At 28.2% G+C, this 60,948-nt stretch overlaps 11 protein-coding genes across 11 annotated transcripts; 4 read left to right on the top strand and 7 right to left on the bottom strand.

Moving 5' to 3' along the window:
* The first annotated feature begins 5,347 nt into the window (after nucleotides 1-5,347).
* On the top strand, nucleotides 5,348-7,593 carry LOC134836888 (uncharacterized). Its single transcript, XM_063852159.1, has 2 exons — nucleotides 5,348-5,501; nucleotides 5,558-7,593. Exons 1-2 carry the CDS (start codon nucleotides 5,394-5,396, stop codon nucleotides 7,028-7,030), a joined length of 1,581 nt encoding a protein of 526 aa, XP_063708229.1. The 5' UTR covers nucleotides 5,348-5,393; the 3' UTR covers nucleotides 7,031-7,593.
* Nucleotides 7,594-10,755: 3,162 nt separating this feature from the next.
* LOC134837583 (cytochrome P450 4d2-like) lies at nucleotides 10,756-12,893 on the bottom strand. The gene is made up of 4 exons (XM_063852966.1): nucleotides 12,737-12,893; nucleotides 12,239-12,680; nucleotides 11,900-12,181; nucleotides 10,756-11,395 (listed from the first exon to the last, which is right to left on the bottom strand). The coding sequence occupies exons 1-4, from the start codon at nucleotides 12,891-12,893 to the stop codon at nucleotides 10,807-10,809; spliced, it is 1,470 nt and encodes a 489-aa protein (XP_063709036.1). The 3' UTR covers nucleotides 10,756-10,806.
* Nucleotides 12,894-16,909: 4,016 nt separating this feature from the next.
* LOC134837582 (probable cytochrome P450 4d14) lies at nucleotides 16,910-19,392 on the top strand. The gene is made up of 3 exons (XM_063852964.1): nucleotides 16,910-17,523; nucleotides 17,583-17,877; nucleotides 18,654-19,392. The coding sequence occupies exons 1-3, from the start codon at nucleotides 16,910-16,912 to the stop codon at nucleotides 19,239-19,241; spliced, it is 1,497 nt and encodes a 498-aa protein (XP_063709034.1). The 3' UTR covers nucleotides 19,242-19,392.
* A 1,823-nt stretch (nucleotides 19,393-21,215) lies between these two features.
* Nucleotides 21,216-23,442, bottom strand: LOC134837581 (cytochrome P450 4d2-like). Its single transcript, XM_063852963.1, has 4 exons — nucleotides 23,274-23,442; nucleotides 23,106-23,209; nucleotides 22,707-23,050; nucleotides 21,216-22,175 (listed from the first exon to the last, which is right to left on the bottom strand). The coding sequence occupies exons 1-4, from the start codon at nucleotides 23,440-23,442 to the stop codon at nucleotides 21,311-21,313; spliced, it is 1,482 nt and encodes a 493-aa protein (XP_063709033.1). The 3' UTR covers nucleotides 21,216-21,310.
* A 962-nt stretch (nucleotides 23,443-24,404) lies between these two features.
* Nucleotides 24,405-27,536, bottom strand: LOC134827589 (cytochrome P450 4d1-like). Its single transcript, XM_063840308.1, has 4 exons — nucleotides 27,371-27,536; nucleotides 27,207-27,310; nucleotides 25,632-25,905; nucleotides 24,405-25,576 (listed from the first exon to the last, which is right to left on the bottom strand). Exons 1-4 carry the CDS (start codon nucleotides 27,534-27,536, stop codon nucleotides 24,642-24,644), a joined length of 1,479 nt encoding a protein of 492 aa, XP_063696378.1. The 3' UTR covers nucleotides 24,405-24,641.
* A 285-nt stretch (nucleotides 27,537-27,821) lies between these two features.
* LOC134827590 (cytochrome P450 4V2-like) lies at nucleotides 27,822-30,532 on the top strand. Its single transcript, XM_063840309.1, has 4 exons — nucleotides 27,822-27,987; nucleotides 28,042-28,489; nucleotides 29,110-29,762; nucleotides 30,292-30,532. The coding sequence occupies exons 1-4, from the start codon at nucleotides 27,822-27,824 to the stop codon at nucleotides 30,489-30,491; spliced, it is 1,467 nt and encodes a 488-aa protein (XP_063696379.1). The 3' UTR covers nucleotides 30,492-30,532.
* LOC134827588 (cytochrome P450 4d2-like) lies at nucleotides 30,469-32,947 on the bottom strand. The gene is made up of 4 exons (XM_063840307.1): nucleotides 32,781-32,947; nucleotides 32,337-32,717; nucleotides 31,462-31,531; nucleotides 30,469-31,404 (listed from the first exon to the last, which is right to left on the bottom strand). Exons 1-4 carry the CDS (start codon nucleotides 32,941-32,943, stop codon nucleotides 30,522-30,524), a joined length of 1,497 nt encoding a protein of 498 aa, XP_063696377.1. The 5' UTR covers nucleotides 32,944-32,947; the 3' UTR covers nucleotides 30,469-30,521.
* A 1,177-nt stretch (nucleotides 32,948-34,124) lies between these two features.
* LOC134827587 (cytochrome P450 4d2-like) lies at nucleotides 34,125-36,441 on the bottom strand. Its single transcript, XM_063840305.1, has 4 exons — nucleotides 36,145-36,441; nucleotides 35,271-35,721; nucleotides 34,920-35,219; nucleotides 34,125-34,866 (listed from the first exon to the last, which is right to left on the bottom strand). Exons 1-4 carry the CDS (start codon nucleotides 36,302-36,304, stop codon nucleotides 34,275-34,277), a joined length of 1,503 nt encoding a protein of 500 aa, XP_063696375.1. The 5' UTR covers nucleotides 36,305-36,441; the 3' UTR covers nucleotides 34,125-34,274.
* Nucleotides 36,442-36,520: 79 nt separating this feature from the next.
* LOC134827591 (cytochrome P450 4d2-like) lies at nucleotides 36,521-37,970 on the bottom strand. Its single transcript, XM_063840310.1, has 2 exons — nucleotides 37,526-37,970; nucleotides 36,521-37,470 (listed from the first exon to the last, which is right to left on the bottom strand). The coding sequence occupies exons 1-2, from the start codon at nucleotides 37,903-37,905 to the stop codon at nucleotides 36,588-36,590; spliced, it is 1,263 nt and encodes a 420-aa protein (XP_063696380.1). The 5' UTR covers nucleotides 37,906-37,970; the 3' UTR covers nucleotides 36,521-36,587.
* A 1,430-nt stretch (nucleotides 37,971-39,400) lies between these two features.
* On the bottom strand, nucleotides 39,401-43,583 carry LOC134837580 (uncharacterized). Its single transcript, XM_063852962.1, has 7 exons — nucleotides 42,957-43,583; nucleotides 42,593-42,896; nucleotides 42,159-42,537; nucleotides 41,363-41,562; nucleotides 40,925-41,087; nucleotides 40,428-40,872; nucleotides 39,401-40,370 (listed from the first exon to the last, which is right to left on the bottom strand). Exons 1-7 carry the CDS (start codon nucleotides 43,568-43,570, stop codon nucleotides 39,482-39,484), a joined length of 2,994 nt encoding a protein of 997 aa, XP_063709032.1. The 5' UTR covers nucleotides 43,571-43,583; the 3' UTR covers nucleotides 39,401-39,481.
* A 193-nt stretch (nucleotides 43,584-43,776) lies between these two features.
* LOC134837578 (L-dopachrome tautomerase yellow-f2-like) lies at nucleotides 43,777-46,643 on the top strand. The gene is made up of 4 exons (XM_063852961.1): nucleotides 43,777-43,870; nucleotides 45,103-45,407; nucleotides 45,460-46,364; nucleotides 46,422-46,643. Exons 1-4 carry the CDS (start codon nucleotides 43,777-43,779, stop codon nucleotides 46,426-46,428), a joined length of 1,311 nt encoding a protein of 436 aa, XP_063709031.1. The 3' UTR covers nucleotides 46,429-46,643.
* Nucleotides 46,644-60,948: the final 14,305 nt, after the last annotated feature.

The following is a 60,948-nucleotide window of genomic DNA, read 5'->3' as shown; positions in this document are numbered from 1 at the left end:
GTTCTCGAACATTCTATGAACTTTCTAGAACATTCTACGAAGCCCCAATGCACATTCTAAAACCTTTCCCCAAAAACGTCAAACAAACCAATCCGTTACTTAAAATTAAAGTTACAATTTTTATGTAACTAAGACATAACACGATGAAATAATTACATTGAATTTCAATAAAAAAAAAAGCATATTATATGTTCCATAAATTATACAACTTACCATATAACTTAAGATCTTACGTTCATTTAAAAACGTTACACGTTTGCTCCCTCAATTTTTAAAGACGTAGAGCAAAATATCCAACTTCACCGGTGGTTTTTACATCAGTAACTGCGTGTGCGTGGACATCTGTGTCAGCTTCCTTCTTGTCTTCTACTTTTTTTTTTAAATATATTCAAGGCAATGTGTACACAAGCAAGTCAGCAATGAAAGGAGTAAATGAATGAAATGGCCGAGCCAAGAGAATTTCAAAATTCCAAGCACGTGCTTGGTAATGAGATAAGGTTTATAGTAAAATGCACGTCGTCGTCGTCGTCGCTACAGTTGGTAGTTGAAAAAGCAGAAGGGAAGGCAAGAAGTACATGAATTGCCGATCAACTTTTTTTTTCAAAATAATGCTAATAATAATCATCATCATCATGTGTCTTCATTGCCTGGATAGTCGTCGGCAGAAAAAGTTATCAAACAATAGACAATCAGCTCTTTCACTCAATCTTGATTGAATTTTCCGCTGGATCAGCATTTTTTTATAGTGTTTCGCTTCAAAAATCAAACTGCCCCGAAATTCATCTTTTTCCCAAAAGTAAGCAATCATTGTCAAAGCACACAATCCACACTTGTGCGATATAATTTATTCACTCAATTATTGTTCCAGTTCATAGTCACCTCTTTCGATTCTCTGCTTTCTACGCACTTTCCGAAGCAACACCAAGGCTGACCACAATGTATATATATAAAACTTCACTCCTCTTCTAGATTAAATTAAGCACAAAAAGCAGTAGATGGACTTTTTTGGACATTGCTTAATGGATGTGGACTTACAAGTTTATGCAAAAATATAAACGACATAACGAGCAGAAGTTTGCGTGTTTCCATGCGTGTACGAGAGAAAGGAAAATGTTTTCTCTGTAAAATTTATGTAAATCCATTTATTAAATTGATTATAGAACAGACTAAAATGACCATAGAATTATTTATCATTTTGAAAATTTTCTGGCATGAGTGTGCTGGCGTTTTTGCTTTTTATCGCATAAATGTTTTTTTGTTCACACTGTTAAAATATTGAAATTTTTCTAAAGGAAAAAAATTTTTTAAATTTATTTTAAAATTTTTTAAGCTAAAAATTAAGGAAAAATTATAATAATTATAAAAATATTCATTTTTTTATTAATATTTTTTTTATTTTTTAAAGATTTTTTTTAAAATTAAATTAATTTTAAATTATTAAAAAACTTTTTTTTTCGAAAAAAAAAATCCTCGTTTTTAGTTTCGAAACATTTTCGTTTTGCTATAAAGAAGGAGTTTTTTAATAAGGTTTAAATGTTTCTTATGATATTTTTTTATACTTTTCTACAATTCTTTAAAAAATTTTTTTTAATATTTTTGTTTTTCATTTATTGAAAATTTGTTTTTAAAATTTTTTAAATAAATTTAACTAATTGACCAAAATGATATTTTTTTTTTTGAAAACTTTTTAAAAATTCTTTCAAAAAAAAATTTTTTGAAAGTACTGAAAAACGTGTAATTTTTTTTAGTTAAATTAAATAATTTTTTTTATTAAATTAATTTGTTTTTAATGAATATTAAAATACTTTTTTACATTGATATTTAAATTGATAATATAAATTTAAAAAATTTAATTTTCAAATTGAAAAAAATTAAAAAATTTTAATTTTTAAAATAAAATATTAATTTTTATTTTTAAATTTAATCGAAAAATTTTCAATACTAATTAAAAAAAAAAATTTTTTTTGAAAATTTTTTTTTGAAAAATTATTAAAAATTTATTTTTTAATTCAAATTTACGGTTTTTTTTAATTTAATAAAAATTTAATTAAATTTTTCATAAATTTTTAAAGTTTTTCCCTTAGAAAAACAAAAATAAATTAATGGAAATTTTTGTAAATTTTTTTTTCAACTTTACTTCAGATATTTTTATTTTTTTACGAACCTCAAAATTTAACAGTGTACTCCTGTTAAATATATTGAAAATAAACGACGAAAGGAGACAATATTTACTTTTAGATAGATTATGGTTCGGCCAAAGTGTGTAGATTAGTAGTTTTTTGTTTGTGTGAATGCTACTCAATTTTGATGGCGACACCTCCAAGGGATGAGAAACAAGATGAAAAAATCATTTTTTACAGAAACGCTTCACTTTAGTTTATTCTGCTTTGCTTCATGCAAAAAAATGTATAACGAGGAAAATTTCAAAGCTAATGGGCACATCAGTAAAATATTCAAGTTTGTACATTTAAAAAATCCCCTCGAGCGATACTTTCTCAAGCAAGTAGCAAAGTTATTTTAGAACAAAAACACACGAGAGAAAATAACTCAAAAAACATAAACATGCCTTTATTTTAATGCTTAATGCTTATAATCCGGACTTTTGGTTGTTTTCTCTGTGTCCCTCCTCGGAAGCAGGATTACACATTTTGCCGGAATGTTTTAAAACAAAAGCGATACACACATGTGACATGCGACTTTCGCATTTCCTGTCACAAACACAAAAACTTATCTGACGCGATTTTCTTCGTATTTCTGCGAGCATTTTATCTTTAAATTGTATAAAAATTGTGTCCCCTTTAAAAAAAAAGTATTTCTACAATTTTTTTGTCTCTTTTTTTGATTTTTTAAGCTCGTACAATCAAGAAAAATAAATAAAATATACAAAAACCCCTTTCTTTCTTCCATTTATTATACGCGAAAAATTTTTATGCAAGAAAAAAATTTTCAAGAATTTTTTTTTCTTTTTCTTTGTTCCGTTATTCTTACACGTTCTTAAATTTAAGAAAGGAAAAAAATTAAAGTTACAAAATTATGATTATTAATATATTTATACATGAACAACGGACCGACTTTAATTACAATTTTGCAGTAACTCTTAAGGTTTGGTGCTACTTTCACGTGCTATTTCTATCCATGGATGGTAAGTTCATAACGGAAAATCCACCTATTTTAATTTAATTTTCATTAAAATTCATTGCATTTTCATGCAAAATCACAAAGTTTTTTAATGAGACCGCCGACGCGCAACAACGACGTGCCATAATTTGATATTCGCTTCGTTTCATTCGTTTTCGAAGACAGTTACTTTCTTTCCGTACCTCGACTGCGAAACGTCTGCTTTTTATTATTATCATCATAATCTCACTAAACTCCTGACAACTTTTTTCATTTCTTCGTGTTTCTCCTTCATCGCGATAAGCGACGAAAAAAACACAAAATTTAATTTTAAAATTAATGAAAAGTATAAACAATTGAAAAAAACATAAAATTATCATAATAAATGAATGAAGTTGGCTACGAGAAAGTTGGAGAGTTTCTGATTTTTTGTTTCGCATTTTATTGCCTCATCTTCATGCAGCGTTTGTGGTTCGCGGAAAGTAAATTTCATTCAATTTATGAACAAGAAAAATCAATTCTTGCTTCTTCTTTGCAAAGAATTTATGAAAGTAACGAAAAGAAAAGCGAGGTGCGTTAAAAATTGTGTCAGAACTTTAATGAGCGAGGGAAAAACGCAGAGTAATAAAATTCACTTGTTACCACTTTTAAAATTTATTTATTGCTATTACTTTTCTTTTTTGTTTTTGAAAAGTCTGGAAAATTCCAAAGGACGATTTTGACGTTAAAAAAAAAAGAAGTAACAAGTTAAGATCCATTTTCCGTGATCAATCATGCTAACAAGGTCGGTAAAAAATGAACGTGTTGCAAGGAGTCATTAATCAAATTTATTGAGAGAAAGAGTGAGAACGAAAACGACAGACCACTTAGTAATATTTCCCACAAGTATAAATGTTAAAAAATGTTAAATTTTGATACATTTGAATGTCAGTCTAATTCTAAATAAATTTAATCTAAAAAACTCTTTTAAATTTTTCTGTTGAACAATGACCTTCAAATGACCGCAGAGCATTGAAACTCGAGTAAAATTTACAATTTTTTGTCATGTCTGCTTTTTTACTTACAAATTTTCTCGTTTTTGATATATTGTGGCTGTTTGTTCTCAACATATTTCATTGTTTGGGTTGTTTGAAGGACTCTTGTATAAACACACAGACAGAAGAAGCAAGAATTTTTTTCTTATATATTTTCTATGTAAATATTTGAGTGTCCAGCTAGATGACACAGAAATTTACATATTTTGTGTTTCTTTTGTTAGCTTTTTGCTGGACCAAAGTATGGGAAGGGGAGTATGGAAAATTTCTGGCTTAAAAGTTTACTGACGTTAGAGCTTGTACGAGGAAAAAACTGGTTTGTTTTCATGAGTAATGAGCTCAATTGAACATAAAAAATTATAAAAAAAATATTTTAAAAAGATGCTTTTTTATTTGGGGCCCTAAAAAGTTGAAAATAAATGAAAGTTTTTCAAAATTTAAGCAAAAGAAAAAAGGCATTCGAGTCCAATAATTTTATTTCAATTACTTTTCACTTATATTTGAAGTTATTCTCACTTATTCTGGCCTCGCATGCTTTTTTCTTTTGCTTAAATTTTGAAAAAATTTCATTTATTTTCAACTTTTTAGGGCCCCAAATAAAAAAGCATCTTTATAAAATATTTTTTTTTTATAATTTTTTATTTTACACTTTTTAGTTAGGCCATTAAATTTAATTATTTCACTTTATGTCGCCTCCCCCTCCGATTTTGCCGAAAAAATTCAGGGGGAAAAATAAAAATAATTAAAAAAAAGGAAAATTTTTGACATTTTTTGGTTCTTTTTGATTGAAAAACGATAATAATGTCCAGTAAAAATTATAATTAAATAAGATATGAACTAAACTTGCTTTAAAAACGCATTATCTATCGAAAATTTGATGAAAAAATTTTTGAGTCACGTGACCAAATTTTTTATTTTTTCTTAAATTTTTATTTTGTGAAATTTTATTAAAGTTTTGACTTAAAAACTTAAAACAATAAAAGTAAAAATTATTTTAATGTCTTCAATCAACGATTAACGTTCAAAAACGTCAAAAAAGTTGTAAAAAAAATTAATTAAGGATTAATTTTCAGTAATTTGTATAATATGGCATTTTACTTCAACAGACATATTATTTAAAAAATTAAGTACAACTGCGTAATTTGATTGTTCAACGAATGTCAATTAAACAGCTGACTTTTGCATTTTTATAATAAACAAGTACTACATTTTGTTGAATTTCATAATTTTAACAAATTTATCATGACAAGTGAGAGGAAAAGAGAAGCTGAAAGATCAATTCAACCGGAAAAATTCTTTTGCGTTGAAAATACAATGAAACTTTCGGATATTGATGACTTAAGCAACGAAGTCGGTAAAATAAATTTTAGAACAATAACTTTTTTTCTAAATGACGTCATTTTCAGCTCTTAGAAATGATTTTTTCGCTTCTATCACGCCACGATAGAATTCTTTGCAAGTTGGTTTGTACACGATGGTACTTGATTTTGATGGAGTCTCCACTTTTTCGCAAGGATCGTCACATTTATTTCAATGATTGCATCCTAGATACACAAACTGAACCAATTTCTATTCTTATGGCGGCACAAAAACATTATGAAATCTTTACTTTTGGTACAATCCACAAAAACTATTATGAAAGACCACTTGACTGGATGACAACTCCACATATCCTGCAAAACGTCAAGGAAATTAATTTAGTTACGAAAAATTTCGATTTAATACCACCGAGACTGTTGATCGAATGTCCCTTGTTAGAGTCACTCAACTTTTACGATGAAAATGAGGATGCACAAAGTCCTGCGGAGCCGTTTCCTCCGAAGTATCTTAGCTTGGACTTCATGCCACTAATGTTGTTTGGAAAATGTTTCACTGACAAATTTTTCTTTCAGGCATCAAGGTTTTTGGTTTCGTTTGAGCAAGTTTTTCTAGATTGTGTATTACAAAACATAAAAATGGTGAACATTAAGAGTAGTTCCAATGAGCCACGAGATTTTACGAAAAGATTTTTACTCCAGTTGAAAAAAATGATTCCCGAACAAGCTGTTATCAATATTCATTTTGATAATTTACTATTTGATGATAATAGATATTTATCGAAAGACTTTGGATTAAAAACCTGGATTGATTTGTTTTCAACAACACAGACAAAATTCACATTAAATCATTTCAAGGTCAATTTCGGTGGTATGTCAAAGGAAGCTATTGAAGCATTTTGTGCATTAGACGTCACTTACAAAAACTTCAATTTGGAGTTTAAAGAATCCGACGAATATGACTATGACGAAATTGATAAATTTTTGGATGAATTGAAAGCAGAACAAATATCTTTGAAGCTCTCTGCTTTGCCACAAATTCCTGTGTTACGAAATTTTCATCGTATAACAAAAATTTGTCTTCGACAAACCGAAGACGTTGCAAGTCTGAAGTGGTTAGAACAAATGAAAAATTTGAAGGAACTGATACTTGTGCATAGAACTCTCGGACATTCTTGTACGTTTGGTCACGCAGCAATTAAGCTTGAAAATGTTGAAAAACTGGAAATTGACTCACCAATATTGTCGTCAAGGAGATGCCAAGAATGCTTTAATGCACTGAAGCAAAGCTTCCAAAATGTAAAGGAGCTTAAGATTGTAGCTGAATCTGCAGTACTTTTGGAAATAAGTTGCTGGAAAAAGTTGGAGACAGTAAAAATTGCGATACGAGACTTCGATGACTTTTTCGAGCTTGAAAAAAACTCGGAACAGTTTTCTTTTAGCATGTTGCGTGAAATATTTATTTACTTTAATCTTTCTGTAGAACCATGGAACAAAGAAAAGTTAACTTACTTAGTTGAACGAGCATTTCCATTAGTAACAGTTGTTTGCAAAACTTACTAATTACAAAGCTTGGCAAAAATATGCATTTAAAATTGGAAAATATGCAAAAAATATGCACTTATAGGCAAAATATGCAATTTTATGCAATTAAAAAATGCTATTTTGGTTGAAACAAATATTTTTTTTTAATAATTTGTTACAAAAACCAAAATTTTAGCATCAAAAATAGAACTCATGTGGAATAATTCTACAAAACCCTTAATCTTGGCAGAAACCCATGATACGAAAGGTTTTTTTTAGGTATATAATTTTTTTTAAATGGCAGATTTTGGAAAAATTTTGAAATTAAAATATTTAAAATGTAAAAATTTTTTAAAAGATTTTTTGACATATATTTAAATTAAGGAAAAAAGTCGATACAAACAGTTAAATAAATTTTCCAAAAACTTAATTAAACAGTATTTTTTGAACCTATATAAAATTGATTATTTTTGATTATTTAAGTTTTACTCATCTTTGTCGAAAAACGGTCGAAAATTATATCTAAAATTTTTTAGAATTTTCGTTTTTTGAAAAAAAATTTTTTTGGCTAAAAAATTTTCAAAAAATTAAAATTTTTGCAAGAAGTATGCAATATTATGCTCAAATTACGCAAAATATGCGCTAAAAGTCAAAATATGCAAAATGAAGTTGGACTCAAAAATTGAAATTGCATGAAAAAATTTCCCTATATTTGGTTTTTCATTGAAAGAAAAAAAATATGCATTTGCATAAAGCTTACTAATTAAATTTTAAGAAAAAATTAAAATTTTTGCAAGAAGTATGTGTTTTCAATATTTTTTGCACAAAAATTTTTTTTTTTTGCCTTATTCAATTCAAAAGTCTTCAAAAAAAAATTTATTTCCGTAAAAAAATATTTTTTATCAAATTACGCAAAAAATTGCAAATTTTTATATGGCGCTAAAAGTCAAAATATGCAAAATGAAGTTGGACTCAAAAGACTTGAAATTGCATGAAACGGATTTCCCTATATTTGGTTTTTCATTAGGACGAAAGAAAAAAAATATGCATTTGCATATTTTTGCCAAGCTTACTAATTACTCTTAAGATATATAATTTGTATTTTTATAAGAATTCAAAGAACTTAATAAAATTTTCTTAAAAAAAGCTGTCAAAATATTAAATGTATTCCAGCCTTGACTTAGTTTTTATAGAACATAGAACAATTTTCAGCTCGAACTTTTATTGAAGGTTTAAACACAGTTTTTTCATGTCTTTTCAAGTTTTTATCTTCTAAGAAACTAGATTTTTAGCAAAAATGTGATATAAAAAGTCTCAGTCAATACAAAATTCACAAAGTTTAAAAAAAAACAACTGAAACTACAACTTATTAACAAAACAAACCCACACATGATCAACTTAACTGACTATGTTTAATTTTACAAGACAAATATTTGCTTTTCATCTCTTTTGTTGTCAAAAATAAAATTTACAAAATAGTTGATCGTCGTTCTTTTGCCTTGTCTTCCATTCAAAATTTTCCACGTTGCTCATAAAACATCAAGAATTCTCATTTATTTCAAGTTTATTTCACTTATTTATTAAAATTATGCTCTAATAACAATTTTACAAAACAACTCCGCACTCCAAGTTCATTATAAATATCTAAAATTTCATCATTCATCGTCTTCTTCTGTCTTTCAGTCAGTTTCAAGATATCTCGAAGCACGATGGAAAATAATAATAATAAAAATAACAACAAGACTGCCTCTCATAAAGGATGAGAAAACCAAATATTTGCATTGTTGAAATATTTTGGACACAATATTATTCTTCTATAATTTAGTTCGTTCCTTATGGTGAGCAACTGTTTTCTTTACGCACCGTAGAAGAACGAGAGAGAGAGAGACGAAAAAGACAAGCGACACAAGATTCAATTTTAGATTATATTGTCTTTAGAATTTTGATGAAATTATTACGTAGCAGTGGGGTTGTTTTGCGATAAAAGGACAGCAGAGACATACCGGGACCGTTATGACATCCTTGCGTTATTTATTTTGACAGGCACACTATCCATCCACCTTGTAAGTCTTTTGTGTCGAGATTACACGTAAGAAATTCAATTTTGTCAAGTAAAAAGATATAAATATACGACATCGTGTTTACTTGGGTTCGCCATGTCATCGCTCGTAGTCGTCGACGGTAGCCCAAAGCGAGAAACATATTTCTTTGCTGTGAAAAATTTGTGTTTTGCAATTTAAAGAATTCAAGAGATACAGTGAAAAATTAGAAAAAAAGGTAAATTGGTAAAAAAACTTTATTCTATTTTTTTTTAATTAGTTAGGCCGCTCCAAATGAAAATCAAAAATAAAGTCCAAAATTTTTGAAAACAAAATGGGGGGGAAAATAAAAAAAAAATTTTTGAAATACTATTTTCATACAAAATGACAAAATTTTTAACTATTTTTGAGTTTTAAATATTTTTTATTCATTTTTTTTTAATTATCTTTTTTGAGATTTGCTAATTTAAAGTAGATTCAGAATATTTCATATTAAAAATTAAAAAAAAAAATTCATAAAAAATAACTGTCAAAAAAATTTGAAAAATAAATTCAGTAATTTTGTAAAAAAAAAATTTAAATAAGAAAATTTATGTTAAATTACGATTTTTTAAACAAAAATTATTAAAAATTTAAAACTTTAAAAAAAAAATTCTAAAAACATCTTGAAAAATTATGAAAATACACCTAAAAACGGCCATTTTTGATGAAATTTTTAACTTTTTTTTTTTTGCCCCATTGGATTTTCGACTTTTAAAATGGGGCATCGGACTTTATTTTTGATTTTCATTTGGAGCGGCCTTAAAAATTAATTTTTTAAGTGCTTTTGACTCATAAAAATTTAATTTTCGTGTAAAATTATCAAAAATCGATTTTTTTTTAAATTTATAAATTATTATTTTTTTTATTAATTCTTAATTTATTATTAATTTTGAATTTTTATTAATTTTTATTCAATTTTTTTTTAATTTTTTTTTGTCAAAATAATTTATTCATAGACTTAAAAGAAAAAACAAATTTAAAAAATTTTTTTTACGACAAAAAATAATAAAATAAAATGAATAAAAAAATAAAAAAAAATTAAATTAATTCAAGTAATTCTCCAAAAATTAAATAAAATTACACATTTTTTTAGTACTTTTAATTTAATAATTTAAATTTTAGTAATTAAAAATTACATTTTGTTTAAAGAAAATTGTTTTTAAAATTTTTAATCGATGTTCTTTAAAATGTTGCTCAAAAATTATCGTTTTGTAAATTTTATTTTTAAAAATCTTGTAATTTGTAAAATTTTTCATTTTATTTTTTTGACTTTATTTTTTATTTTGTTTCTAAGAACTGAAAATAATTTTTAAAAAAATTTACTAAAATTATTATAAAGCTTAGGAAAAAAAATATATATATAAAAAAATGGTCATCAAAATATTTTTACTTGCGAGACACAAATTTTTCATAATTTTCTCCTTTTGAATAAAACAATGAAAAATGTTTGTGTTGTCGTCAAAATCCAATTAAATTGCCGAGTTTTGTGAAAATACCTGGACTTGCCTCTTTTGGATATTTTAATTTAATGAGATATTTGTACAAAATTAAGCGTGCATGCCTTTTATTGTTACTATGATTATTATTTTGCGAGGAGGATAAATTCCTGCTGACAAAAGAACCTCATATGTCACAAGCACAAAGCGACTGGAAAAAAGGACAAATCACGTATATGATGTGTAAATTTGTTAACAAGGGTTCACTGCTAGTTAAATCATCGCTTCATGGTCCATATTAAGCAGGTCTCGGTGTGAATTTCAGTGGCATCCCATTTTCCGATTTGATTGTAAATGCCACCGATAAGCGCGGTTTGAAGTCCTTGTCGGCGAGTGTCACGTCAAATTGCGATATGATCTTCACAATTGCCGTTTTGGCTTCGAGCATTGCGAATTTTTGTCCGATGCAGTTACGGAGCCCGGATGAGAATGGTTGATAAATGTAAGGATTGCGATCGGAAGAAGAGATTTCCGTTAGCCATCGTTCGGGAGAGAATTCTTTGGGATTTGGGAAATATTTGGGGTCCATGTGGTTCGGATGGAAAGTTGTGAGGATGACAGTATTTTTCGGGATGAACATTCCGTTGAAATGGACGTCTTCGATGCACTTTTTGGGAACTGATGGGAAAATTGGATGGATGCGAAGAGCTTCTTTGATGACGCCGTCAAGATATGGCAAGGAGTTTAAGGACTTCATGGTCAAAGGAGAGTCTGTGATTCTAGAGTTGCGGATTTCTTCATAGAGATTTTTTTGTTTCGTGGGATTTTTGGCTAGTTGATACATAACAAAAGCTAAGGTACTTCCAGTCGTTTCGTGGCCCGCAAACCTAAAATTAAAAAAAAAAAAAATTTTTTTTAAATAATTTAATAAGAAATATAATTTTTTTTATAAAATCTAAACAAAAGTTTAAAATAAAAATAAAAAAATAAATAAAAATAAATTAAAAATTAATTAAGATTAATTTTTAAATTAATTAATTATTTAAAATATTTTAAATTAGAAAAAATTTTTTTTTTAATTAATTTTTTTTATAAAATCCAAACATGAGTTTAAAATAAAAAAGTATAAATCAATTAAAAATAAATTAAAATTAATTTTTAAATTAATTAATTAAAAAATAAATAAAAATAATTAATTTAATTAAAAATAATTAATTTAATTAAATAATTAAATTTTAATTAATTTAAATAAATAATTAATAAAAACGTAATTAAATTAAATTAATTAAATAATTTTAAAAAATAATAATTTAAATATTTTTTTTTAGTTCAAAACAATTCAAAAAGAAAAAAATCTGAGTGACTTAAAAATTTGTGAAAAAAAAACTTACATAAAAGTATTCACTTCAGCTCGTATCTCTTCATTACTCAAAGGTCTTCCATCCAATTCCGATTTAAGCAAGATATCAATGAAGACAGGCTTTGAATTTTCTTTTTCAGAAGTCTCATTTCCTGCTAATAACACTTCCCTTCGTATTTCTATCAAATTATTTACAAAGTCATTAATGTAATTGACCGTCTCCACTTGTTTCTTATAAAAATTCGTCAACTTCCAGATCCATTCAACGCGATAAAATGGATTAATTAAGCGCTCATAACAGAGAAACAGCATTCTAATCAATAAAAATTCAATTTTATGAATTGATTTCGATAAGATTAGTTAATCTTACTGCGTGTTTGCTTCCACAAATTTCGTTTTCGGGTCATTTTGTGAGTTAATCTTCACTCCCATCGCAGACTCGGAAATGACATCCAATGAAAATGCGTGAAAAACATCAAAAGCATCGTTGGTAGTTTGAAGTTTTTGTAATTTTTTCACCAAAACATCGGATTGCTCTTCAAAAATCTGCACAAAACGCTCCAAAATTTGAAAATGAAATGCAGGCGTCAACATTTTTCTCAATTTTTGCCATCTTTCGCCATGAGCAATGACCAAACTGTTTCCCAACCAAATCCGAAAGGACTCGTATTCGTCTGATTTGATGAATTTTGGATTATTTGCAATTATTTCTTGGAATTTTATGTCTCTGGTTGCTACGAGTTTAATATGTGCGAATCGCACTTTAATTGTGTCTCCATACAGCTTTTGATACTCCTGAAATTTGTGAAAAGCTAAAAATTTTTTAAATAATTTTTAACTGGAAATTTTTTAAAAATAGAATTTTTACCCAATTTTTGTTTGGCAGCCCCGTAAAGCTCCAATAAATTGCCGAAAACTGGAATCCAAGGTGGTCCGGGAATGTTCATACGGGCGTCTTCTCGCTCCCATTTCCATTGGACCCAAATAATGAAGACCAAAATTGCTAAAATTATCAAGTTGAGCATTTTTGTTGAACAGCTGTTTAATGACTGAAGGTATTTATCTGGAATAGAAATTATTTAATAGAATTTAAAAATAATCTTTGTGATAAGGTTTCATTTTAATCAAGATTATATAATTGGGTGAGATAAACTTTAAAAATTATCGAATGACTCATTTTAAGTCCCAAAATATGAAAAATGAGCGATTTTTAGCAGTTTTGACTTAATTTTTGAAAATAAAAAATAAATTAAATTTTTAAATTTTTTTTTTAAAATGAAATATAAAAAACAATTTTTGTCTAAAAATTTAATAAAAAATAAATAATCGACAAAATAATTTCTAAATAAATCATAAAATAATTAAAAATAATTTTTTCCAGTCTTATTGAATAATTTTAAAGAAATGTTTTCAAAAATAAATCTCGTTTATTACCAAATTTATATGTTTCTTATTAAATTAAATTTAAATAAATTTTTATAGGAAAAAAAATTATTTTTATAAAAATTGTAAAATTTATTTTAATAAAAAAAAATACTTTAATTAGTTTTTAAAAAAAAATTAATTAAAAAAAAAATTTTTTTTTAAAAAAAATTAACAAATTAATAAACAGAATTGAAAAATAAATTATTTCATAGAAAAAAATAATTTTATTTAAATAATTTATTTAAAAAATTAATTTTTTATTTAAAAAATTTAATTTAAATTAATTTTTTTTCTATTAAATTAAATTTGAATTTTAAAATTTATAAAAAAAATATTCATTTACCTAAAATTAAATTTTATTTTTTTTTATATAAATTTTTTAATAAAATATTAAAATTCTATGATTGAGATAAAATTATTTAAATTTATCCATTTAAAATTATTTTATTCATTAATTAATTTAAAATCCAGAAAAAATAAGAATTTCGCCTAAAATTTAAAGATTTTTGTAATTTTGAGGTTAGTTTATAAAATCTTCAGTAAAAATAACTTTTTTCCTCCTAAATTTGTCTCAATTAACTGCCAAACTGTTTATACTGACCTCAGTTGATGAAACATTTTTACCGTAAATGGCTCCTAATCTCCTACAATAACAAGCAACAACAACAAATAACTTTATCTTAATATTTATCAAGACTCTTCTTCGTCTTTTTTTGGTTTTTCTTACAAAATAATAACATTTCTCATCATAACAATGTCCTCTTCTTATCATCATCTCAACATCATCATCATTGTCAGTCAATATTCTTGCGGTGAAAACTCCGTCATCAGTACACGAGATGATAATAGTATCAATCACTTTTATTATTTGCCGTGTTATTGTTACGCCGTTTATTGATGTTAAATAAAATCTTTTTCGCCAGATTGAAAAATAAAATTACACGGATGGTAAATTGTTTACGTACCATTTAACGTCGCGCCGCCGTCGATGATCTGACATTTATTGAAAAACGAGAATTATTGATACAACTTGTTGTTATTCTCACATTGCGCGCCAAAAAATGTGTATCGGAGAGGGGGGAAATTTAATGCGATTTTAAATTTATTGTTGCGTTTATTTACATTTAAATGGGAATTGATTGCCTTACGCAGATTTGCTCCGCGTGAACAATTGAAGAGTCAAATATTGAAAACAATGAATTATTTACAATTACATGAAAATTCGCGAAAAACACTCGTTTGAATAAATACATAATTAATTTATTGAAATCTCATAATAGCGCCAACTGCCATGCTGGGAGAATTTATTTATTTATTATCATCATCATAATATTTATATAACGAAGTGCGTTCACTCACTGCCTCTGTCGTTAACATTTTGGGTGTTTTCTGTTTATTAATCATTTACATTAAAGGAGATGTACCACTTCCGCGTGCGTTATTTTTGCGTTGTGCGATGATGATTTATGCACGCGGGAAATGGCAAAATAAAGTGTTGTTGTTGTTATTTTGGTACGGTGGGAAAATACAAGAGGAAAAGTATTTTAAGTCTTTTTAGAAATTAAAGAGGATAAATAACAGATGACAAAAATATTACAAGAAAAGCTTTTAATTTTAATTTTAATTTTAATTTTAATTTTAATTTTAATTTTAATTTTAATTTTAATTTTAATTTTAATTTTAATTTTAATTTTAATTTTAATTTTAATTTTAATTTTAATTTTAATTTTAATTTTAATTTTAATTTTAATTTTAATTTTAATTTTAATTTTAATTTTAATTTTAATTTTAATTTTAATTTTAATTTTAATTTTAATTTTAATTTTAATTTTAATTTTAATTTTAATTTTAATTTTAATTTTAATTTTAATTTTAATTTTAATTTTAATTTTAATTTTAATAAAAAAAAATTTTAATTTTAATTTTAATTTTAATTTTAATTTTAATTTTAATTTTAATTTTAATTTTAATTTTAATTTTAATTTTAATTTTAATTTTAATTTTAATTTTAATTTTAATTTTAATTTTAATTTTAATTTTAATTTTAATTTTAATTTTAATGAAAGAAGAGAATTAAAACGCACTTGTGATATGAAAAAAGTGTGAAGTGAAAAAAAGACTGTGTCAATAGAATTTAAATTTTAATTTTAATTTTAATTTTAATTTTAATTTTAATTTTAATTTTAATTTTAATTTTAATTTTAATTTTAATTTTAATTTTAATTTTAATTTTAATTTTAATTTTAATTTTAATTTTTATTTTAATTTGAAAGGTAAATTAATATTCATCATATTCTATATATTTCCTTATCATTTTTTATAAATCTTTCACCTGACTTTCTTTTTTTTCAGCTTTGTCATGAAACATTTTAATTCAATGATTCGATTTTATAAGAATTTGCCTGAGACGCGTATAAAAGGGTTACATTTTTCCTTCTCTCCGGCACGTTGAAAAGGCGTCCTTGCAAAAATTTTAAAAAATAATTTAAAAAATTCTTAAAAAATTAGAAAGGAAGAAATCGAAAACATTTTTTACTTTTTTTCATTAGCTTAGGTTTAAAAAAAAAATAAGAGACTTTAAGGAAATCACTCAACTTCAATAAACTAAAGTTCCAACTCAAAAAAAAAAAACTTTCAGCTGCTAAAATTAAATTCACTAAATTCCAACAAAATTAAAGCTTCACAAATATTTTAATCTTCTTGTTCAATAAGAAAAAAAATTGTTACAACATTTCCTTGACTTGTCGACCGACAAACTTTAAAAGTATTTATTTAAAAATATTTAACTTGTTCAATAACGAAGAATTTCTTTCACACCAACCGACTTCTTCTTCACGCCAAAAAATCTAAAGAAAGAGGGAGAAAATTCAATAGAACTCAAATTCAAATGATTATTATGAAAATTATTGTATTTTAAAGCTACTTATTTATTTTCTTCCTCAAGCAATGTTGTTTTTCTTAAACATTTCTCCTTCTTTAAACGACGACGACGACGTTTAAAGCAAACGGACATTTCATTGAACGAGGAAGAAGAAGAGGAACAAGTTCAACGTTAATCATGATGATGCCTATTATTTGTTTCAGATTTATTTAATTTTATAAACATTATTCGCTACACACTTTCTAATGAGGATTATTTATGTTCTGTTGACTCGTTTCTTGTGTAGGAAATGGAAAATCAGAGACAGGAGGTGTTGCGTAGTGAAAAATAAATTAGTTTGAATCACGTTTGGGAATTTGGCACCGTCACTTTTTGATACTTTAATTATCTTTAATTAGATTGTTTAGCGCGTTGCCGTTCGCGTCTCGTTAATTATTGAATTACTTATCAATGAAAAATTTTCTCAACGCGCTAAATTAACCATTCATTGAAAGTTTATTTATTTATGATGACGGAAATTGTTTGAAAAGTTTATTTTTTTTCGTTGTAAATACTTCTCAACTGCAATTTATAATAAATTACTTCATTATTGAGTTGAACTTTTGATGATTTACTGAGAATCTGACGTCTTGTCGTCTAGCGATGAAATCAATTTTCTGTAATTTTGAGATAATTTCTTCATTTTTCTTCGATATAAAAGTCGTTTCTTCATAAAAATCTGTCTTAGTCTTTAAAATGTTGCCTTTAATAGTACTTTTACTCAGTCTCGGTCCATTTCTGCTTCTTTTAAATTATTTCAAATGGGAAGCAGAAGATAGAAAAATTGGAATTTCTGGACCTCGAAGCACTTTACTCCTCGGAAATATCCCAGATTTGTGGAAAGACATCAAAAATAAGACAGTTTTTAAAAAAGCAACTGAACTTTGTGATGAATTTGGCGATACTTACCGCTTAAGAATCGGTTCAAAGCTTGTTATTTTAACAAGAGACGTGAAAATCATCGAAAACATCATTCACAATCCGAAATTCGTAAAATCCGATGATTATCGGTTCTCACGTGACTGGTTGGGAAACGGCTTGATTCGTTCTTCGGGCGAACATTGGCATAAATTTCGTAAATTAATTACGCCAGCGTTTCATTTTAAAATTCTGGAACGATTTGTGGCAGTTTTTGAGGAACAAACAGACGTGCTGATACAAAATTTGAAGGAATTGTGTGAAGATAGGGTCGTAGATGTGGTGCCAATTTTTCATGCATTCGCCTTGGATGTCATTTCGGAGTCGGCGATGGGAGTAAAGTTGAATTCTCAATCGGATCCGGATAATAAATTTTTACAAGCGACACAAGAGTGAGTTTTAACTTGATTTTTTAGTAATTTTTTTTAAATAAAATTTTAATTTTTTTCAGACTTCTTCACTTCATGGGAATGAGATTTTTTAGTCTTCTTCACAGCAAGGACTGGTTTTGGAAAAATTGTCCATCAGGAAAACGTGAAAAAGAGCAAATCGCGTATATTCACAATTTTGTAGACAAAATAATTGATAATCGTCGAACGGAGTTGCTTGTTCAAAATGGCGATGGACTGCGAGAAATGGACAAGGAACGTCCCGTGCTGCTTGATATTCTTCTAAAATCCGAGTTGGATGGAAAGCCGTTGAGTAATGAAGACATACGAGCAGAAGTTAATACTTTTATGTTTGCTGTAAGTAAATTTTTTTGATGAATTTTTATTTTAATTAATTAAATTCTAAATTTAAAGTTTTTTCCAAAATTTTTAATTATTTTATTAATTTTAAATAATTTTAAGAAATTTTTATGTCGAATTTTTTCCAAGTACGATTTTGAATACAAGAATTACTAAAAATTGAAAAATTTTTTTCTAAAATTTTTTGAAAATTTGTTGAAAATCGGTTATTTTTGATGAAATTTTTAATTTTTTAAAAATAAAAATCAAAAACTTTTTATTGAGAATTATAAAATGGAGCGGCCTAAAAAAATTATATATAATTTAAATTTATTTAAATTAATTATTATTATTATTATTCAAATAATTTTCAATTTTTATTTTAAATATTTGTAATTTTAATTTTTTTATAGAAATATTTTAATATTTTTTTCACATTTTAAAAGTCAATTTTTTTGAATTGTTAATTTAAAAAAAAACTTTTTTTAGAATTATAAAGTTTTTCTCTTCTATTCAAAAAAAATGCTGAACATATTTTTTTTAAATTTTTTTAATTTTTAAACATATTTTTTTAAGAAATCTTTTTGTTCTCTCTTGAAATATTCTTAATTTAATTTAAAATTGATAAATTTGAGTTTTTGCCCAATTTTTTTGAAAAACGGTATCAAAATTCCTCAAATTTAGTCTTAATTTTTTTTAAAATTTTTTATTCAGTAAAAAAAAAATAAAATTTTAAAATAAAAATACCTAATAAAATTGAAACAACTCAAAATTAATTTTTAAATTTTTTTCAGGGTCACGAAACCACCGGAACAACCCTTGGCTTCCTCATTTACGTTCTTGCCAAATACCCAGAAGTCCAGAAAAAAGTCTTTCAAGAGATTTGTGACTTAAATTTACATGTAAAAACCAGTCCTTTAACGATGCGCGCTGCCAACAGCTTAATTTACGCTGAAAATGTCATCCGGGAAACTTTACGCTTGTACCCGATTTTGTCCGGGGCTCACAAAAAATGCACAGAAGACATTCGGATCGGAAATTTATTCATTCCAGCGAATGTTTCTGTCGTCACGCTCATTTACGCGAATCATCATAACCCAAAATATTTCGAAAATCCTGAAAAATTCGATCCTGACCGATGGAACAAGGAAATTTCTTCGGAAGAACGGAATCCATTAGCTTACCAACCATTTTCTGCCGGGCTGCGGAACTGCATTGGACAAAAATACGCCGTTTTAGAGCTAAAAGTCGTCATGATAAAGTTATTACGTGAATTTCACATCGAACTGGGGTACGAAGACTTCACTGTTGATATGGCACAAAGTAGTTTGCTTTACTCACGAAATGGCGTGCAGATTAAATTCCGAAAAAGGCAGCTTTAAATTTGAATTTAAATAATTCAATAAAACAAAATGCGGAATAGCACACATTTTAAAGTCACAAAATGTTTTATTTTTATTGTTTTACGACACATCGACGCGCACACACACACACACATGTTAGCGCCATAAAATGCCATGCGGAGAGTGTTAGACGGAGAATTCATGTCCTTCACATATGTTCAACTCGGCTGAATGTCGAGGAGATTACAGCAGACAAATATTCATGCTGTGATGTTATTTTTTATTTTAGGCTGTTCCAAATGAATTTTAATAATATTGTCTTATGTCCCCCATTTTAAAATAGAAAAAAATAAATCGGGCAAAAAAATTAGAAAAAATTAGCCAAATTCGACCGTAATTTTCGATTTTTTTTTTAATTTTTAAAAGCTTTAAAAAAATTTTAAAAATTTAACATTAAATTTAATTAATTTTTTAATTAATTTTTTTAATTAAATTTTTCAATTATTTTTTTAATTAAATTTTTTAATTATTTTTTTTTGTTTTGAAATTTAATTCGAAGTTTTTTCTTTAAACTTTTAAAATAAATTAAATTAAATTTAGAAAAAAAATATTATTTTATTTTTAATTATTTTTTTTTTAATTTTCTTAAATATAAAAAATAAAAAAAAACAAGAAAAATTAAAAAAGTAATAAATAAATAAGTGATTTTTAAAAAGTTAGAAAAAAACATTTTTTAAATTAAAAAAATATTAAATAAATAATAAAAATTTAAAAAAAAAAAAAAAAAAAATATTTAAAATTACTCTTAAAAAAAATAATAGGAGAGGAATTTTAAATATTTTTTTTTTAAATATTTTTTTCGAAAAATACATACTTTTTTTCAATTATTTTTATTATTTTTTTAAATATTTTTTTATTTAAAAAATATTATTTAATTTAAAAAATTTTTTTTTCTAATTTTTTAAAAATATTTTATTTAACCAAAAATGTTTAGTAAAAAAATTTCATTTTAATTTTTCACTTAATTTTTTTTTATCATCCCCCTTCTATTTTAGAAAATTTTATTGACTTTCATTTGAAACGGCCTTACATTTTTTTTTATTTTTTACAAAAACAAATCGTGTAAATGTGCGACGCTAAAATATTCATGACTACAAAATGAGTTTATGTGTGATGTGATTTTGCGTTTTGTTTGTTCTTTCATTTGTTCAGATTACAACTTCGTTCTGCGTTTCACACTTTTTTTTTGTGACGACACAGCAAATTTTATTGTTTTATTTTTCACTTTCATTTCAATTTTGTCCGAATTTGTCTCTTTTCCCGTGAAATTCCCAAATGTTTTTTCTGCTTCGATGATTGATGTGTAGAGTTCTCGTGTAACACTTTTTTTTATTTTACGGCTTCTTGTAACAAATTCTCCTCTACAAAAATTCTGGCGGAACAATAAAATTTGCTGTCATACGCAATGAAGTCGGTCGCTTGCGGTAGAAAAGTCGCACAAGAGGAAGAAAATAATTCAAACAAATGTCAGAAAATTTAAATAAGTGGAGAAAAAGAAACTCAATTTGCCTAGTTTTGACAATAATCATAAAAATAACATAAATTTGTCACTTTTTTGTTGTCTTGGGCATTCTTGCGCATATGTGAGACGGTTGTTTCTGAGAACAAAAAAAAATAACAGAAACAATTGAAATGTGATATAATTTGCATATGCGAGAAGTGTTCATATGTTCTCATGCAAAATAAATTACAATTTTTTTTTCGTTTGAGAGTTGAAGTAATTTGAAGCCGTTTCCGGACTATTATGCAATAAATTTTGTCTAAATGTTTATTTTTTAATATTTTTTTTCAATAGAAATAGTTTTTTATTTTTTTGGATGATTGGTTTTTGGAAAAAAAATTATTGAGATGGAAGATCTGGATTTCGTTTGATTTTCGGACCGATTTGACAAATGGAATAATGGAATTTTTTTGATAAAATTTTTTATCTTAATTTTTCAAAAACGCATAAGTATTTGGTGAAAAATGATAAAAATTGAAGAAAGTTTTAATGAAAGCTTTGAATTTAGGTAAAATTTGTCCCGAAAAATTAAAATTTAAATAAATTTTTATTTTTTACGTTTTTCGAATTTAACGTTCACTCCGTTGCGTGAAAAGAGTAAAGTCGATTCTCGTAAGTCAATTTCGAAATTTTTCGTTCCAAGATGAATTTTATATTCACTGAGGACTTGAATTAGCAAAGTTTTCATCTCGAGCATGGCGAATCGTTGTCCAATGCAATTCCGAAGTCCAGCTGAAAATGGTTGGTAAGTATACGGGCTTCGTTCTTCATTGCTAATTTCATCCAAAAATCGATCCGGATTGAATTCATCTGGATTTTTGAAATTTTTTTCCAATCGATGAACCGCGTGGATTGAAGTCAAAATAGAAGTCTTTGCTGGAATGAAATATTTTCTCAAAGTAAAGTCTTCTGCTGATTGTTTAATGGCATCCGGCAGTATTGGATACAATCTCAACGTTTCTTTGATCACACAATCAAGATATCTCAAGGAATTTATGTCACGAATTGATAATTTTTGGTTCAACGAATTTTCTTTGATTTCGAGAAAGACTTTTTCTTGCACTTCCTGATGCTTGGCGAGCAAAAAAATGACAAAGCCCATGGTTGTTCCGGTAGTTTCGTGTCCCGCTACCATGAAAGTGTTCATTTCGTCGCGAATTGCTTCGTTGGAGAGAGGAGAGTCATCAATTGTGGATTGCAGGAGGATGTCAAGTAATGCAGGTTTTTCCTCTGATGGGTCAGGAGACTTTTCGTTCAACAGTTTTTCACGCCGTTGGTTGATCACGTCATTTACGAAGCCATTTATGAAGCGGATTCGATCACAACATTTTTTGTAGTGTGATGTGAGTTTCCATATGAAGTCTATGTTGTACAGCGGGTAATAGAAACGGAGGCAAAGGGTGTCCAAAAGTCTAAAAAATAAAAAATAAAATATAAATTTTTAAGCCTTTTAAAGAGACGCTTTCCATAAAAAGTTTTTCCCAATGCACATTTTAAAAATTTTCTTTAAGTCACAATTAAAATTTTTTTCCCTATGCAAATTTTTAAATTTGACCCACTGCATATTTTAAAAATTTATCCCAAATGCATATTTTGAATATTTAGCCCAATTAACACATTTCGAAATGTCCTTTTAACTCATTTTTTGAGTTTGTCACAATTCTTATTTTTAAAAATTTTGTCCCAATATAAATTTTTAATATTTAGCCCAATGCAAATTCTAAAATTTTAACCTAATTGACATTTTTTAATTTTTTTGTCCCAATAAACATTTTAAAATTTTTGCCTTATCCGCATTTCGAAAATCTGAACATTTTTAAAATCATATTAAAATTTTTTATCCCAATGCACATTTCTAAATTTTGCCCCGATTCACATTTCACGTTAATTTCAAACTTCGAATTGAGCTGAACTTTAACAAAAAAATTAATAAAAAATCTTACTCTTTTGAAGCCACAACAAAATCCCGATTGGGATCATTTTGAGCATTCAACTTGACACCCATCGACGACTCTGAAACGACATCCAATGCAAAGGACTGCAACCAAGGAGCCACATTGATGTTCTCCTCAGGTCCCAAATTCCTCACTTTTTCAACAAAAACCTCCGCTTGCTCTTGAAAAATCGGAACAAATCTTCCCAAAATTTGAAAATGAAACGCTGGTGTCAATAATTTTCGCATTTTGTGCCATTTTTCACCGTGAGCAAGAATCAAACCGTCTCCAAGCCACGGTTGATAAATTTTATAATCGTCGGATTTCATGAACTTCGGATTGTTCACGATTGCCTACGGAGAGTTTTTGTAGTTTTTGAGAGAGAAACGAACACAGCTGATTACTTACCTCTACTAACTTAACTTCTGTAGTGAATATAAACAATTTTGGACCGACTCGTACTCGTATCGTCTCTCCATATTCATTGATTAAGTCCAGTATTATCTCGTGTACTGCGGTTTTGATGGTATTAGTGAATGTTAAAAAAAATATGAATGAAAATAAATTTCGGCTTACATTTTTCTTCTTTGATGTAGTTCCAGAGAAGATGCAAGTTGCCCAGAATTGGAATGCAAGGTGGGCCAGGAATTCCAAGTTTGAGATCTTCTTTTGCCCATTTGAGATGAACGTAGAGCAAAATTAAAGGAAGACCGCAAAAAATGATTGATGCGATCAGGATGAACATTGTTTGTGTACTGAAGATTAATCGACATTAATGAGACGAGAAGAATACAAGAGCAAAATATTCGTCAATAAGAGAGAATTGTGCAATCTAAAGCGATTTTTATAACAAAAGAAATAAATTTTTGGTCAGAAAATTATGATTTTTAAAAGGTATCTAATTTTTCTAAATTTTTTTTTTCTGATACACAAAAAAAATTTACGAAGACCAATGGAGATTTAGGAGCTCCAAATTTTTTTTGAACTTTTTGTCCTATGTCCCATTTGAAAAGTCGAAAAATTGAAAATTTCATCAAAATTGACCGTTTTTTGGTCTTTTTTTCATATTTTTTCAATGAACATTCTAAAAAAAAAAATCAATTCTTAAGAATTTTTATATTGAAAATAGTATTTTAACATAAATTTTCTTCTTTAAATTTTTTTTTTTTTTCAAAAAAATTATTTTTCAAAACTTTTTGACTTTTTGAAATTTTTTTGTTTAAATTTTTAACTTGAAATACTTGAAATATCAATTTTAAATTTTCAAATCTCAATGTAGATACCATAAAAATTACAAAATATTCATTATTAATCAAAAATTGTTAAAATTTTGTCATTTTGTATGGAAAAGTATTTCAAATTTTTTTTTTAATTTTTTTTTTGCCTCCTACCCCATTTTGGAAAAAAGTTCGAAAAAAATTTGGAGCGGCCTTACAAAAAAATAAAATTTTAATTTCAAATCGATTCACGTAAACTTTTTTGTTTCTTAAAAATAAAATTAGAAAAAATACAATCCTTTAAAAATTATAATTTTCGAATAAACTTTTAAGTTATTAACAAAAAATATGGATAAGAAAAAATTACTAAAAATTAAATAAAAAATAATAAAAAAATATTGAAAAAATTGAAAAGATCTTAAACGATAGTTTCAAATTTTTTTTATTATATTTTATTCTTAATATTTATTTATTTTTTTTTAATTTTTTACAAGAAAAACTTAAAAGTTTAAAATTGAAAGACAAAATAATTTTTAAAAACTTAAAGCCCGAACAAAAACTTTAGACTAAAAACCTTTTTATTTTACAAAAAAAAAAATCGAAGTAGAGTCTCAACTGTTTTAGTCACAGAATTGTTTTATCTTCTCCAAATCTTCCCTTATCTTAAATATATTTATTTAGTTTTTCATGTTAACATTCCACCAAAAAAGTGATTACGAACTTTTTTTCAGTGCCTCGCTTTAAATTTCACCATAATATCTTCTTTAGAATACCCAAGTGATCCCCATCTCGCATCTATTTCAAAATCTGGATCTTCAAGTTCCATCGAGAATTCTCTCAAAATTTCAACCATCAAACATTTCAGCTCCAAAAGTGCGAATTTTTGTCCGATACAATTCCGTAACCCAGCAGAAAATGGTTGATACGTATAAGGACTCCTCTCCTCTTTAGAAGTTTCTTGTTCCCATCGACTTGGATCAAATTCCCTCGGATTATCGAAATGTTTTTCGTTCAGATGAATCGAACGAATTGCCGTACAAACAGCTGTATTTGCAGGAACAAATATCTTTCCAACCCGCAAATCTTCAGAACTTTCCTTGAGTGCTCCTGACAAAATCGGATAAAGTCGAAGTGTTTCCTTGATGACCGTGTTAAAGTATTCCAATGAATTCAAATCAATAATTTTTAAGGATTTTTCAGTGTTATTAAGTCCTTTTTCGCAAATTTCTTCGTAAACTTTTTGTTGAACATCTTGATTTTTGGCTAAAATGTAAGCCAAAAACCCTAAAGTAGTGCCTGTGGTTTCGTGTCCTGCCAACATGAAGTTATTAACTTCAGCACGAATGACTTCATTCGAGAGCGGTTGACCATCGACTTGTCCTTGCAACAAAATATCCAACAATGCGGGTCGTTTCTGCTTCGAAGCTCCTTCTGACAACAAGAAATCTCTTCGTTTTGTGATAATTTCATCGACAAAATTATGAAAATATTCAATCAAAGCTTTTTCCTTCCTGTACATTGACGTTAAGCGCCAAATCCAGTCAATCCGGTACTGAGGAAAGTAAAATCTTTGAATTGTTACGTCGAGGAGCCCCTTATTGGCGAGCACAAATTTCGATTGAGGGTCATTCTGTGCATTTAATTTGTAGCCCATCGATGATTCTGTGAAAAAAAAAGTTTTTAAAAATGATGAAATTGCAAAAAAGGTGAAAATTACCGGAAATGACATCCAACGTGTAAGCATGAAACCATGGAACGATACTAACTGCCTTATCTTCACCTAATTTTCGTATCTTATCGACGAAAATTTTACCGTGATCTTCGTAAATGGGAATAAATCGCTCGAGAATTTCAAAATGGAATGCTGGAGTTAATAATTTTCGTAATTTGTGCCATTTTTCGCCGTGAGATAATAAGAGACCGTCTCCAAGCCAAGGTTCGTACAGCTTGTAATCGCTGCTTTTCTTGAATTTTGGATTGTTTACGATGTTCTAGAAGAAATTTAAAAAAAATTAATTAAAAATTTCAGAGAAGTTGATGCCAAATTTTTTAAATCTTTTTTATTTTTTTTTTCAAATATATTTTTTCTCAAAATTTTATAAAAAATTTAAAAATAATTGACTTTTGACAAAAACTCAAGTTAATAAATTTTTAGATTCTAAAGTTTAAATTACTTCAAAATTAAATCAAAATTTATTTATTTTTTATTTTGCAGTTTTTTCAACAAAATGATAAAATAATTTTGGTAAGTTTAAAATCTTTTTAATCCAAATCAAGCAAAAAAAAAAAAAATAAATTCGTAAGGCAAGTACAATTTCAAAAAATGTTTCACATTATTTTGAACCTTAAAAAATTAAATTCAATTAAATGATTAATTTAATGGAAAAAATGATTTTAAATTTTTCCATAAAAAATTTTTAAAAGTAATTTAATATTCAATTGTGTGCTTTAAAGACATTTTAAATCTTTTATTTTAACATTTGAACAATTTTCGAAACAAAAAAATTTTAAAAAATTTTAAAAAAATTTTTAACGACTTTTTTAAAATTTTAAATTTTTTTGGCAAATTCCAAACTATTAATTTTTTAATTTAGTTTTAGAAAATTAATCTAACCCTTTGAAAAACTGCAAAATATAACAAAATTTATAGATTTCAACCAGTTTTTGATGATTTTTAGTCATTTTTCGTATGTTTTGAAGGTAAAAATATTTCAAAAATTATAATAATTCATTATTTTTTGGATTTTCGGAAAAAGTTAGGTGGGTGGACATGTGAAACATTTTTTAAAATTGCACTTGCCTAATTGCACAAAAATTTCGAGTGTGAAAAAATTTTTTAAATTTAAATTAAATTTTTTAATTCTTCAAATTTTGTTTCACGAATGAAAACACATAAGTTTGTTATTTTAAATAAAAATAATTAAATTAACAAATTTTTTGTGTTTTTTTTTATTCGTAAAAAAAATTTAGGAATTAAAAAATAAAGACTTTTTGTGTAAATTTGTAATTCTTTAAAATTCTAGTGAAAATTCTTTTTTTTACTTATGACCTTCAAACGACCTTTAAAGCTTTAAAAGTTTTTTAGTTTTTAAAGAGTTTTTTTCAGCAATTTTTCCAATTCTTTGTTCAAAAAATACAAAAAACAAAACAGAAAAATTTTAAAAACTACTAAAAAAAAATTTTGAAAGCTTAGTTTTGAAGCTCTGAGGTCCTTACAAAAGGAATTTTTTTTAGACAAATAGTCCAAAATTTATAAACGTGAAAAAAATTTAATCCACATAGAAAAACTTACCTCAACAACTTTAATATCTCGTGTAAAAATAATCAATTTCGGTCCCAATCTCAGTCTAAAAGTATCACCATACTTCTCAAAGAACTCCAAATATCTATCGTTTGCTAAAAAAAAATAATGAAATATTCATAAAAAAAAGCTAAAAATAGTTATAAAAAACTTACCAGTGTCATCTTTGAAATATTTCTTCATTTCCAAAATATTTCCAAGCACCGGCAAACATGGCGGCCCAGAAATTCCCATTTTCGCATCATCTTCTTCCCATTTTCGATGAACGTAAAAAAGAATCGAAGTTATTAAAGCAATGAAGAATGTTATTAGCACCAACATCGTGAAGCAACTGAGCAAAATTTGTCGAGTTAATTACGTGAGTAGTCAAAAAGCGACAAAAACTAGTCTCTCGTGTGTTTAATAGTTAATGAAAAAAAGAAACACGACACGTTATCTAATAATCCGAAGTTTTGTTTGTAAATAGCGGCTTTATGACCTTCGGAATAGAATACTTCGAGAGAGAGACAGCTGATAATTTCTACTAAACAAAAAAAAAAATCTGATTTGAAATCAAACAAATTAAAATCTATTTATGGAATTGATTTGACTCTCATTTGAATTAAGATGTTGCTCTTGTTGACACTAATTTTTGCTATAATTCCGCTCCTCGTGATTTACTCGTGGTTGAAATGGGAACAAGAAGATGCAAAAATGGGCATTTCTGGACCTCCAACGTTGCCAGTTTTGGGAAATTTGGTGGAATTGTGGAAATCAGCGAGGAGTTTTAAAGGTTTTTATATTTTTTTTTTCTAAAATTTTAATTTTCAAATGAATTTTTTTATAGAATTTGAGAAATTTTTGGAATATACCAAAACCTACGGAGACACTTTTCGTGTGCGGCTTGGTCCAAAATTAATGATTTGCACGCGAGACGTTAAAATAATGGAACAAATTGCAAACGACCCGAAATTCATCAAATCGCATGAGTATCGTTTCTTCAAGCCGTGGTGGGGTGAAGGTCTGGTCTTGAGTAATGGCGAAAAATGGATGAAATTTCGAAAGTTGCTGACGCCTGCGTTTCATTTTCAAATTTTGGAGAGATTTTTGCCGATTTTTCATGAACAAACTGACGTTTTAGTGGAAAAACTTAAAAATTTGGAAGATGAGGAAGCAATTGATGTGACGTCATATTTGCATTCGTTTAGTTTGGATGTCATTGCGGAAACTGCGATGGGAGTGAAATTGAATACGCAGTTGAATGTTCAGTCAAAATTTGTGGATTATAATGCGCAGTAAGTTTTAAACAAAAATTTGGTGACTAAATTTGGATGAAAAATTTAAAAAACGTTCGTTAAATTAATTTTTTTGGTTCAGAATTAAAAAAAAAGCTTTAATATTTAAAAAAATAAATAAATAAAAAAATAAAATAAAAAAAATAGAAAATAATTTACTTAACCAACATTTTTCATCTCCTTCTATCTTTGAAATTCTGAAAAATAATATTTTTGATTTGATTTCTATTTTCATTAAAATCTTGTTAAAATTTAAAATCATCTCATTAATTGTAATTTTAATTTGATTTTTTATTTTTTTTTTTAATTATTTATTTTTTTTTATTATTTAATTATTTATTATTTAATTTATTTAATTATTAAATTTATTTATTTAATTAATTTATTTGACTAATTTAATTAATTTTTTTATTTAAATTTTTAATTATTTTTTTAAATTATTTATTATTTTATTAGGTAATCAGTTTTATTTTAATTTTCAACTATTTTTTTTATTTATATATTTTTTTTAATTACAATTTTACCTATTTGTAGTATTTTATTTAAAAAAAAATCAAATTAAAATTTAAATAAAATATTTATTAATTTACCATATAAAATAATCATTTTTTAATTTTCAGAGTCTCACACATGATTTACAAACGAATTTTCAACCCATTCCTCGCTAACGACTTTATTTGGAAAATTCTTGGCTACGAAAGACGTGCCAACCATTACATCAAGTACATTCAAAATTACATAATCGACATAATTACCAAACGTCGCGAGATCCTTTTATCCTCCGATCTCTCAAAAAGACCCAAAAGATCCGCATTTCTCGACATCATGCTCTTATCGGACCAACAGATCAGCAACGAGGAAATTCGCAGTGAAACAATGGTTTTTATGTTTGCCGGACACGAAACTACCGCCTCAACGCTTGGATTTTTCCTCTATTGCGTGGCAAAATATCAAAATGTGCAGAAAAAATTGTTAGAAGAAATTCGGAAAAATGAAGAAGAAATTAAGGAGCTAACTCTTCAAAATATTAATTCCTACAAATATTTGGATTGTGTGATCCGAGAAACGTTGAGAATGTTTCCAATTAGTGCTTTTACGCCGAAAATGAGGACGGAAGATTTGAAGATTGGAGATATTTTTATCCCGAAAGAGACGACTGTGATGACGTTAGTACTTGCAAGTCACATGAACGAAAAGTATTTTGAGAGTCCGGAGAAATTTATTCCTGAGCGGTTTGATTCGGAAGTCGATTGTGCTTCAAGGAATCCTTATGGTAAGTTTTTATTGAAATTTTAGGTCTATTTGAATTTTTCTAAAATTTTAGTTAATATTTTTATTTTCATTTGCAAAAACATAAAATTACAAAAAAAATATTTTTTCTTTAATTTTAAAAATCTTTTAAATTTTTAATTTTTTTTTAAATAATTAAAAATTATTTTTTTTTAAATAATTTCGGAAAAATTTTATTTAAATGAAATTAAAAATTGTTTTTTTTTTTAAGGAAATTTAAAAATTAATAAAATTTTTTTTTTTTTTTGAATTTACATTTATTTTTTTTTTTGGAGAAGAAAATTTTCGATAAAATATTTACAAGATTCGTCAAAAATTGATTAAAAATTTAAATATTTTTCTATACAACAGTAAAAAAATAGAAAAAAAAATCAAACTTTAATAAAAATTATTAATTTTTTTTTTTTTTGATCAAAAAGAACTTTTAAAAAAATTTTTTTTTTTTTGAATTGTTGAATGCTTGAAAAGTTGAAAAAGAAAAATGAGATAAATATTTTTTTTAAATATTTCAGCATATCAACCATTTTCAGCTGGACTCAGAAATTGCCTTGGACAAAGATTCGCCGTTTTAGAGATGAAAGTCGCCGCAATCAAAATTTTGACAGAATTTGAAGTCTCACTCGGTTGGGAAAGCTTTCGCGTCGACAGAATCCAGTCGAACACGATGAAGTCCAAAAATGGCATTCACTTGAAATTTAAAAAACGATTTTAAAAACATATATTTTATTACCCGTTTTTATTTTTAGTTCCTTTCCTTAAAAATCAAAGGCGCTCCATTAGCAGATTTCAAAGTTCCCGACTGAATGACATCAATTTCAAAATCCTTCTCTGCCAATTCCAGCTTGAACGTCGAAACTAATTTCACAAGAGTTGTTTTGGCTTCCATCATTGCAAATTTCTGTCCGATGCAGTTCCGCAACCCGCTGGAAAAGGGCTGGAATACGTAAGGATTTCTCTCATTAGCGGAAATTTCCGTGTCAAATCGATCTGGATTGAATTCCTCTGGGTTTTTAAAATATTTTTCATTGCGATGGCCGCTGTAGATGTTCGTAGCGATTGTCGAGTCTTTCGGAATGAAGACATTTCCGATGCGAATGTCTTCGTGACACCGTTTCGACACCATAAACCCTGGCGGATACAGGCGAAGGGTTTCTTTGATGACATTGTCCATGTACGAGAGCGAATTAAGTTCGCGCGTTGTCAGAGATTCACTTTTTGTGTCTAAAGAGTTTCGTTTTATTTCGTCATACATTTTTTCCTGCACTTCCGGGTACTTGGCGAGGAAGTAGGCGACAAAAGAGAGCGTGTTGGCAGTCGTTTCATGCCCGGCAAACATGAAAGTTTTCACTTCGGCTTGGATGTCTTCGTTGGAGAGAGGTTTTCCATCGACGCGTGCTTGCAGCAAAATATCTAAGAGAGCGGGACGTTTTTTTGTCTCAGATTCATCGGGATTTTCGTTTATTTCTTTGATCATCTTGTCATGCCGCTCCCGGATAACATTATCAACGAAATCGTTAATTATTGCAATATTTGTCTTTTGGATTTTGTACAGATTTGATAAGCGGAAGAGCCAGTCGACGGAAAGATAACCACTGAAAACGCGTTCCTCGACGATGTTGATAACTCTGAAATATGCAAAATTTTAATGATTAATTAAGCAAATTTGATAAGATTTGACTTACTTTAGATTGGCATCAATAAATGGCGAGTGCGAGCTCACTTGAGCGTTTAAATGAACTCCCATCGAAGTTTCTAAAAATAACAAAAAAAATATAATTAGAAAAAAATTATAACTTTATTATTTGAACTTAAGGTTCTTAAGTCGAATTAAGTCAAATTAAGTCAATAAATCATCAAATTTTGAACTGTTTTAAATTTAAAATATGTAAAAAAAACCAAGAATTATAAATGAATTAAACTTAAATTCAAAAAACTTAAACTTAAAGACTAACTAAAATTTTAACTTGAGTAAATGTAAAAAAAAAAATTAAATTTAAAAAGTTTTAAAATATGTCAAAAGTCAATTTATTTTTTTTTTTTTGCTAATTTAGACAATTTTTTTAAAAAATGTAAAATATTTTTTTTTTAGAAAATTAAAAATTTCAAATTAAGTCAATTTTTGAAAGACTTAAGTTAAAAAATATGACTTAAGTTCTCGTTTAAGTGAAATTGAAGTGAATTTTATTTAAGTTTTAATCTTAAGTCAATTCTTTTAAACTTTTGACTTAACATATTTTTTTCAATTATAAAAGAAAAATTAAATAATTTTAAATAAGTTTAAAAAAAATTTCTTAATTTTTCAAAATTCTTAGTTAGAAGTTAGTAAAAAATTCTTAATTAGTTTTAGGTTTTTACCTATTTTAAATTTAAAAAAGTTCAAAATTTGAAGATTTATTGACTTAATTCGACTTAAGACCCTTAAGTTCTAACTAACGAGTTCACTACAAAATTTGATGACTTAAGAACTTAATACGACTTAAGATTTTTACGTTATTCAAAAAAGTAACACTTTTGGCCATTTAGCAACTTCTGAATACTGATTTGTGCGCTTACTCACCCGAAATAATATCCAAGGTCAAATTATGGAATTTTGGAAAAACATCAATTCCTTTTGGATTTGACATTTCCTGTCTAATTAGATCAATCATGATATCCGTTTGTTCCTCAAATACCGGAATAAACCGTTCTAATATTTGAAAATGGAATGCCGGCGTGATCAATTTCCGCATTTTGTGCCATTTTTCACCCTCAGACATCACCAAGCTGTCTCCGAGCCACGGACGAAGCATTTTATATTCCGCGGCTTTCCCGAATTTCGGGTTATTGACAATAGCTTCAGTTATTTTCGGGTCTCGTGAAATAATCATCTTGACAGGACCCATTCGCAATTGGTATGTATCTCCATATTCTCGATGAAGCTCGTGCAGTTTCACAAAAACTACAAAAAATATGAAAAAAGTTTAAAAATTTCATCAAAAATTTTACCAGAAAATGTTTTTACGTTTCTTTTCTTGTAGAAAAGGTTTCATGTCGGCTACAGAACCAATCAGAGGCCATCCTTTCACTTTTAGAACGCCAACTTTCACATCGTCCTGAAGCTGTTTCTGGTGCAGCCAGTAGAGAAATAGCGGAATTGCCAAAAGAACTGCGTATAAAACGAACATTTTGTCGTGAATGATTGCGACTGAATGATGGGTTTTGAACAATTCACAGTGAGAATTGTGTGAGAGAAACAATAATGATACGCTTTAATAAATTTGTACGGTGTACGACGAGAACGTGAACGATATACGACAAATATAGTTGCGTAACGGTGATATGGCAAAGATTAACCGGCTCGATACTCGTTTCACCTTGAATTTCGTTCTTTTTTGGTGGTTCGTGAATGGAAAAAAACTTCGGTTACCGGTTTGATGACGTAGAAAATTATTTGGCGAGACATTGTTTACAAATTTTTATTGGGAATGACTCACCTAAAAACTTATTAAGGCAAATTCTATATCAGCCTTAGTCAGGGTTGAAAATTCTTTAAGTCAAAAAAAAAACTAAAAGCTTTTGCTTGAAAGTAAAAGTCAACAATAAGTCGACTTTTGACTTGAAAGTTAAAATTAAAAGCAATTTAAGCTAATTTACTTTTACTTATGTAAAAATTTAAGTCAAAATGTTGAACAAAAGATGGCAAAAATGGTTGGCTTTTTAAATAGAAATAAGAAAAAATTCCCAGAAGAAACTAGACTGATATTATATAAGTGCATGGTCGGAACCCACATTGACTACTGCAGTTCAATATTGTACCTGAATGGAAAAGAAGAGATTAGACGAATACAGAAAATACAAAATAGAGCATTAAGAATCTTGACGCACGGAAATATAGAAAGCAGTGTTTGTCAAATGTTACAGGAAACTAATTTGTTAAGTGTTTATCAACGTATATCGTTTAATGTGTTAATACTTATATACAAGGCAACAAAGAATCAGCTTCCGAATTACCTGGCTGTGAATATTGAAAAAGTGGGCGACATGCAGCCATATTATTTAAGGAATAATATTTAAGGAAATGAAAGCAATTTCGTTCAACGAACAACATTCAGTATGGAACAACGGTGTCAGACTCTTTAATGAAATGTCGAAGCAATATGAAACGAAACGCTCTGAATTTCGTGAAAAGTGCAATAAATGTGAACGTGATGTGAAATCATCACAAGATGGACCTGACATCAACAACAACAGCAACAAAATTCAAGTAAAAGTAAAAGCCTTTTTTTTTACTTTAAAATCAAATGTCGACTTGATTGTGACTTTTACTTAAGCAAAATCTTTTACTTTTTTTTTGACTAAAAGTATTTTCGACCCTGGTTTTAGTTTTATTTTTCGTTTTTTCATAAGTTTCGTTCAGAAAGTTTTATAGACACATCTAGCTACACCCAACAATGCTCGTCTAACCATTTCTATTTAATGTAAATGTAATCCATAATTTTTACAGAAAACCTTACAATTAATTTCTTTCTTTGAAAAGCAACGGCGCCCCATTTTTCGATCTTAAAGTGCCCATTTGGATCAGATCCACTTCGAAGTCTTTATCAGCTAGTTCGAGTTTAAAGGTCGTTAGTAACTTCACAAGCACCGTTTTCATCTCCAAAAGTGCAAATTTCTGTCCCACACAATTTCGCAAGCCACTAGAAAACGGTTGGTATGCATATGGATTCCGATCTTGTGCTGTGATCTCAGGATTGAAGCGATCTGGGTCGAATTTCTCAGCGTCTTTGAAATACTTTTCCATACGATGACCACTGAAGATGTTCGTAGCGATACTGGTCTTGGCAGGAATAAATAAATTTCCGATACGAACGTCTTCGTTACAGCGTTTCATTACAATAGTAGCGACGGGGAAGATACGAAGGGATTCTTTGATGACATTGTCCATGTATGACAAGGAATTTAGATCACGAATCGTCAAAGGATCTGATTTAACATCTAAATTGTTGGATTTTATCTCGTTCCAAAGCTTTTCTTGCACTTCGGGATATTTTGCGAGCAAGTAGGTCGTGAAAGAAAGTGAATTTGCAGTAGTTTCATGTCCAGCGAGCCTGAAAATGTTTCGATGAGTGAACGAAAAATCTTAAAATAGGGAAATTCTTACATGAAAGTCTTCACTTCGGCTTGAATATCATCATTTGAAAGTGGTTCCCCATCAATTTTGGCTTGAAGTAAAATATCGAGGAGCGCAGGACGTTTTTTTGTTTCAGAATCTTCAACGGAATTTGCTTTATTTTTATTTTCTTCAACCAATTTTTGTTGTCTTTGTACAATAACGTTATCAACGTAGTCATTAATGAACTTCAAACTCTCAACTTGCTGTTTGTAGAGCGACGAGAGACGAAAGAGCCATTCAATTGCGAGATAACCACTGTACACTCGTTTATCGATGATTTTAGTCATTCTAAAAATCAATCAAAGTCAATTAATTGAATTAAAGTCACTTAATAAGTACCTCTCATTGGCTTCAATGAATGGCGAATGTGGATCTTGTTGCGCTTTTAATTGCACTCCCATCGATGTTTCCGAAATTATGTCGAGCGTCATCAAATGTAACTTCCGGAAAATGTCAATTCCCTCAGGTTTGTGCATCGTATCTCGCAAATTTTCGATAAAAACTTCCGATTGTTCCTCGAATATCGGAATAAATCGCTCCAAAATTTGAAAATGGAATGCTGGCGTGATCATTTTTCGTTTTTTGTGCCACTTTTCGCCCTCATTGATCAACATGCTGTCTCCCAGCCAGGGTTTAACCAAATCATACTCACTGGATTTGCCGAATTTTGGATTATTTACAATTGCCTCGGTGATTTTGGGGTCACGAGAAATGATCATTTTTGTAGGTCCCATCCAAAGTTGGTAAGTATCGCCGTAGGATTTGTGTAGCTTGTCGAAATATTTGAACACTAAAATTTTATAAATTTTTATTATTAAAAAAAATTAAAGCTTTTCTCAAATATAAAATATTAAAAATTTTGATATAATTTATACTTCAAAAATAAATAAATAAAAAAATAAAATAAATAAAAAAATAAAATAAAAAAAATATATAAAATTAAAAAATATATTTGAATTAAAATCAAAAGTTTAAATTAATTTTTTTTTAATTTTTATTATTTTTATGTCAGCCATTCTTTTTATTTTTCAATAATTTTTAATTTTTTTAAATTTAAAATTTTTTTCATACATTTTTTTTTATTTTTGCAAAAATTAAATATATTTTGCAAGAATAAAAAAAATATAATTTTATGAAAAAATTTTTAATTTTTTTTGATTTCTTAATAAATTTTGAGATAATTTTCGAATAGTTTAAAAATAATTTATTATACTTGTCTGCGATTTCAGGTAACTTTGACTCTCAAAAATGCATCCAAATAATGGAAGTCCCTTTGGACCAGGCGCTCCCACAGCAGCATCTTGCTCCAACCGCTTTTGATGCAAAAAGTAGAGAAAAACCGGAATTAATAAGAGTAACGCGTAAAATATCATCGTGCTTTAACGCCGAAAAACCGACTAAAAAGAAACGAAAAATGTTTCTAGTTTTAGAGAGAGAGAAACCATGACGTAGTCGGCGAGTTCGGAGACCTTGAAATTCGTCGCGTGCATTGCTCATACAAACCTATGTAAAGAAGCTACATCACGTTATCAGCTGTTTGGTGAGAAATTTACTGTTTTTAATTAAATTAATTGAAATTTATTACTTTTACAACTTTTCCTTAAAATTCACGAGAACACAATTTTTTGAATGAAATTCATCTCAAAACTTCACTTTTTACGAATTTCTCTCAATAAATTTCAATGGAACTCCATTTTTGGGTCTAAGTATTCCCATGTGTATCACATCCACTTCAAAATTTTCGTCTACCAATTCGCATTGAAATTCTGCAATAAGTTTCACCAAAATCGTTTTCATCTCTAACATGGCGAACCTTTGTCCGATGCAATTTCTTAAACCAGCGGAAAATGGTTGAAAAATGTACGAATTTCTCTCTTCATTGGAAAATTCCTTGTCAAATCGATCTGGATTGAAAACTTCCGGGTCTTCAAAATATTTTTCCATACGATGACCACTGTAAATATTCGTTGCAATCGATGTGTTTTTCGGAATCAGTAAATCGCCGACGCGTAAATCCTCGACCGACTGCTTGACGATCAAAAATGCCGGAGGAAATAATCTAAGTGATTCTTTGCAGACATTGTCTAGGTAAGATAAGGAATTGAGATCTCTTGATGTTAAATGATCGCTTTTGATGTTTGTTTTTATCTCGTGATAAACTTTATCTTGCACTTCTGGGTTTTTGGCGAGAAGATATAGCGTAAAAGATAACGAGTTGGCAGTGGTTTCGTGTCCAGCGAACATGAAGGTTTTAACTTCAGCTGAAATGTCATCGTTGGAAAGTGGGTTTCCATCAATTTTCGCTTGTAGCAGGATGTCTAAGAGAGCAGGACGTTTTTTAGTGCCCGATTCTTCAGTTTCAACTAAATTGCTTTTGTCTTTTAATAGCTTATCGTGTCTTTCTTGAATGACTTTATCTACAAAATCGTTAACAAATTTTATACTTTCTTCTTGAATTTTGTACAAAGATGTCATTCTGAAAACCCATTCGACAGCCAGAAAACCATTGAATAGCCTTTTATCGAACATTCCAATCAGTCTGAAAAAAATTGATTTTTTATAAAAATTTTCTTTTACCCAATTAAAATAATCACCTTTCATTAGCTTTAATAAATGGATGATGTGAATCCAACTGGGCGTTCACTTTGGCACCCATCGAAGTTTCCGCAATGATATCCAGTGTCAAAAGATGCAATTTTGGAAAAATATCGACTCCATTCATGGTATTCATTTCCTTCTTGAGAATTTCAATCAATACTTTCGTTTGTTCTTCGTAGATCGGGATAAATCTCTCTAATATTTGAAAATGAAACGCTGGCGTGCACAATTTTCGCATCTTAAACCACTTTTCTCCCTCAGAAATGATCAAACTGTCTCCTATCCAAGGTTTTAACATAATTTTGGAACTGGATTTTTCAAATTTTGGATTTGTTACAATGGCTTCGGTCACTTTTGGATCTCTTGAAATAATCATCTTTTTCGGTCCCAATCTAATTTGGTAGGTGTCTCCATAGATTTCGTGGTATTCCTGCAATTTTTTAAAGACTAAAATTTTTTAAATTAATTTTTATTGTTATTTTTTAGAGAAAAAAGTTTTTCTTTACTATTTTGGTTTTTTAGATAAGGTTGAAGCTCTAAAATGGAACCAATAAAAGGAAAGCCTTTAGGTCCCGAAACTCCAACTTTAGCGTCTCCATCGAGAATTTTTCGATGAACGTAGAAGAGAGTCAGTGGAATTAATATTAAAATTGCGTACAACAGAAACATTTTTGACGACTGTTCATGAACGAGAGATTTTTAAAACTGTTCGTTTTTTACTCTTATTATTTTTTTTCGGTTTTTATTGTTTTTGTTCATGAATCAAAAAATTTTTATACCCACACAGAACAAGTTTTAATCAAAATAAATTACCGTGATGTAGATAATGCTAAGAGAAAAACCGTTGAAATTCAAATAAAACGGAAAATTTTAGATAAATTAATTTAGCTAATTTGAAAGTTAAGAGAACACAATTTCTATTAAATTTTTGATGTTTTTTTTTTTGACAAAATTTAAATAATTTTTTGTCTTTCAGGCGAATAAATTTAATATATCCATTTTTTGTCACCCGATTTTGTCGAAAAAATTCAGGGGGAAAAATAAAAATTAAATATAAAATACAAATTTTTTTGACATATTTTGGAATTTTTATATTAAAAAATCATGAAAAAGTAATGTTTATGGTAAAATCATACAAAAAACCAAAGAAATTCGCTTAATTAAGACATTTTCTTTTGAAATATTGAAAAACATTTTTTTGAAAGTCACGTGACCAAATTTACTTTTTTCAAAAATTTTTATTTTGTGGAGATTTTGTTTGATTTTTCTTTACTTTTAAGTTTAAATTTAAAAATTATATTTTCTAAAATTATATAAATGTTAAGAATCATCGTTTAACGTCTAAAAACGTTAAAAATTACAAACAAAAATTTCAAAAATATTTATTTTTTTATTCCCCCCCCCCTCGTAAAAATCCTCATGGGACAAAAAATGAAAATATTAAATTTATTCGCCTCATTAATTTTCAATTAATTCTAAGGTACTTTCATTGATATTTGATAATTTCAAATATTTTTTTTTTCATTTGATAATTTTTCAAATCAAAAATTTAATCAAAAGAATTTCATTAAAATGACTGCCAAAAAATTTTAAAAATATTTTTAAAGGAGAATTTTTTTAAAAAATACAATTTTTAATACTAAAATTTTTAAAAATTAAAAATATTTTTAAAAAAGTTTGAAAATTTTCTCAAAAAGTATAAAAAAAGACAAAAAACGGTAAATTTTGATGAAATTTTTAACTTTTATTTTATTTTGCCCTATTGGATTTTCGACTTTAGAAAAATAAAAAAAAAATTTGTTACGGCCTTAGTTAAAATTTTCATTCAAAAGTTGAGAAACAGTTTTGACTTCAATATTCGTTAAGCTAAGAATAATTTTATAACATTATCTTCATTACACGATAATTTTAATCATAGACCGATTATTATGTAACAATAGATAAACAACAAATTAATTTCGTTCCATAAATTTCAGCGGAATCCCGTTTTTGCTTCGAAGAGTTCCCATTTGAATGACATCAGGTTCAAAATCTTTATCCTCAAGCTCAAATTGAAAAGCTGAAACGAGCTTCGAAATGATCGTTTTCATCTCCAAATTCGCAAATTTCTGTCCAATGCAGTTCCGCAAGCCACTCGAGAACGGTTGATAAGCATACGGATTCCGCTCATCGGCTGTCAACTCAACATTAAAACGATCCGGATCAAATTTCTCGGGGTTTTTGAAATATTTTGCATTACGATGGGCGCTGTAAATGTTCGTAGAGATGCTCGTATTTTTCGGAATCAATAAATTTCCGATACGAACATCAGCATTGCACTTTTTGATGACCACCGATGCCGGAGGGAAGAGACGAAGTGATTCTTTGCACACATTATCCAAGTAGGAAAGGGAATTAAGGTCCCTCGAAGTCAAAGGTTCACTTTTGACATCAAGCGATTTTGATCGAATTTCGTCGTAAACTTTTTCTTGGATTTCTGGATGTTTCGCGAGTAAGTAGAGCGTAAAAGCAACAGAATTTGCAGTTGTTTCGTGTCCAGCAAACATAAAAGTTTTTACTTCGGCTTGAATTTCTTCGTTGGTGAGTGGCTCTCCATTGACCTTGGCTTGCAGCAAAATATCTAACAAAGCAGGACGTTTTTTTGTTTCCGTTTCTTCGCCTTGTCGAGCATTTTGGGTCTCTTTCAACAACTTTTCATGTCTTGCCTGAATGACTTTGTCAATGAATTCGTTAATTTTAGCAATATTTTCATTGTGCGTTTTGTAATAAGGTGTAAGTCTAAAAATCCACTCAACTCCCAAAAATCCATTGAACATACGTTTATCGAGAATGTAAGCAACTCTGAAATAAAATTCATGATAAACAAAATTTTGCAATTTTCCGCTTGGATAAACTCACATCTCGTTAGCGACAATGTACGGATGATGCGGATCTGACTGAGCGTTTAATTTGGCACCCATTGAGGTCTCCGAGATGATATCTAAGGTCAAAGAATGCATTTTTGGGAAAATATCGATAACTTTTCCAATATTTTTTCTAATATTGTCGATCAAAATGTCCGTTTGTTCCTCGTAGATCGGAATAAATCTCTCTAGAATTTGAAAATGAAACGCTGGCGTGCATAATTTTCGCATTCTGTGCCATTTTTCGCCATCAGAAATTACCAAACTATCTCCGAGCCACGGTTTTAACATGTTATATTCGTTTCCTTTTCCCATTTTTGGATCGTTTACTAATGCTTCTGTGATTTTTGGGTCTCTTGAGAAAATCATCTTGACTGGACCTAATCTGACTTGGAATGTATCGCCATGGGTTTCGTGATATTCGTGCATTTTTTTGAAAACTATAAAAAAAATAACAATTTTAAATTAATTTTATCAAAAAAAAAATCTTACTTTGCTGTTTTTTGGCATAAGGATGAAGTTCGACAATAGATCCAACGAGAGGCAAGCCTTTTGGACCCGAAACTCCAACTTTGGCATCATTTTCTAATGTTTTATGATGCAAATAGTACAAAAATAACGGGAGTAACACTAAAATCGCGTAAAGAACAAACATCTTCGATCAACTGCTGATTTACGAATGAAGCCAGTTTTTTTTTTTTGATAAGTGGTGTGTAGATTATTGTAATTATTATTTTTTGTACATAAGCATGATTCGGCAAAATTTTGTACACCGATAGATAGATCTAATAATAAAAATCAAAACAAATAATATTCACGTTTGTATTATAAACTAGTTTTGAATGACAATTTGATATTTATCGTCTATTCGTGGACTTTTCTTACAAAAAAAAATATATGACCTTCAAAATGTAAATTTTTAATAATTTACGACTTTCGCGGACTCATTTTTAGCTGAACGCCATTTCGAGACTTCATGGAGCCACTTTCGATTACGTCAACAGTGAAATCGGGTGACGCCAAGTCTAGATGAAATTGGGTCAAAACCTTGATAATAACGGTTTTGATTTCCAACAATGCGAATCTCTGGCCGATACAGTTCCGTAAACCAGAAGAGAATGGTTGGTAAGCTGAAAAAATATATATTTTTAATGACAACTTTGAATTTTTTCCATGTAACTTATACAAAATATACACTGGGGCAAATTTCTTAAAATGTATACTGGGGCAAATATTTAAAATTAACTAAGGGGTAAAAATTCAAACATAACAATGCTTAAAAGTCTTCTCGATTTAAACATTGCAAATTTTTCACTGAGATTTTTTTTTTCAAAAAATTATACAATAGATAAAATTCAAAAAATTTGCATTGGGGCAAAAATTCCAAAATTTTGCATTAACTGTGTAGTGAAAATTTTTAAAATTAATGTGTGGTATGAAAATTAAAAAAAATGTTTACATGGAAAAAAAATTTTAAATTAACTGTTGGGTGAAAAAATATCCTTAACAAAAATGTGCAATAGGATAAAAATTTAAAAATGTGCTCTGGGACTTTGAAATAAGGCTCAAATTCTAAATAAAAATTAGCATTAAAAACTTTAAAACTTAATTTTACCTTTATCCCAATCCACATTCAAAATTTTTCTTCCCAATGCACATTCAAAAATTTTAACCCTAATGCACATTTTAAAAATTTCTTTTTAAAAATACGAAAAAATTCTCTTACCAAAAGGATTTCTCTCCTCATTGGACACTTCCTCCATCCATCGTTCTGGATTAAATTTCTTGCTGTCCCCGAAATTCTTTTCGTTCATGTGCGATGCGTAAATAAGCGTCATTATCGTCGTATCTGCCGGTATCAGTACATCACCAATACGAACGTCATCCAGACAACGTTTCGGTAGCATTGTACCAGCGGGAAACATTCTCAAGGACTCTTTGATAACGCAGTCAAGATACGTAAAAGAGTTCAATATCTTTGTTGTCAACGGTTCTTTAGGGTCATACAAGGACTTAATCTCGTCGAGGACTTTTACTTGAATTTCCGGGTATTTTGCTACGTTGTAAAAGAAAAAGCCAAGGGCATTTGAGGTGGTTTCGTGACCCTATTTTTGAAGAAAAATTTAAATTTATTGAATTCGAGTAAAAAAACAAACTTACAGCTAACATGAAAGTTTTCACTTCATTCCGGATGTCATCATTGGTCAAAGGTTTTCCATCCATGTTGGATTGCAGCAAAATTTCGATCAAAGTAGGACGTTTCTTGGTCTCAAAGTCATTTTCAACATTTTTGTCTTTAGATTCATTTATCAATTCATCACGACGCTTTTCGATCATATCATCGACAAGTGCATTGATGACCTTCATCGCACGTGTTTGTGCTTGATAATAAGGTGTGAGTCGAAAAATGAATTCATTTGTTAAAAATCCGTTATTCATTCGTGTCGTAAAAATGTGCAACATTCTTAAAAAATTTAAAGTTTCAAAGAAAAATTTAAAAAAAAATCAAAAAATATTGACTTACTCTTCATTGGCATCCACAAACTCCTGATGCTTGCCCGATTGAGAGCTCAATTTTACCCCCATGGCTGTTTCTGCGATGATATCCAATGCCATATTGTGCAACATTGGCACAACATCAATAACTTTTCCCAAATTTTTGTTAAATTTTGAAATCAAAACATCCGCTTGCTCCTCGTAAATCGGCAAAAATCGTTCCAAAATTTGAAAATGAAAAGCCGGCGTGATTAATCGACGTAATTTGAACCAACGTTCACCGCCGGAAATGAGCAAGCCATTTCCCATCATCGGAACAAGTGACTTATATTCGTGACCTTTTATCATTTTTGGATCACTCGCGATTTTTTCGATAATTTTCAAGTCGCGCGTGAAAATCAACAGTTTTGGTCCGAGTCTGATACGAAAAGTGTCGCCATATTTTTCAGCACATTCCAGAATTTTCATGAACAGTTTTTGGTTTTTAATGCCACTCCACATTTCGGGAAGACTCCCGATAATTGGATAAGCTTTTGGACCTGGAAGATTAACCCGGGCATCTTCTTCCGCCCATTTTCGGTTGATCCAGAAGAGAAGCACGGGAACTGCGCAAGAAATTAAAATTAAAAGCGAGAACAACATCTTGTTAAGGCAAAGTACGAAGGAGAACTGATTGATTGTAGTCAATGAGTCTCTTAGTTATACGTCTTGAGTTCTGTTTTTCTAGCCATCGGTCGTTTTCGGTCATTCGTGTTGGTGTCGTTGAGAAGTAAACAAGATTAACACGGAAAGATAATACAATTCGTAGTGTAAGTAAGTAATAATTTTTTCGTCATTGAGTTGCATTCATGAATTTTACACACACGATCCAAGAAGTTGTGAATTGTAAGGAAAAAAGAGTAAAGAAAGAAGAAAGAGACCTTCATTCACGTGATGGCGAAGGTAAGTGAGAAAGATAACGATTGCATTGTTGCAATTTTTTATTCAATATGCTCTATTTACTTGTTCTACTCACACAAAAAAAAATATTGATTAAATTGCGAATCAAAATAAATTTTGTGACAAAATTCTTTCAAAAAATCTTTAAAAATTTTAATTAAATTTTTATTATTTTTTTATTTTTATTAATTTTGCCATTTTTAATTTTAATAAATTAAATTTTATGTTTTTCAAAGTTTTTTAAATAATAGATTTCCAACAAAAAAAAGGGTACTCTGGGTAAAAGTCTTACTTTTTAATTCATAATTATTTTTTATGGTTTGGTAAATTATAGTAAATTTTGTTTAATAAAATAAACTAATTAATAAAAATTAAATTAATTAATTGATAAAAATTTTTAATTAATTTTTTTTAATTCAAAAACAAAAATTTGTAAAAAAAAATATTTTTTAAATTTAAAAAATTTTTTCCTTTAGGTATAGATAAAAAAAAGAAAAAAATATTTTTGATCATTTGAATAATTTTTAAAAATTTGGATATCAATTATTTCAATGAAATTTCAAAATGGTATTCAAAATATCATTAAAAAAATTATTATTTATTTTTTTCAAAAATTAATTTATTTCAGAAATTTGAAATCTTGTAATCTTTGAACTATATTTGTTTCAAGAAAAATTTTCCTCAGAAATCTTTTTTCAATTTAGCAAAACTTTTAATCTTTTTAAATAACATTTTAATTTTTTATTCTAATTTTCAAGTAATTTAAATACGAATTTTTAAGACTTTATTTAAAAAAAAATCAGAAAAATGTTCAATATTTGAAAAAAAAATTAATAATGATATAAAAAAATAAATTAATTAATTATATTAATTAATTAAATCAAGCAAAATTAAAATTAAATGAATTAAAAAATAATAAAACTTTTGACAATTTAAACTTTCCAAAATTTATACAAAAAAAAAAATGTGGGAATTCCCAAATTTCATTTACAAAATTTGAGAGTAAGAGAGAATTCACTTAGCTATAACCGTGGATGCAAAATCAAAACAACGGAAAAAATGAACAAACCTGTTTGACTTCTTTCCTTATCAATTAGTACATTTTGACCTCATCTGAGAAGAGCAGAACGATTAAACTGGAATTTCTGTTATTTCTTCAGTTCAGTTTTGTTTATTCCGTTGTCATATCATGTCATCAAGTTTCTTTAAATTCTCCTTAATTTTTTGCTTTTTAGCTTCAACAAGTGGTTATGGCGGAAATTCTTTCCATTTTCCGACTTACCTTGACTCCAATGGACTTTTAACGGAATTTTACAAGTGGAAGGAGATGAATTACGAGGGTTTTGGCACGAACGACGTCATTCCTTACAACAGCATGCCCGTCGGAGTTGACAGATTCAAGAACAAATTGTTTATAACGGTGCCTCGAAGACGTCCTGGGATCCCATCTTCACTGAATTACATTGAAATTGACGAATTTGGACCGGATCGTAGTCCGAAATTGAGACCTTTTCCAAATATTGAGACGAATTTGTTGCATGTGAGATTTTTTTCATGAAATTTTTTTGACTTTTAAAAAATTTTATTTTTAGTCGGATCATCATGCAGATCCAAACAAAATTATCTCCGTTTATCGCACCAGAATTGACGAATGTAATCGTTTGTGGTTCGTTGATACCGGAAGACTTGAATATTCTCCAAATCAAACGCAAATCCAACCACTCAGCATTTGGATCATGAATCCCGAAACCGGGGCACGCATCCATCGTTTTGAATTTCCCGCCCAAATTCAAAATGCCGGCAATGGCGTACCTTCGATAACGGTAGATGTCGATCCACGTGATTGCGAAAACGCCTTCGCTTACATTCCAGACTTGCGTTACTACAAATTATACGTTTACAGCTTGAAACAAAATCGAATGTGGAAATTTGAACATGAAGCTTTCAATATGGACCAAAATGCGAAAGATCTGACCATCGATGGTTTCCAATTAAATTTCATCGATGGCATATTTTCCATCACTTTGGGTCCGCGTCAACCCAATGGCGAGAGAATTGTTTATTTTCATCCAATGTTGAGCTTCAACGAGTTCCAAGTGAGTAATCGAGTGTTGCAAGACGAAACCAAAGCCAATGGAAACACAAACCAGAATGATATTTTTTTGATCGGGAATCGTGGACCAAATTCGCAGTCAGCAATGCATCATTTCGACTTGGGAACTGGCGTAATGTTTTTCACAGAAGTTGCGAAAAATGCCGTTAGTTGCGTGAATTCGTTCTTTCCATTTGTGCCGACAAATCACGCGATCGTAGCGCAAGACAACGAAAAAATGATCTATCCGAGTGACTTGAAGGTCGATTCTCAGGGATTTTTATGGTTTTTCACGAACAATATGCCTCGGTACATTTACTCGACACTCGATTCGAGCAAATTTAATTTTCGGGTGTGGCGGGCTCGGGTGAGGGATATCGTTAGAGGGACTGTTTGTCAAACGAGGTGAGAAATTTTATTTGATTTAAATTATTTTTTATTTAAAAATATTTTTATTTTTAGTTTGTGAAGCAATTTTTTGTTGCGTCATTTCTTGCATCATACACACAATTAATTACCTGTAATTATTTAAAGTGACTTGGAAATTCCTGATATATTTGTTTTGATGAGTTATAAGTGATATTATGATGATTTTTTTTATTTGCATCTAAGAAGTTCGAGTTTCACCAGTAAAACAATTTTTTTTAATAAAAATAGTTCTTTCATTAAAAATTAAATTTTGAATAAATTTTAATTAAATTTCAATAAAAAAGGTTAAAAAATTAAATTTTATTTATGAAAATTTAAAAATTTTAAATTTAATTAAATAAAAAATAATTTTTTGTGCAAAATAACAGTTTTTTAAAGTAAAATCAAAAGTGTAATAAAAAATTTAATTTTTTTCCTATAAAACAATTTTTTCATACGATTAATTTTTGTAAGAAATTTAAAAATTTTTTGAAATTAAACATGGGACAAAAAGTTTAAAAAAAAATTTGGAGCGGCCTTATGTGATTTTTTCAGGATTTTTTATTTAAAAATATTTTTATTTTTAGTTTGTGAAGCAATTTTTTGTTGCGTCATTTCTTGCATCATACACACAATTAATTACCTGTAATTATTTAAAGTAACTTGGAAATTCCTGATATATTTGTTTTGATGAGTTATAAGTGATATTATGATGATTTTTTTCATTTGCATCTAAGAAGTTCGAGTTTCACCAGTAAAACAATTTTTTTAATAAAAATAATTCTTTCATTAAAAATTAAATTTTGAATAAATTTTAATTAAATTCCAATAGAAAAGGTTAAAAAATTAAATTTTATTTATGAAAATTTAAAAATTTTAAATTTAATTAAATAAAAAATATTTTTTTGTGCAAAATAATAGTTTTTTAAAGTAAAATCAAAAGTGTAATAAAAAATTTAATTTTTTTCCTATAGAACAATTTTTTTCATACGATTAATTTTTGTAAGAAATTTAAAAGATTTTTGTAAAAAATTTAAAAATTATAAATTACAAAAAATTAAATTTTAAGGGTAATTTCATATAAATTTTATTTAAATTTAAATTAAAATTATGAGAAAAATATTTTATCGATTTTGAGTTTAAAAAAATTATTTTAATTTGATTTTTAAAAAATTAAATAATTTATTAATTTTTAAAAAATTAAATAATTTATTAATTTTTAAAAAATTAAATAATTTATTAATTTTTAAAAAATTAAATAATTAATTAATTAATAAAAAAATAATAAATAATTAAATAATTTTTCATTTTCCATAAAAAATTTCATGGAGAATCTCGCAAATTATATTTATCAATATTCTTTCTTTTAAAACATTTTTTAAAGAGAAATATCTTTTCTTATTGATATTTTATTTTTTATTTATTTTAATTATTGATTTATTTAATAAAATAATTTTCTTACAATTTCTTTTTTTTTCTAAAATTCATTTAAAAAAATCAATAAATAAAAAATAAAAAAATGCGGCTACCACAAATCAAATTCGATTAAATAAATATTTTTTATAACACTCAAAACTGACCCATATTTTTTTCTACAATTTTTTTTTTAAATAAAAACCCCTAAATGTATACAACGAACATTAATGACGCAAATTTAAAACATTTTTTTTATTTTTGTTAAATCAATGAATCTAAACAATTTTGCAAAGCAACAACAAACTAAAAAAAATTGCATAACTAACAAGTCCTACTAAATGCCGAAATACGTCACTAAACAATCATGAATCAAAGTGTCATGTCACTCATAATAATAATAAATGAAGTGAAGCGCAAATCGACTATTTTGCCAAATGTACAAGCAAAAAAATTTGGACCGTACGGAATTATATCGAATTTCATGCAATATTCTCCCAAATTTAACCCATTCTTTGGCGTTCTCAAATTTCCTCTTCTTTTCACATTCAAATTATAGTCGTTTGTCGTGCACTTACACGGAATAAAAGCAAGAAAAAAACGTATCGGAGAAAGAAGAAAAGAAATAATCATAACAATGTTATATTTATAATGAAAGCCTTTCATTCGATACTCACCGAGCAGCAACTTGATATATTCCGTCGTTTCGCATAAATCATACGTAATGCAATTTCTTTCGTACTAACGAACGTGAACGTGCAAATTACTCCCCTCCGAAGATATTATTAGACGCACCAAGGAACCAGTTGTTGCCAGTTGTTCGATTCTATTCCAATTATTGGTGCTTTTGTGTGAGTTAATGTTTTTTTTTCTGCGCTGCGATATGAATTGAATTTCTGTCAAAACTGGCAAGGAGCGAACGAGAGAGAATTGAATTATATCAAGTAGTCGATAATGATGATTACTTTGTGTGAAACATGAAACGATTGTTGTTAAGGTAGCAAAGAAAGTCGAAAGGGGTAATTTTTTGATTTATGAAGAATTTTGCTTATCACCTAAAAATAAAATAAAAAAAACAAGAACAACAACGAAAAATTAGAGTGGGAAATTTTTGTTGGCACGATATGTGGTGTCAATATGGAACGCCTTTAATTTTTGACTTACTTTGAGTTTTTATTTGTCTGACCTCGATTGAGACTCTAATTAAAAATATTTCTCGGTAAATTTCTATTAAATTTAAGTAAGTGTTTAAATAAAAAATTAAATAAAATAAAATTTTTATTAAATTAAATTTAAAAAAAAAATTAAATTAAAATAAATTCAAGTCATTAAAATTTATTTTTAAAAATTTAAACTTGTTAAAGTTTTCTTTTAATTTTATTCATTAAAAAATATTTAAAGATATTTTTCTATTAATTTTAAATAAAAAGTGAAGTTTTTAAAAATTTTTGAACACAATTTTCGGACAAACTAAAGCCAAAAATTAAAAAATTAGTAGTTAAAAAAATATTTATTTTAAAAAAATTAAATATAAAAAATTTCTAAATTTTAAGGAATTTAACAAATTAAAAAAATGTAGAATAAATTTTAAAAATTTCATAAAAATATCCATTTTGACTTTTACTACCTTTACTTAGATTTACTAATTTTTTATTAAGATGTACTAATTTTTTGCTGATTTTTGTTAATTTTTTTTTTTAATTTTTATATTTTTTTTTCTTAAATTTTATGTTTGAATTTAATTTTTTTATTAATTGAAGAATTACCTAAAATTTGTCAAATTTTTTTACAATAACATTCGCAATAATTCCTTAGTAATTGTTGAAAGTTTTTTAAAATTCACCTTTAAACATAAAATAATTAATTTTATAAAAAGACACAAGCAATAAAAATATTTTAAAAATTAATTTGTCTAAATAAATTTATCCAAAATTATTTTTTTAAATTAATTCCTTTAATTTTTATTTAATTAATTAATTAAAATTTTTAAATTTCAAATTTAATTAACAAATTTACATTTTCAAACCCTTCTTTTATTTATTTATTTTTTTTACTTTTTAGTAAATAAAATTAAATTAATAAAAATAAATAAATTTATTTATAGAAAATTCATGAAATTATATTTATATTACCTCAGCTTATATTTTATCCTTAGATTAAAAAAAATATTTGCATTTTTTTTTTTTAAATTTTTGTTTATTTATTTTTTCACAAAAACATCAAATTTACACACACTTTCCTATCTAAAATCTAAAAATCACAGCATTTTACGTAAATTTTTTAACATTTAATTTTAAATATACGAACTATTCAATTTTAATCTTCCCCTTTTGTCTCGCATGAGACTTCTTGTCGTAAGGCTAGTAACTATATTGCTTCCAATTTGTCGATATTTGTCATTTGTATCAACTTTATCTTTATTCACCGTAACATCAACTCTAATAATTTGCCTCGTAGTTGGACTCGGCGGCGGATGTTCCAAAGGCTGCAACACTCCCAAACACTGAGGCGATGTCGCTCTTGCCAATCCAGGCAATCTTCCATCTTTATCCATGCCATATTGCTCCAAATTCAAAATAAACTCCTGCATCGCGATTGGCGCATTCATACAAGCTTTGTTATGATGTCCATTCAGCGACGAATTATCAGCGATACTTTCACAACTCGCCGATAGCGAAATACTTCCACTGTCATTCGGCGAATGATTCGGCATTGAAGGCTCCATTAAATCGGGATCCATGTCGTCGAAACTTTCGCTACGTTTGCTCACGGAAGTTGAAGAGTTGGAGTGAAAAACGGTGCCTTTGACCAAAAGTTGTGGAACGATGTTGAGTCGCGGAGGAGCCGAACTCTCATCATGGAACAAGGAAAGTCGCGAACCGTGAGTATATTGCTTGCAGAACGGCGGAGGCTTTTTGGGGTCTTTTTTGACGTCGCGCTGCACCATTGTTTTGGCCTCAGGTGACATATTCAAATCAACAATTGCCAAAGGGGTTTTTGTCGGTGTCTCAAGTAGTCTGAAAAAAATTTTTAATAATGAAACTATTTTAATTTTTGTGGGTTATTAACGATTTGCAGTAAATAACAAACAAACAATCAACAAAAAGTCTCTTGACCTATGGAGTGGTTTCATTCAGTTTTGCGGTTTTTTATGGTACACAAAATATTTTTTTCACGCCAAACGATCCTAATTTGCATATTTATTACGTTTCTTTTAATTATGACTCTCTGACGAGCAGAACGGCTTATGTTTGTTTGCCATGTGAGATGAGAAATTATATTTTTAATAATTTATTTATACTGGGGAAATATATTTCCTAATTTACTTTTTGACGCACATTAATTGAATGAGTTTATGTTTAGCAGCAGCAGCAGCAGCACAAGATATGGATCGTGAATTTTTTTTGCCGCGCGTTTCAAAGCGATGCCGCTGTTATTTGATTTATATCTCATTTATTTATTGAGTCCTTCAAGACTTTATTATGGTTATGATTTTTCTCGTGAATGGAATGAATATTCAACAGTGTGTGAGAAATTTTAGCGCATCTTACTCTTGGACTGAGGAGGATTGCTCGTGTTTAGTGGCTTTAAAAAACAATAATTACAGACTTCTTGAGCTGACAACGTGGATTTGTCGTTTTTTAACTGAATAAATAATAATATTTCCTTGAACATAGATAAATTTAATGACATTTCGTTTGAGCAAATAACAGATGAACCTCTTAGAAGTGCAATAGGGAATTAATAACTCCTAAGAGGTTAATTTATTTTCTTTTTAAAAGGTCCATTCCAAAAGAAAAAAATCAATCCCTTCAATTTGATCGCTTAGAAAAATTTGAATTTGATCAATTGATCCTTTTACATTGTTTATCTTTTTTAACCTCAAAAAAGAATTCAACTTTTCAATAGAGGAAATTAACTTCAATGATTCCTTAAGGATTGTGATCTTTGGCTTATTTTAATAAATTCTAAGAAATATTAAATTGACATCTTTTAAATGAGAACAGATCGACCTTTTAAAAGTTAAAGTAATTCCTGCAGTAAGGGGTTAACTTAACCTCTAAGAGATTCTGAATTAACCCCTTACTGCAAAAATTACTTTAATTTATAAAAGGGTCAGTTACACTACTTTTAAATTTAAATTTACAAATTTTATCAATGATTTGGCCTTAAAGTTTCAAATTTTTCTAAACATTTTTCAACTTTTTATAATTTTTTAAGAAGAATGAAAATTTGAGTATTTTAAATGTTATGCATTAAAATATTTCTATATTTTCATTCTTTTATAACAACAAAAAGTTGGATTAACCCCTTCCAATTTAAAATTTTGAAGGGCTCAATTTTTTTAAAGGTTTCAAAAAAAGGCCAAAATTTGGGCGCCTTTCATCCATTTATGTCGGAAGTTTGAACAAAAAAATGAGTTTCCGATGGATTTCGACGTTAAGATTTTTTGTTTCAGTTTTTCAGAAATATTTAAGCGCTTCAAACTTTTTTGTTTTGTTTTGTAACTTACATTTTAATATGTACAATTTTTCCCAAATTTCTATTTAATTTTGAGCTACATTTTAAACAATTTTCTTGAAAGGGGGGGGTATATTTGGCTAAAAAGTACGTCGTAAATTAGGGGGGGTCTTTAAATTCCGACGGTTTCCGATTATAGGGGGGGTGGGGGTCAAAAAATGTAATCCGACTGCCGTAAATGGATAGCGCCATATATTCAAAATAGTTTAAAATTTATCGTTTTTACCATGAAAATAAATAAGTAAAGATTTTCTAAATAAGCTTTTAAGCTATTATTTAATAAGCAGTAATTTTAAAAATTTCATCTAAAAATCAAATTTTCAAGCAACGAAAAAATTGAAAAACTGTTAAGAAAACTTTGGCGGGCTTTTATTTTAGATCCTGAGGGTTTAAAAAAGTCCCAAATTTCCAATTGGGTGTATATTACTTGAATTTGTTTGATTTGTTACTTTCTATTTTTTCCAAAAAGTAGTTATGTGTCTTAGACACTCAGAAAAGTGTTGCTAAAAGTAGAAAATTTATGGATATGTGATCTCCCAATTGACTGACGATCAGCTGATCGCTGTCATAAAATACCTCCAGAGGTCGCTACTACTTCTTCCTCCATTACAAAAATTACTTACTTTGATTCCTTTGACTTTTCATGATGCTTATGAGCATTAGCCGATGCAGGAGCTGAACCCCCATCTCGCTTATATGAACACGGTCGAATAATAGGACCATCTGTGGGCATTTTTGGTGGCTGCAAATGCCGCTCATTCAAGTGCATCCGACGACACAACATTTTTTTTATGATTTTTTGATGGACATTTCTCTTCGGCTTGATTCTTCTTCTCTTTGTGGTCTGACATGAAAAGAGAAAGAAATAAAAGAAAAAGTTATTCGAGTCAATTGTCGCACAAAACGTAACAAGTGTTTGGTTTGGCTTAGATAATCAACGAAAAAAATAACAAACAAAAAAAAGTCTAACAAAGGACACATCAACAATAAAGATTAATTTTTTGAAGGGAAAAAATATGTGTGTGTGTGACAAAATATGCAACAGGTAGGGATCCCCTGCGACATTCAAGTTGAGCACCGAACTAAACTTACAAGAGAAGTAACCTAAGACTCATGAAAAAAGTTTTACGTGAAGTAATTTATTAAATCCCCCCTCAATTGCTATGATTTTACCTTTTTTTTCTGTCGTGCCTCCGTTTTTCATCACTACTTCCACCACACAAACGCACTTGAACAATGTGTTTGGATAAAAGTTTTCGGTTAGTTTGGTTAAATATCTTTTTTCTTGTGAAACACGAGTCGCGCGGTAAAGTCATTTCATGATATCACGTATCATCACTTACTGGCTGCTGTTGCTGCTGCTGCGACACACACGCTCGTAAAAATATCATCGCTTAATTTTTTTCTCTCTCTTTATTGACATCGCCACGCATCGCTATCGTCTCACGTGTGTGTCTGTGTATTAATTTAATCAAGCAAATAATTCAATTTTACGTTCGATAAGCAATGTTAACAGCAATTGTCAAGTCGAATCTTCGTATGAGAGATTATGAAAGTTGAGTTTAAAGGGAAATTGAGACACATGGAGCAAGTGGAATCAAACGGAATGCGTTGAATTATTTCGTCAGATATTTAAATTCCTTTGATGATTTTTTATTTTTATTTTTGTGGAGACATAATGGTAAGAAAATAGCTTGGAGCGATGTCCTTTTGAAGATGGAATTGACATTAAAGTGAGTCAAAAACGTGGTTGGAATGGATTTTTGAAGCTACTGAAAGGTAAGAATTCAAGAGAAAAGCAGTATCAATTTTTGTTACTGAAATTAAGCGGTCCTGGAAAAAGTGCGGGAATCTAGGACCCTTGTTCCCGGAAAATTTACAAAAATCATAAAGAAATCATGAATTTTGAAGAGAAAAATCCGCCAGAAATTTTAAAGAAAAATTTTAAAAGTAATTTTGAAATTTTAGAATTACTTAGAAAAAAAAAAATTTGTATAAAATGGATTTTATAATTTTACTTAAAGAGAAAAAAATTTGGGGTAAGTATTTAAAATTTTGGAAATTTTTCATTTCAAGTTTCCTGATTTTTAAGCTTTTTCCATGTCTGAAATTAGGTAAGTAAAAACACTTTTCTTAAATTTATTTTCCATGAAAATTTTAACAAAAAAAAAATTAACTAAAAATTAAATTTAGTTAAAATTATTTCGATTAAAAAAATTAAAATAGCTTTATTACAAATTTCAATTGAATTTTGAATTTGATACAATTTTCCAATATGAATTTATGAAAAAATTAATAATCTTGAAAAAAAGAAATTTAAAAAACCCAAAAATAATGAATTAATGAACAATATTAATATTGAGTCAATTTTGAATTTAAAAATAAGAAAATGAATTTTAGGAAACATTTTTGGTTGGTAATAAATTAGTTATAAATTTTTTCTAATTAAAAATTAGTTCAAATTTCTTTATTTAAAATATAATTTTTTGCACCTTAATTTTTTAAATTTAAAATAAATATGCTTTTGCTTCAAAATAAGACTCAAAATTTCATTGTAAAGAAATTGCGAAAAATATGTTTCAAGGACCAAAAAATTCTCACACAACTTGAAAAATTCCAACGAAGTCCTCTATCTTGAAAAATCTTTATTGAATTTTATCTAAAAAAAAAAGTAATGACAACAAACAACTGTTGATTGAACCCATAAAAATTTCATAATGAAATTTTATGCACATGTTTCCATCGTTCGTTCCCGTTGTTGTGGCTTTTGCTTGCTATTATTAACAACAAAAAATCGTAATAATCAACAGCATTCTGCTGAGGAATCCAATAAGTCCTTCGTTCCGTTCGTTTCTCAATATTATAGATTTTTATGCCATATTAAATTCATTATTTGGTGCGTAACATATTTTTTCTCTGCTCTTCTTCTTCATCTTCCTCCACACATAAAAATCTAATCAATAGACACAAAAATTTTATCCATATGTGCGATCTCTAGAATTCTAACAACAAAAAAAAATTCATTCGACACATAAACGAAGAAAAAAATTTCATGACATTAGTGCCCATTGTTGTACATTTTTCAAGCAGTTTTAACAAAATCTAATACTTTTTATGTCTTTTCATAAGCACTTCGTACGTTCCGACATGCATTGACGTCAAAAGAAATCAAAAATTAAAAAAAAATCTCATGTATCAAACGGTGTCTCGCATCATGTCTCGCACCGTGTCTCGCGCCTAACGTACATGTCTCGCAATGGCATAGAAGACGACACTGTTGCTTATTAGTACCATGTTGTTAAAAATTGAATTTGATAAGATTCACATGACATGCGAGTGTGTGTGAAATGTTCTTCTTCGTTTTTTTTTGTTATTCCTCCTCCTCCTCCTTTCGTTCTTTCGCTTCTCTATGTTTTCTATTTTTCTAGGAATTGGCCGCCCAGCTGCCTTTGCAACATTTTTTTATGTTATAAAAATATCTCTTATAAAGTTTCACATATGACGATGATGCGTCGTCGTTTGGCCGCATTGGATATGGATTTTAATTTAGTTCAGCCATTATTATCATTTCTCTTCGATTCGAATTTTTTCCGGCAGATTCACGACGGCGGCTCGGTGAAAAGAAGAAGAAAAGCAAAGAAAGACTTTAATGAGATTTATGAGAGAGTGTCTTAAATTTTGTACGAAAATACGTTCAAACGTGACACTAATATCAAAAAAATAACGTCTTTCTTGGTTTTTCGTCCTTGTACACAAAGTTCACGAAAGATGATGGATTTTAAAATTCAAAGAGGATTTTCTCGTCACTTTTCATGCCTTATTTTTTGATAACAACAGCTCTTGTAATAATACACCTTTTACGTGTTTGCCAGTTGTTTACAATGCAAGTAATCACCCCTCTCCTCTTGCGACATTTCTTCTTCGTGTCGTTCTCTTGGAGATGTGTGTCACACGCGGACAAAAAGTAATAAAAAATGCAAAGGTGCCTCGCAAAACTTTTAAATCTCTATGACTTACTTATGTTTCTCTTGTTACCTTTCACTCGGTAAGAACATTGCTCGTGTACGTGATTTTAAAAATTACAAGTTTCTCTTGATGGAAATTCGAGCAGCATCTTCTATCATCATCTTAAAATTAGATTTTTAAATAAATGATGATTCTAACGAAATTCTTACAAGAGAAATCGAGAGAATCCTGTTTGATATTGTGCGTTACACATGTCCTGTTAGTTAATGTTGTGCGTTGTTGAGAATGTTGTGAGAAAGAAGAATTCAAGGATAATTACATTTTTACAACTTAGTTCTAATATGTGTTACGATGTTTGTATACTTTTTTTTAACTAGACAGGAATATGTTTCTCAGTTTTACAATTTTTTTCAATTGTACTTCATGTTTAATTTTCTTAATTTTTTAAAGGACTTAAATTATATTTAACGAATGAGGTTAAAAAATATTAATAGTTTTGGTATTTTTAGTTGAGTAAATTGATACGATTCCTAAAAAAATTCTTACAACTTAGTTCTAATATGTGTTACGAGATTCTTTGAAGTATTCTTTGAGAACCAAGTCTGCTCTTTTCGAACTGAATAATATCGTCAACTTTTTAAGACTGTTTTGTTCATTTTGATATTGTTTTCCTTCTGTTTAGTAAATTTTGCTGAATCTTCAACTTCAGTGTTGGAAAATCAGATTTTTTGCATTTCGGAGTCTTTCTTGATTAGATGTTTTGAGGTTAGTATTGGTTAATACAAGGATAAATTCCTCTTCAATTATTCTTTCAAATTCTTTTTTCTAAACCAAAATAGAGTCATCTTTGGTACTCTTGGTGAATTCTTTTTTTATATCACTTTTCCAGTTTTTTATTTATTTATTTTTCTCTCCTGTTGCTCTTTGAGGCTTTTTGTGGTAATTGTTTGATGAGGTTGAATAATTGTTGATTTTTAAAAATGTATATTTTATATACCTTACATGTTTCCTCGCGAGTGATGAAATATCCAGAACTCTACCATTCACTTGCATTGGCTTGAACTTGTTGATTACCACGATTCAGGAGTCATTGGTCTTGATGAAATTCGCCCAGTATGCCATATTATTACATTCTTTAATAAAAGCCTTTAATTTAATTTAGCGTGTCAGATCCATCTTTCATTGTATTTTACATTCGATTTTCCATTGACACTACAATTCCGGTCAAAGACAGATCCAGAAAGCATTTAGAGGTCCCTGAGAGTGGGCAAAAATTTTTGTCAGTTGTTGGAAACTTTCTTGAAATTTTTAGTACATTTTGAGCTGGTCAATGCCTCCATTTGAATCCACTTATGTCTTAAACAAAATTTTTAATTATGCTTTTTTTTGAACATGTGGAATTTGAAGAAAATCTCTCAAAATAATAGTTCTAACTATTCCTGCCTAACATCTTCTCAAATATATTTTTTTCATATTAGACACAAGTGTGCAACCTAGAAAAGAAAAAAAAACATAAATTTCAAACTAAAATATATAAAATACATTGTCAGGACTCATCTTCTTCTATTTTTTATTACATTTCATTATTATTATCCATTCTTATGCACTTTTTTCATAGTGTTTGTGTGCCCATCCATGCATTCAACGCAACAATCTGAAGGATACACAGATTGTATTATTCCTTGATTTTTATTTTTATTTAACTTTAAAGAAATACGAAGGAAGATAAATTACTAAAATTTATTGATATCGTTTTCATTAGCGTTGCCGCATCATTTCATTGTGTTGTTGTTTGTATTAGTTCTTTCTTCAAAAGAATACACAAAAAAAATGTTAAATGAAGCTAAAAATTTTGTGTCTATCCATATGAGAAGAGATTATACTACGAAATTGATATAGTTCGGTTTTTGGTTATTTTTTTTTTGTAGCTCTGTCGAGAGTGCAATCAATTGTAATTGATGATTTCTTGGAAAACAAGTTTGTTCCTCATCTTTTCGGATCTCTCGCTCGGTGATCTCTTGACTTGTGACGTTCCCTTTGTTCTTCCATCGGACGGAACTCGGCTTAATGAATTCTCGGAAGCGACTCGGTGTGACGGAAAAATCAATAATTAGTTGTTAATTCCGTTCGTCGCGTATCTAATTTGCAAATCTCTGTCACTCAATTAGCGCTTCCCGCGTAATGACAAACATATTTGCGTGTTGATTGCCAGAAGCATTTCACTCCCTACTGAATTTCGCACCACCATTGCTCGTGTAAGGGAGGAAGACATAAGAAGAGGTGACACAGACAAACAACTTTTAACGCATAACAATAACAATAATCGTCATGACACACAAACGCATATGCGATGATGAATAAAATAAACATAATTTATATTATTTTACCACAATGTTGTCGCGGCGGTGGCGTCAATATATGCGATGATGATGATGATGTTGATGTTTACATAGCAGCACCACATATTTGCATAATGTTATCATTTTATCAGACGTGCGTTCTGACTTTCCTCTCTGTTTGTGTTTTTTTCCGTTTGTGTGCGAAAAAACATAAACTCACTTAGAGTCACTTAGTATGTTTTCTTCACATAATTTTATCATAATAAAAATAAAACATATTTGGCTGTCATGTCGTCTTCTCATCGTCGTTCGTCGTCGTCACTTGAGACCTACAAGTGAATGAATTGAATATTATTATTATTATCTTCTCTGCTCAAGTGCTGTAATGCGCGGTGGTTAGATATTCAAGAAAAAAAAACGCGAGGGGAGCGAAAATCTTTTTTTTTTCAGCGAGAAATGAAGAGCAAAAAGGATAAATTGCATATTTGCAGTTTTTTATAAAATTGAGTAAAATTAAAAAAAAAAAGAAAATTTCCTAAATTTTGAAAAAAAAAAAAAAAATCTAAAATTGAAAAAAAAATTTAAATCTAAATTTAAAAAAAAATTTTTCTAAAATTTTGAAAAAAAAATTTTTCTAAAATTTAAAAAAAAAATTCTAAAATTTTGAGAAAAAAAATTTTCAAAAAAAAAAAATTTTTTTCTAAAATTAAAAAAAATGTTTTTCTAAAATTTTGAAAAAAAAAAAATTTAATGCTAGATCGCATAATTGCAAAGAAAATCTCTGACTGACAAATCAAATACAATCAAAAATTATCGGAATTATTTTTAAATTTTTGTATTATGTAAAATATTTTTTTATTGCATTAAAATTCATTATAAACCAAAAAATTTGTGAAAATTTTAAAATTGAAACATTAAAAAATTTTTTTTTTCATATATGAAATTTGGATCAATTTTACAATTTATTTTTTTTAACAGAAAATTTCTTAAAACTATTACTTAGAGATCTGATAAAAATTTTTTCTTCACCAATTTTTGTGAATTTTATTTTATTTTACTTTTATAAGCTTGAAAATATAGTAAAAAATCTAAAAAAAAAAAATTTTACAGCTTTAGAACTTAAAATCAATTTTTCTCATTTTGTCAAAAACTGCAGTTATGCGATTTATCCTTTCAACCCTCCAAATATTGAAAGAAAAATATTTTTCAAAGTTCATCGTCTGAATAAATTGTCTGACATTGGTGTCTTGTCTTGTCGTCGCTCATAGCATTTTTCCAACAATTTTTTCGAGTTTCTTATAAAATAATGCGCGTTAAACCACAATCACCTAGAATCTCAACGGATTACGGATTTCAATGTTTTTTTTTTATATTTTTGAATATTTTTATATCGAGTGCGTGAAAAAAATGAAGGATGCCGGCTTACAACCAAATTGAGTGTGTCTTAAGGCGAGATTTAAAAGTAATTGAGTAAAGTATATTGTTTGATCTCGTTATTTGTTCGAGTCTCTTGTACTCGTCATAAAAGGATTTAAATTTTAAAAAATCTAAAGGAAATTATTTGCGGTCTGTTTGAACTAATTTCCGTGTAATCCATTCAGAATTACACGTCTTAATTATAGATTGATAAATTTTTACGGTACTTCAAATCCTCACTTTTTAGATTTCTGTGCATGACTCGAAATAATTAAATTGTCAAGACTCGGAAACTTTTACATGCACTCAAAACCTTTGACACACTAATAATAGTCGAACCCAAAATCTAATTTATTTCTACATACAATATCAAAATGCATTTCAAATTACACTCAAAAAGAAAAAAAAATTGTTGTTTGTTGATGTAAATACAACACAAAACGCACAGCTACCTGCTTTAAATATGCACCGCACCACACTTCTGTTATGTTTTCAATTTTATTCTGGACCTGCATCAAAAATTGTTGTCTTATGTAATATTTTTGGTGTTTATTTTTATTCGGCATTCGACACATGCAGCATGTGTTATACTTAAAGGGAAAAAGTGCAAAAGTCGATAACATGTGCAAAAAAAGTTGGTGTTATGCAAGGACGTTGCGTTGTTGCACTTTTTGATGATTTGATGTTTTGGCTGAATGAATGACGTGAGTGATGCGGAATTTTTTTCGGTAAAGCGGCGGAGGCATGGTCGTTCAAGTTCAAAACTAATTTAAGTTTGATGTTTTTGATTTTGTTGAATTAGGAAAATTTTTTGACGGTAATTACAGAGGAAGTTTTCGTGAATTTATTAAATGACGTAAGTGAAAAATTAAGATATATTTTTAGATTTTCAGTTTTTTAAGATAACAAATATTTAAAAGTTAAAT

The sequence above is a fragment of the Culicoides brevitarsis genome, chromosome 1, assembly GCF_036172545.1.
Source record: "Culicoides brevitarsis isolate CSIRO-B50_1 chromosome 1, AGI_CSIRO_Cbre_v1, whole genome shotgun sequence".
NCBI lineage: Eukaryota > Metazoa > Arthropoda > Insecta > Diptera > Ceratopogonidae > Culicoides > Culicoides brevitarsis.
Note: the sequence above shows the minus strand (reverse complement) of the source record. Positions and strands in the feature narration are given on the sequence as shown.

Excerpts from the sequence above, each read along its gene's own strand:
- LOC134836888 (XM_063852159.1), top strand. The coding sequence starts at position 5,394 with ATGACAAGTGAGAGGAAAAGAGAAGCTGAAAGATCAATTCAACCGGAA. Across the intron at positions 5,502-5,557 it reads TTGATGACTTAAGCAACGAA|CTCTTAGAAATGATTTTTTC; the intron begins GTCGGTAAAATA and ends CGTCATTTTCAG.
- LOC134837583 (XM_063852966.1), bottom strand. The coding sequence starts at position 12,893 with ATGCTCAACTTGATAATTTTAGCAATTTTGGTCTTCATTATTTGGGTC. Across the intron at positions 12,182-12,238 it reads TTTGTGGAAGCAAACACGCA|AATGCTGTTTCTCTGTTATG; the intron begins GTAAGATTAACT and ends TTTATTGATTAG. Across the intron at positions 11,396-11,899 it reads GCTGAAGTGAATACTTTTAT|GTTTGCGGGCCACGAAACGA; the intron begins GTAAGTTTTTTT and ends TTTTAATTTTAG.
- LOC134837582 (XM_063852964.1), top strand. The coding sequence starts at position 16,910 with ATGTTGCCTTTAATAGTACTTTTACTCAGTCTCGGTCCATTTCTGCTT. Across the intron at positions 17,524-17,582 it reads TTTTTACAAGCGACACAAGA|ACTTCTTCACTTCATGGGAA; the intron begins GTGAGTTTTAAC and ends AATTTTTTTCAG. Across the intron at positions 17,878-18,653 it reads TTAATACTTTTATGTTTGCT|GGTCACGAAACCACCGGAAC; the intron begins GTAAGTAAATTT and ends AATTTTTTTCAG.
- LOC134837581 (XM_063852963.1), bottom strand. The coding sequence starts at position 23,442 with ATGTTCATCCTGATCGCATCAATCATTTTTTGCGGTCTTCCTTTAATT. Across the intron at positions 23,210-23,273 it reads CTACATCAAAGAAGAAAAAT|TACACGAGATAATACTGGAC; the intron begins GTAAGCCGAAAT and ends TCAAAACCGCAG. Across the intron at positions 22,176-22,706 it reads TTTGTTGTGGCTTCAAAAGA|ACTTTTGGACACCCTTTGCC; the intron begins GTAAGATTTTTT and ends TTTATTTTTTAG.
- LOC134827589 (XM_063840308.1), bottom strand. The coding sequence starts at position 27,536 with ATGTTGGTGCTAATAACATTCTTCATTGCTTTAATAACTTCGATTCTT. Across the intron at positions 27,311-27,370 it reads ATATTTCAAAGATGACACTG|CAAACGATAGATATTTGGAG; the intron begins GTAAGTTTTTTA and ends ATTTTTTTTTAG. Across the intron at positions 25,577-25,631 it reads CACGTTGGATGTCATTTCCG|AATCATCGATGGGCTACAAA; the intron begins GTAATTTTCACC and ends TTTTTTTCACAG.
- LOC134827590 (XM_063840309.1), top strand. The coding sequence starts at position 27,822 with ATGTTGCTCTTGTTGACACTAATTTTTGCTATAATTCCGCTCCTCGTG. Across the intron at positions 27,988-28,041 it reads ATCAGCGAGGAGTTTTAAAG|AATTTGAGAAATTTTTGGAA; the intron begins GTTTTTATATTT and ends ATTTTTTTATAG. Across the intron at positions 29,763-30,291 it reads TGCTTCAAGGAATCCTTATG|CATATCAACCATTTTCAGCT; the intron begins GTAAGTTTTTAT and ends TAAATATTTCAG.
- LOC134827588 (XM_063840307.1), bottom strand. The coding sequence starts at position 32,943 with ATGTTCGTTTTATACGCAGTTCTTTTGGCAATTCCGCTATTTCTCTAC. Across the intron at positions 32,718-32,780 it reads TTTTCTACAAGAAAAGAAAC|TTTTTGTGAAACTGCACGAG; the intron begins GTAAAAACATTT and ends TATTTTTTGTAG. Across the intron at positions 31,532-32,336 it reads GACCTTGGATATTATTTCGG|AAACTTCGATGGGAGTTCAT; the intron begins GTGAGTAAGCGC and ends TGTTATTTTTAG.
- LOC134827587 (XM_063840305.1), bottom strand. The coding sequence starts at position 36,304 with ATGATATTTTACGCGTTACTCTTATTAATTCCGGTTTTTCTCTACTTT. Across the intron at positions 35,722-36,144 it reads TTACCTGAAATCGCAGACAA|TGTTCAAATATTTCGACAAG; the intron begins GTATAATAAATT and ends ATAAAATTTTAG. Across the intron at positions 34,867-34,919 it reads GCCGAAGTGAAGACTTTCAT|GCTCGCTGGACATGAAACTA; the intron begins GTAAGAATTTCC and ends AAACATTTTCAG.
- LOC134827591 (XM_063840310.1), bottom strand. The coding sequence starts at position 37,905 with ATGATTATTTCAAGAGATCCAAAAGTGACCGAAGCCATTGTAACAAAT. Across the intron at positions 37,471-37,525 it reads TTTATTAAAGCTAATGAAAG|ACTGATTGGAATGTTCGATA; the intron begins GTGATTATTTTA and ends AATTTTTTTCAG.
- LOC134837580 (XM_063852962.1), bottom strand. The coding sequence starts at position 43,570 with ATGTTGTTCTCGCTTTTAATTTTAATTTCTTGCGCAGTTCCCGTGCTT. Across the intron at positions 42,897-42,956 it reads TTTGTGGATGCCAATGAAGA|AATGTTGCACATTTTTACGA; the intron begins GTAAGTCAATAT and ends AAATTTTTTAAG. Across the intron at positions 40,873-40,924 it reads TTATGCCAAAAAACAGCAAA|TTTTCAAAAAAATGCACGAA; the intron begins GTAAGATTTTTT and ends TTTTTTTTATAG.
- LOC134837578 (XM_063852961.1), top strand. The coding sequence starts at position 43,777 with ATGAATTTTACACACACGATCCAAGAAGTTGTGAATTGTAAGGAAAAA. Across the intron at positions 43,871-45,102 it reads TCATTCACGTGATGGCGAAG|CTTCAACAAGTGGTTATGGC; the intron begins GTAAGTGAGAAA and ends TTTGCTTTTTAG. Across the intron at positions 45,408-45,459 it reads TTGAGACGAATTTGTTGCAT|TCGGATCATCATGCAGATCC; the intron begins GTGAGATTTTTT and ends TTTTATTTTTAG.